The sequence below is a fragment of the Emydura macquarii genome, unplaced genomic scaffold (assembly GCF_026122565.2).
Source record: "Emydura macquarii macquarii isolate MOO-44397 ecotype Brisbane River unplaced genomic scaffold, CSIRO-AGI_Emac_v2 contig_67, whole genome shotgun sequence".
NCBI classification, from domain to species: domain Eukaryota; kingdom Metazoa; phylum Chordata; order Testudines; family Chelidae; genus Emydura; species Emydura macquarii.
The window spans coordinates 10,948,063-11,020,151 of NW_027130204.1; the positions used below are offsets into that span (position 1 = coordinate 10,948,063).

At 39.7% G+C, this 72,089-nt stretch overlaps 2 protein-coding genes across 6 annotated transcripts; one reads left to right on the forward strand and one right to left on the reverse strand.

Moving 5' to 3' along the window:
• Nucleotides 1-1,784: 1,784 nt before the first annotated feature.
• Nucleotides 1,785-48,050, reverse strand: POLR3A (RNA polymerase III subunit A). Of its 3 annotated transcripts, XM_067539552.1 has the most exons (32): nt 47,849-48,050; nt 46,416-46,551; nt 45,416-45,553; nt 44,667-44,838; nt 41,912-42,066; nt 40,463-40,702; nt 38,426-38,588; nt 38,055-38,191; nt 37,167-37,270; nt 36,386-36,527; nt 35,636-35,776; nt 34,754-34,823; nt 33,855-33,982; nt 31,805-31,943; nt 28,701-28,865; nt 28,231-28,403; nt 26,724-26,835; nt 25,483-25,601; nt 24,315-24,452; nt 21,769-21,939; nt 20,917-21,030; nt 16,405-16,491; nt 16,228-16,310; nt 13,201-13,371; nt 12,386-12,479; nt 12,163-12,255; nt 10,131-10,295; nt 9,287-9,451; nt 8,791-8,922; nt 7,228-7,360; nt 4,607-4,783; nt 1,785-3,531 (listed from the first exon to the last, which is right to left on the reverse strand). In XM_067539552.1, exons 1-31 carry the CDS (start codon nt 47,890-47,892, stop codon nt 4,638-4,640), a joined length of 4,170 nt encoding a protein of 1,389 aa, XP_067395653.1. In that variant the 5' UTR covers nt 47,893-48,050; the 3' UTR covers nt 1,785-3,531; nt 4,607-4,637. The 3 variants fall into 3 exon arrangements, with proteins under 3 accessions (XP_067395653.1, XP_067395644.1, XP_067395662.1); XM_067539543.1 differs by having other exon boundaries at nt 1,785-4,783; XM_067539561.1 differs by lacking the exons at nt 44,667-44,838; nt 45,416-45,553; nt 46,416-46,551; nt 47,849-48,050 and having other exon boundaries at nt 1,785-4,783; nt 40,463-40,559; nt 41,912-41,931.
• Nucleotides 48,051-48,497: 447 nt separating this feature from the next.
• RPS24 (ribosomal protein S24) lies at nt 48,498-59,932 on the forward strand. Of its 3 annotated transcripts, none has more exons than XM_067539575.1 (7): nt 48,498-48,578; nt 49,689-49,754; nt 52,293-52,502; nt 53,075-53,185; nt 54,484-54,501; nt 58,640-58,663; nt 59,850-59,932. In XM_067539575.1, exons 1-5 carry the CDS (start codon nt 48,576-48,578, stop codon nt 54,487-54,489), a joined length of 396 nt encoding a protein of 131 aa, XP_067395676.1. In that variant the 5' UTR covers nt 48,498-48,575; the 3' UTR covers nt 54,490-54,501; nt 58,640-58,663; nt 59,850-59,932. The 3 variants fall into 3 exon arrangements, with proteins under 3 accessions (XP_067395676.1, XP_067395694.1, XP_067395685.1); XM_067539593.1 differs by having other exon boundaries at nt 54,487-54,501; XM_067539584.1 differs by lacking the exon at nt 54,484-54,501.
• Nucleotides 59,933-72,089: the final 12,157 nt, after the last annotated feature.

Here is a 72,089-nt window from a genome sequence, read left to right on the forward strand (position 1 = left end):
TATTTTGAAATTACATTTGGTTTTACTGAATTGACCATAAAACTAAACTGCCTAGGAGTGAAGCCCATACTATTAGCTTTATTTTGTTTACATGACCAGACAGAAATCCAGCACAGTAGAACCCCAGAGACACAAACTGATTGGTCAACTGCACACATGGGTGTAGTTTGGGTGGGGGGCAGGGAGAGGAGGTGAGGTCTGGGGAGGAGAGGGGGGCATGCAAGGTCACATGCCACTGCTCTCTGCCCCTCTCGATTTCTGTCAGCACTGAGCTGCCCAGGGCTTGCTCTGCTGGGCCTTTGGGAAGGAGAGGGAGGTTCTGTCATTTTTCAGGTGCCACCCCTCCCCTCTAGGGCCTGAGCCACTTCTGCAGCTGGACACCATTTCCTGGGTCCTAGTGCTGGTTGGCTTCCCTTTGTGTGTGTGCTGGGCACCCTGCATGGCCACCATCCTGTTTCCTGTACAACGGTGAGTGTCCATGGTGGTGCAGGATGAGGGATGAGAAGGCAGAAGGAAGATGATGTGGGAATGGAAGTGGGGGAGGGGGCTGGGTACAGTGAGATAGGAGTAGGGGGAGTAAAGTTTCTAAGCTGTATTAAGTCAATGTTCAGTGGTAAATTTTTGAAAGAACTGTAATGTTTTGTTCAGAGTTACTAACATTTCAGAGTTACAAACAACCTCCATTCCTGAGGTGTTCGTAACTCTGAGGTTCTACTATATGAGATTCATTAGCAAGTTTAATTTTTTGAATTTCCATTTGCTATTTTTATTTTTCATCAATATTCAATATTTTTTGGTTAAACTGATTGTCAGGTACACAGCCTGGTTAGAAGGCGCATTCAACACGTGTTTAACTCAGTTTGTATCTGAGTTACAGAGGAGACAATGACTGAGAGTAAGTCTAAACTGCCCCATTCAAACGATCCGGGAGTTGATTTTAATAAAACCACCTCCCCAAAAAGTGCAGCGCTGCGTTGACAGGTACGCATTTCCCCTCAGTGCATATGCAGCGTGCTAAAGGAAGTTACAAAATTGATGGGAGTTACACAATGCTCTGCATAGCTTGCTTAACTCCCGTCAACTGCCGCCGAATTTCGCCCTGAGTCTTGCACTACAGATCGATTTTGATTGTTGCCTCAAACCAGACTACTTGAGAAGGCTTTTGTAGAGAATTGAATTGTATTCATGAATTGACTTACAAGTTTTAGGCTGCTGACATGAATTCCCACACGCTATATTTGTAAGGCATCACACAGAGCTTGGTTTAGTGGTATCTTACAAAAATAAGATGTGGCTTGACATTAAAGATTAACAGCAGAAATGCACTGCAGCAAATTGAATTTAAAGGCTTGTAGCTCCAACACATTTTTTCACACCATAAATCAATTGCAAAGAGTCCATTCACGTCTTCAATGTAAGGAACACTACATATTCAACATCAATTATAATGTTTTGTCAATGCAAGTATTTATCTAGTATTACAGCATTGTGTTAAGTCTTCAATATGATCTGTTTCCAGCTATTGGAAAATGCATTAAAAATCTAATAATTCTATGCTGTCTGAATCACTTTAAATAAATGAAGGAGAAAGAAGCCATGTCAACATCAGTAATTTACTCCCAAATTCATTTGAATGTAACAGCAAATGCATCAGCAAGCAGACCTCAAATTTCAACTTTTCCTTTGTTCCTTGTTTTCCTCTTATTTCAACATAAGCAACTAATAGATTTAATTTAGTGAAGAATATTAAAGCACACTTAGAACAGAACACAGAAAAGTTTAAGTTGTTAAATATTTTATTATGAATATTTACAAAAAATTGAAGCAGCCACTTACTCAGATACAAGACCCACCCAAATTACATCTTTAGAAAAATCTTTATACACAGCAACACAGTACATTATTACAAGAATCTTCCATGCTACAATCAAGAATTTATCCGCAGCAAGAAGTTTATTATGGGCCATTCCCTCAATTTGTGTCTTATAGTCGCATCCTTAAAATAATATCCCTTCCTCCCAAATAAGCTGATATAGGTCTTCTGATCTGTAAGAGGGCCACCCATTTGAAGTATGCCAGTTTACTCAGCAGGTTGCATTTTGTTACTGCTTTCCAAAAATATTTAAGAGTGGCTTGTAATGATTTTAGCACCAATTTCTACACTGGTGATTTTTAGGCATTGAAATTCATCCATTTTTTTACCCTGCCTGAATTTACACAGTAGCTCACCCAAATCCACAGATTAACATTTTAGGGTAGCTATATGTAGGATTTCATCTAGGTCTTCTTTTTTCCTTTATTTTTAATTCATCATCCTCCATGTACAGAAATCACAGCTTCATCTCAGACTCTACAAACAACAGGGCTGATATTCTCATAACACTGCACTGTATCTTTCTATTGGCTGCTGCATGTAATACAAATCACATGCACCCCATCCCAAAGACTGAGTCACCTCTGGATGCACCCAAGCAAACAGCAGGTTATCCACTGGGCTGGCTTCTGTTCATGACTGTACAATCTTAGCCTTAGAAGTGAAGGAGAGTGCTCTGAGGGCTATCCTGTTCCTTTCCAGCCTGACCCAAATTCTGAAGGTATTTGAAGTAAATTTGCTGTGCCTGCTTCCAGACGGTATTATTTACCACAAAAACAGTTCTGAAGCGTTAAAATGCTGTTCCCCCCTGTATCACCACTGTACATTCAGGAATATTGAATTCATAGGGAATGATTTAAGTGTATCTTCAGTTTGAAGATTAATCCAATGAGTTAAACAGAAAATAAAGGCATTATTCTAACTCCAGTGGGCTAAAAGAAAAGAAAAAACATTACTCTAGCTAGTATTAGGTAATTATATTTCAGTTCTTTCATTTTCATACATGAAAGATGACTTTTCTACTTTATTCATTTTAGAAATAAAACAAAGTTTAAACGAACCTTTGCTGATTTATGAGATGTTTACAAAAATAAGGCTGCCACACGCTTACGGTTTCAGCAATATAACACATGCTATACCATGAAAAAAAAGTTAGCTTTGTATCATTCTTTTACACAAAGCCTTCTCTCAAAATTTAATGTCAGCTTTGCTTCACATTCTGTAACCTCCATTGTAACCTCACTGGAACCGGATCTTTGGGAGGAAAATACAGCACCGAATAATCATTTAGAATAAGAAGAGTTTATGGAAATAATACAAAAAGCACAATTCTTCACAGAAATCAGACAGCATTGTGTTTACTATTAATAATGGCAATATTCAGTCACTCACATTACACAAGCAAAACAGAAGTGAGTTGGTCTTCTGGTATATGCCTCCCAAAGGTCTGGTTATCTTACACTTCTACTAATACACACCTCTGCATTTGGGTGAGGAAAAAGATGGTGCAAATTTGGCATTCAATACAACCTTCTAGTGCTCATGCTTCATCTTTAGGAACTACAGATGTGACTTCTGCAGTTCCCATTGAAAGGCCATTTCCACATACACCCTGCCAATATTTGCAGATGAGAGTGTTGAACAAGTCGTCGTCAAACCTGAACATAGAAAATAGCTCAATTGTACAGATAAAAGCAAACTAAAACCCTAGACAGCACTGCGAGAACCTACAAGGTAAAGTAGCTGATCACACTGGAAGAATCCTAATGACTGTTCACACATTACAAAACTTCAGCTCTCTCAGATGTCCACTGCATAAATTTTACCTTCTTCTAGATCTAGTGCTACACAACCTCACACACAATGCATGTGTCTTTCACATGCTCCTCCCTCATGTTCAGCTGCCCCCACTTTGCAAAGGGGCATAGATGATTTTCAAGCAAAGACAGATATTTCTGCCTCTATTTAATAATTTCTTACTTCAGCATTTTGCCCATTGTTTCCATGAGCAAAAACTCTTTTCTTGCAGACAAATTGTTTACACTGCTTTTTTATATTGCATGGACCAATACTTCTTGTAAAACCTAATAGCAATTATATTTCTTTTGTAAAGAAATGTTAGTAGATGATTGAAAGCTTGCCTTTCTCTGGTATTCTACTGCTTTAACATATAATTCTTAGCTGTAACAGTAGCCTTATATGCACCTTTTGTAGTAATTTTAACCAGATCTACTAGTGACACTAGCGGTAGCAGTCCAAAAGCTTCCACTTCAAAAGACACCAATGACATTGCATCTGTGCTTTGTATTCAAAACACCTCAATTCCCAACACCAAAGTGTTGAATGCATTTGTCAGAAAATGGCTGTTTTTATTTGTGATGGTATAGGAAAAAGAAAATCAGTTCCTACTACACTGCATCCACGAAGCTTTGGGAGTATGTATTTTGAGCAATGTGACAATTCCTCCAGTCATTTTTCAGCCAGTGTGTTGCTGCTTTTAATATCTGTAGCATGGAAAATTCTTGCATATTAGCAAGTAAGCATAGTCAACGGACATTCATTTTAGACCGATTTCTACTTCTCTGTATAGACAAGGATCGCCTTTAAAAGTCTGTATTAGCAACTAGCGAACAATTGCCCAGCTCTGGTGACAATATTTCACTTATCAAGTCACAACTTGTAAACTTATTTTGAGATGAATGTAGTAAAAACATCTTAGTTTAAATTTTATACCATCTTTTTGCAAATTGGTGTTGCCCAGTTCCTACGTGACAAGAGGAATATGGAATTCATTATCAAAGATAAGGGGCCTCCTAGGCGGGGTTGACTCCTTGTCTGCTTTGTGCAACAGTTTGAAGAGTCCTGTTCCAATGTTCATCGGAATTCCCATGATGATACACTCAGAAACACCTCGGAGAGAAAAAAAACACAAGGTAAGTGACTAAAAGGTTTCCAAAATTACCTGCTCTGCCAATTTTCCTCCATATTTGTCCTCATAGGAAAACCTTGTTCGAACCTTACATATGAAGCTGAACACGTCAAAAGCTCTCTCCACCAAACAGTTAAACAAGATGCTCATCACAACCAATAAATGGCAAACGTGTTATTCTGAATCCCAAAAGTTTAGCAAGGATTAAAAAACAACCACCGGCAGCAAAGGCGCTTCAGTTATAAAATGATTTATAGCTTTGGGCTTGACACTAAAATTTACAACAGACAAGGCTATTGTTAGGTATGAACTAAACTGTTGGGAATTTATCCTGCATGTTGACCTTTCTACTGTTTGTCACAGCCGCAAGGCTTTTGCAGAGTCTGGTAAAGTTCTCTTTGGCTGACCGATTTTCAAGTGAAACCAAGTCTGGAGTTTCTCACAAGTTTAGCTGTTCTGACTAAATTTTTTGCATTTTGATGACTTAAAAGTGCATGTTTTGAAGGTTCTCAATTTCGCCATGAATTTAGTCCTCAAGTGAGCCCAAGTGCCTTTGATGTGTAAGTTAACATATGGTTTGGAAGTGAAGGCATGAATGCTTGCAATGCTTGTTGTGTACACACAAAAAGTCACTTCCTAACTTTTCAGCACTGTGCTGTGTTACTGTGTTTTAGATCTGTACTCCTAGAACACTGCTCTTCAATTATTACATATTCAAAGATTTTAGCTACTACACATGAAAGTGAAAAGCAGTAGTTTTGTCTCTACTTATATTGTAGGCTCTTTGGAGCAGGGACCTTATTTTTATTCTGAGTTTGTGCAGCCTAATACTATGGGATCCTTATTCATGACTGGGACTCCACCACACTACGATAAACCATATAAGTAATAATGAATAGTAGTAATGTGTACCTTTGTTTCCTACTGACATGAGCGTGTAATTGTGCATAGCTTGCTTTTAAGAAAAACTGCTAATACTACCTCTTTAAATAAGGAAATAGGATGGACAGAAAACAAAATCATCTTATTTCCAAAAGTAAACTAAACTGTTATATGAAGAGCACAGCATGAAAGGGTTCTTAGTAAAAAACTCGATTGAGGGAGAGCGAAACCAACTCAGTCAGAGGGGACTTTGAGCAAACATTTTTTTTCTCATACCATTCAGGATGGAGTGAGTTCAGCATAGGACTTTGCTTTAACCACAATCACAGCAATGAAAACAAACATCAATAAAATTCAATCACAAGGGAGGCACAGATGGCCAGAGACCCAGCTCTTAAAATATGGACCAGCCATGCCAAGCTTTCCAATCAATCTCCATTTATTCACAAGCATTTCTATCCGCAAAGCAGTCAATGGATTCAGCTCTATATTTTCAACCCACCCCAAAAGAAGCCTGTTATATTAGCATTTTTATATTTCAGAAGCTGAAGGAGGGATAATAGCTCTGCTATACTAGGCTCTGAACTAACGTGTAGTGAAGATAACTAGAATTGTAGTGAAATCTACCTGTCTCCCCCACTCCTCAGTTTAACTGAATAGAGAAATGTCTGCAAAAAAAGATTCAATGTGAACTAAAATTGGATGTGGGGAGAGAATGGAAAAAGGCGAAGTTTCTAATCATTTAAACAGCATGTGTGAGAACTTAAAATTAGGATACTGAAACAATATGCAATTAAATGAAAACATTCAAAATATTTAACTATCAGGGTACAGTTGATCTAGAAAAGTACATCACCTTTTTTACATTTTAGTTTTAGGCAAAGTTTGTGCCTTTCATCCATTTAATGGAATAAGAGAAAGCTGCAATTTATATTAGTTCAGTAACTTTTAAGCCTAGAAACATGCCTGTACATTTTGAAAGAGAACTGAAGAGCTTTTATCTGTTTGAACTAGACTTCTCTCTAGGATTTTATCCCCTACTTATCCCCCATGGCCTTGGAATGCCTAAGGGTTCAAGCCCCTTGGCTTTCTGGGTTTTTTATTGCGATTGATGAAACCCACCATAATTATTCATTATTCACAGTACCGTAGATGTGTATACCATTTTAAAGTGCAAACAAAAAGGGAGCCTAAAAATGAAACAGTGAATGATTTTCCTTAAATCTGCTTTAGGTCTTAGTAAAGGTCAACAAAACTTGTAGAACACAAGAACGCTTATCTTGGTAGGTAACGGGACTAATTTCCTGCTATTTCATTCAGTTAAGGGAAAAATATCTGGGGTAGTGCCTGTCAGACTTCTGGGGTCAAGATGTTTTATCCAGCACCACTTCTGAAGCTTCTAGCATATGACCTAGATACATTTTAGTGTTTTGGGAGGCACACAGAAAACTTTGACAGGTGGGCAACATACACACACACTTTAAAGGAGTTTTGCAGATGCGGAGTGAATACTGCATGCTGCAGTCTAACCTACAATACCTACCACACACAGAATCCTTCTGCCCAAAGTAGGCAGCATCAAACAGATGGTCTGCAGTCTTTTCAAAAGAAGCCAACATTAACACACTTTCCTTCATTTTTGCCAGCCCAAACCTAGTAATGCCCAGGACTTCACCCTAGATCAATGCAGAAACAGAAAAAGACAGTCATGGTTCCCCAGTTTGGGTTTCATTTATTGAAGAATCAAAGCAAGTGGATGAGACAAAAATGTAGTTTATTTAACAGTACTGAACGAAAGTCTACAGTCTAAATAACAGCCTCCATTCTACTTCTTCATGCTTAAGTCTTTTGAAGGTTAAAGCTTTGGTAGTAGTGAAAGTTTAGAATAACCAAAACATTTATTCATAGGCTGTAGGATAAGCTATAAATTGCTTGAAATTTTATGATGTCAAGGAAACTGGAAAGGATGTGAATCAAAAAAGGCATATGGATGACAGAAAAATGTCCAACTATTAATCAGCCACTAAAATACAAAATCAAACCCCTCTTTGTAGAGGCTCCTAGAAGGCTGCTATAAAGAATTCAGCTGAGACTGTCAGTTATTGTTGGCTGATAAATCTAACTCCAAGTGTAAAACGACTGGACAATGCAAATCCTCCACTTTAGTCACCTTAGAAAATCCACTTGAATTTAAACATATTAGATCTAATCCTGTTTCTATCCCATGCTGCTACAAAGCACCTTGATCACAATGGAGCTAGTACAGTTCTGATGCATGAGATGGATGGATGGATAAGGGAAAGAAGTGGATGCTGGGAACCTGGCTTCCCAACACTGTACTCTGGGCCCCTTCTCCACTCAAGGTAGAAAGGCTTGCCTTTACAGCAGACAAAGTTTCGGGAAGGTGGTACAACCAGCACAGAGGTTATTGCAGTCCCAAGGGTGCAGGAGTAACTGCCCCACAGGTTTGGGGAACAAGGAAAGGCTACAATTCCTTTGCCCTTTTACCTGAGGGCAGAGTCCCTTGAGTTTGTATGCTAGCTCAATACATGGGAAAGGATTTGCTCCATTATGCACATTAACACAAATACAGCTCAGTTACAGTCAACACACATTATCGAGGATGTGAATAGTGATTTTCCTTTCCTGAGGAGTACTGACATTGCATCAAAATGGCCAGTGCTATCACCATTATCCATACTCCATTATGTAATCTGTTTCCATTTGCCAGGATTCTGCCATGCAGTGCAGCTGCTGTGCTTTCAAATATATGAACAGATATACACAGGGGTGTATATTACATGCTTGAGTGCCCACACCAACCCTATGCTCTTTACTGTAACGTGCCAGCTAGTTGACCTCCAGGGTGAAAGAGACACACCCATAACTTCTAAATGAAGCTCTTCTAACAGACTGCTGTTCTCAAGTTATGGATTAAATCATTTAAGTTTGAGATACCAACTCAGCCCCAGGGATCCATTAGCGTGATCAGCAGTTACTTCATATATAACCTATTAATGCTCCTCAGCTGAAAGCTCTTCTATTGACTCTATGGTTAGTTTGGATAAAGAGACCAAAGTGACACCAAAAAGAATGTAACACAAACCTTGTAGGTCATCAGGTCCGATAGTAGCATAACATGCCTCCTGTCAATGCTCATACCATGGTTTACCATAGTGTACTGAATCTCATTGATAATGGTTGTTCGAGCAGCTTCAATTCCTAGTGTTTTCTCTACCTAGAAGAGAGACCATGTTGGATAAAAGAAGAGGTGAAGTGCTTGGGGCACTGAAACATTTCCTTCCTTGCACATGGGAGTGAAGATTTTCTTACTGATCTAACTGGAAAATCTGAAGTGATTTTCCTGGGATGCAGCTTCCCTCACAGCCACCATTTTTTTTAAAGACCTGAATTAATAAAAACATTTGCTTATTAAAAGTGATTGAAATTGGCAGCTCAATTAGCCTTTTATGATAATACACGACAGTTACTTGTGAAAGTAGAAGTGATCAGTTGCTAATTGCATTAACTGTCTGAAAACAAAGGATAAGTAGGAATCAAGCTGCAGCTAGAAGTAGTGATGATACACACTTGAGAATTACCTCATAAGTGTTGTTAGAAGTGGTCTTTGTTCCTTTGACTCCATGGGTGGCCATGACAGCTCGTAGGTTATCACCTTCCACCAGAAGTTTGTATTTCTCCTTGCCACTCTGCTCATCAATGTGAATGACAGCTCGAGACACCTCTGGGACACCTTGCACTACAATCTTTGTAAAAGAAGAAGCAGTATAAACTCAACATGCTGTGTCCATGCAGCTTTAAATATTCAGTATGAGAAAACTTACATCTAAGGCTTTACATCAGTCCTCAAAGCCATCTAAAAACTCCATTTGTTAATCACAGTGGCCTGAACGTTAAAATAAATATTAGTGTCTGATATCTATTATGTGCTGAATGCTCCCTAGACACATGTAGGAGGTGCATTCACCACATTATTGTTTTAAAACTAGTCTTCCCTGCCCCTCTTTTTTACACTTTGTATCAGGGATCCAGAAAAACCAGACCTACCACAGATCTCTGCCTCAACAGGATACCCGTGCACCCTGTCTGTTACAGGCTTTTGTTTGCAAATGCCTTTGACAGATTATGTTATAGGCTCCTTTCAAAACCTGCCCTGTTTTTAACTGGCAGGAAATTTAGTACTTATATAGCACTTCATAAGATTTTAAGAGAAAGATTACAACCTTCATTTGATATAAGGGACGATACACAGAAAAGGTTAACGCTGAGCAGCAAGAGCCAGCAGCATTGCTGGAATTCAAACCCAGGAGTTCTGGGCTCAGACAGCTAGACCATACTGACACTCAACGCCATATAGAAATATTCATATTTCCCACATACAGACTGAAGCAGTTACCAATTGCAAAAGGAAGAGCTTCTACTTACCTTTGGTAGCTCTTCTTTCAGGGATTGCAAGACATAATACATAGAGCTCTTACTATTCTCACGAGGGGTCACACATACAACTGCCTCTCCATGAACAGCAACATCCCCAGGTTTCACTCTTAGCTTAGATGTGCAGATAGAATATCGCACAGTCTCTGCATTCACCTGCAGCAAAATGATTCCCTTGAATATTAAAATATATCCCTTAACTATTTTAAATCTTTCAGCCATCCAGAAATCAGATTTCTGTTCCACTAATCAACCATGATACTACCTCAGCTGGATAAGTCTAACAAATGGAATGCTTGCAGATCACCACAAAATTGCTCTTACAGTGAAATTTGCCCTTGTGCAGAGGGTCCACACAGGTCCAGCTGCCACTTAAGTCTCCCTGAAGTCTTATAAGTGTTGTATAGGGGTGAACTTTTATTGAAAATGACTCAGAACTAAACAGTTTGCCAAATTGTTGCAGATGAGTCAGTTCCAGGATATTAGACACACCAGGAGGGCAAATAAGAGAGATATATACTGTGATGCTGGTTAACAAGTGCCAGCTCTGGCCAAGGCTGTACAGATTAGCAATGAACTGAAAAAAACATAGTTGGAAACCAAACCAGCTCATCTGTATGTTAGTTTTGGTCAAAGTAAGTATTAGTCTTATCAAGACATATTTAGTATTTAGACTCTATGAAATGCTTGTAAACTGCTGATTGCATTATTCTCACTTGTAATGCTGATTGCATTAATCTCACTTGTAATGCTGGTCTCCCAGACTATAAGGAAATATGTAAATTTTGCTTTCAACTTTGAAAATGTTTGCTCTGAACTTTGAACCCTGACATGGGAATCATCACACACACCCAGTAAGAGGCTTATTAAGATTAAACAGGCCATTAAGAAACACCATAGTACAAAGGATTGCTGAATGGCCCTATCACACCTTGGAAATGCTATGTGCAAGGTCATCTCATGGACTAGAAGGCCAAATGTAAGAGAAAACATGAACATTTGTTATCTCTCTTTGCTGTATGAGCACTCACAGGGCCAGAGACATTAAATGAGGGCCGAGATCCTCAGGGGTTACCCCTGGGTCCACCCTGAAATACATTTTGAATTGACAGATTACAACATCTCTGTCATCTTTAGGAACCATAGATAATTCATTTGAGTGTATATATTTGCTTGCTTCAACTTGTAAACAACTTGTATTTCTTTATTATAGTTAATAAACCTTTAGATAGTGCCTGTAGCCAATCCTGTAATAAACTGTCTTTGGTGAATGATCTAGGGTACCGATTGATCTGGGGTAAGTGACTGGCCTTTTGGGACTGGAAGCTACCTGAATAGCATGTGATTTTTGGTTTAAGTGACTATTCATTACTAGATCCATCTTACCTGGGTGGCAAGATAGACTGCAGAGTCTAAGGGGTCTGTCTGTGACTCCATGGCAAGATGGTTCTAGTAGTGATCCAGGAGTTCACATTTGTTACTGGCTTGGTGAAATCTAAATTATAGAGCATACCACCAATAATGAAGCGTATGCCCTGAATTAGGTATTCACAGTTGTGAGCCGCTCCAGTGTGACAATTACCTCACCCACGTCCTCACAGAACTAAACTTGCATTTTGAAGGCCATGTAGCACAATAGCCATTCACCTCAGAAGATCTGTTCTTCGCTAAAGGCTCAAGAGAAAATTATTTTAGCAATGGTCTACTTACATGATGACCATAATTCTGTGCAACTTAGTTGTTCTGTTCTATTTAAGTTCTGGATTTATTGATCAGGAAACCACAACACTGGCTGCCTGCACTATTCCCAGCACTAGGCAATGCTCTGAAATGCCAAATTTGAGTATTAAATGGAGTTGTAAATCTTATATGGACAACCTGTGGATTGCACTTTTCATTTTCTTTTTAACTAGCTTGTTTGATTGTCATCTTTGAAAAGGACATCAAACAGATATGATGGAAGAGACCCAATGCTCATTCTGATTTTCCAAGTAGTACAGTCATCAAGATCTGGAAAACTCACCTCTAGTCTCAACAGTCTAATCCGCTCCAGAGAGAGCTTGACCAATATAAAGCAATCATCGGGAAGAAACACTTCTTCGATGTACTCTGAAATCTGTAAGTTACAGATCCAGATGGCATAGTTAGAATTTCTTCAAGAACGGTTCATGTCCACTACAAAGAGTCAGCAACAATACACACTAGAGTTTTTAAATTTAATGTATTATCAACGACGTTTTTCCTACCTCTCCTAATAAGGTCTTCTCAATTCTTCCCTTAACCAGACGGGCGAAATCAGAATCATCATCCTTGTCCAAGTGTGCTGTGATAATAGGTGTGCTACACAGAACAAGACACTGCTATAACATTTATTAGCTAGATTATAAAATGGCAGCTTTCTGTTACCTACCAACTTATGTGGTCTGTCTCAACTACCATCTACTATAGGGATAACTAGGACAGACTGTAAAACAGTCTGCTGCTTTATAGGAAATAACAGCACCCAAAATTGACACAACTAATATCTAAGAAAATCATTCTATAAATATCTCAAGTTTGAAGTAATATGACAGTTACGGGAACTCATACTCCAACAATTATACATACTCAGAGATTATAGTGAGTTTTTATTGCTTAGTCTACTATAGCAGTGCTTAAATAAGGCTCCAGGTGCACGGAAATAAAGCGTTTTAATTACTGCTTGAGCTAGACTTATTTGCTGTAGACTCTCTCTTGCTATAGACTAATCTCTTGACAATCTGTAATATTTAATGGACTGCTCTGGACACAAAGCATTCTGCTTTAGCCTGCTATGAAATAACTCATCTGGCTTCATTTTCAGAGGAAATGAACACCTAACTGTGTTCTGGCCACTAGAAAAGTACTTATTTGTATGGACTGAAATGTGAAATTTTTCTGCCAGCTAAGATATAACCTACCTCATCTTATTTAGATATTTGACAGCATAAGCCTTGCATATTCCTGTAAGGGAGGTGCTACTTTAGAATACAGATTTATCACTTCTCACTAAAGCAGAGGGATAAAAAAAAGGTTTCAGTACCTGATTGCTTTGGAGGCATTAATAATTTCTTTGATTCTTGGAACACCCAGAGTGATGTTCATGGAGGCAACACCAGCAAAATGGAAAGTTTTCAGAGTCATCTGTGTGCCAGGCTCACCAATACTCTGAGCACACAGAGCTCCTACTGCAGAGCCAGGCTCCATCTGTGCCCTGTGAAGAAAGCCAGGGGTGAAAAAAGCTCAGATTAAAAAAAAATTGCTCATTATGACATTAAATCTAGACTGAGCAAATTTAAGCACTCCATTATTCCAGGAGTGCTAATAAGAGTTTTTAAGCTATATTTTCATTGCCAGCGATGGGGCTGGCAGGAAAAAAAGAGGTCATCCATATCCAACCAACACCAATCTCATGCAATGCGAAAGTCTACCAAGGGCATAGAGAAATTCCTTTGCCCTAGGTATAAAACATTCCACAGCTAGTCAGGTCAATTAAATGAAGTTCATCTTCTGAAGTATTCGGTAGTGGCCACTGCCAAATCCCAAATTCTTCCTTAGATGGACTATTGTGATCCAATACACTGGCAATTCCCATATTCCAAATACAACAAATTTTCCATTATGGAATTGTTCTTGATGTGTTGACAAAGCTATAAGATTGGATTTTAGTACACTATATTAGCCCCTTTTTTTTATTTTCAAGAGAGAAAGTTCTGTATCAGTGGGTCATCTTAAAGAAGACTAATTTCAGTCTGAGGGAGAGTCTCTAAGGAGAATAAATTCAGATCACGTTATTGCTTTATTGTAACATCAACACATCAGCTATTCAAACAGATAACAGAATGGCAGAGAAAGCAAAGTATGCCACCATATGCAACATGAAGCTACAAAGGAGAAGAGAGGTTTTGATGAGAAGTTACATTTTACACTGCAGTTTTGCCAGGATACTGGAATTAACATTTCTATTTTTGCAAATAGATCAGCACTCCAGGAGCACATTTTCCCCTAACACCAAAGTCAAGGGAGAATGCCACCTACTAAATCACCACTGCAACCTTCAGCATCACCCTGGAGAATTTTCCTTGGAGAATACCCTTCCCAATACAAACAAGGCTCTTCAATGGTTAGCCTGTGATGCAATCCACAACCAGGTTGTATGGCAGCAAACAATACAGTTATTTAAGTTAGAACTGGTCTACACGCAAAACTTACACTGCTTTAGCTATGTCTCTCTGAGACATAACTATGCCGACCTTACTCCTGTGTAGGCAATGCTAAACTGTTGGAAGAATTCTTCCATTGACCGAGCTACTGCCTATCAAGGAGGCGGCTTAACTACAGCGATTGGAGAATCTCTCCTGTCACTGCAGTGAGCATCTACACTGAAGCGGCTGCTGTAGCGTTTTAAGTGTAGACAGACCCTTACACTATATTATAAGTTACGCTATAAGCTCTTTGGAGAAGGCAACCTGTCTTACTATGTGTCATACAACGTCTAGCAAGGGGCCTCAGTCCTGAAGGAGTTCTCTGTGGTGCCGCTCCTGCTAAAACCATAGTGTAACTAAGCAAAGAAATGTTTTATAGCAATTATGTCCCTTCCAAAATGTATATAATCACAAGAGGAAAATTACTACATCAAAAACTTACTTAAAATCAGAATTTAAGTGTATACCTCAATCACCATCCAAGGCTATACAAACATCTTAACACCAAAAAGGGAGCTGTGGAATAGATAACATATGCTTTGCATTGAAGAACATTACCCAAGCGAGCACAAACTAAGTAATCCCAGCAAAGAAAACCAACGTCAGTTAATTTACAGCAGATTTATTAAATATCTTCAACATAAATCTAATGTTTCTAGCATCAAGCCACAGCAGCAATAAGCTTAGCAAATAATCAATGCAGTGAGTGCATGTAGGAGACCACAGGATAGCTGTCACCCTCATTTATATCCCAATGAACCAATTCCAAGGCATTATGAACTTTCTCTGTATATATAAATCAACTCACAATCAATAACTAAGAGAAGAGCCTCTCGACTGTCAGTGTTTTCTTACAGCACAGCAGCCATCTCCAAGGAATGAATGTCAGATTCAGGACCAATATTGTGCAAAACTAAAGATAACGATTGTCTACCGTCTGTTTATAGATCAAGATTAACAGTCAAGGCTGTAATGGCCCTCAAATTGATCTAACTTGAACATTATACCAACACTAAGTCTTTGGAGGTAGGGAAGGACTCATCACTGCAATAACCTGGGGGGGGGGGGGGGGCGGCGGAGGCGGCGGAGACTACATATGGCCACCACTTTCCTGTTCTCCCTTATCGATTTTCCTGAATTCCCTTAGAGTAGTATTCTATAATATCTCCTCACACCTGCATCCTATTAGTTCTCCTTCGGCTTGAACCTGCTGTGAAACCACAATCCTGAGGATTAAACAAAATAATTTTGTAGCGATGGAAGAAAACTGACGGCACAAATTCAACGCTATGACAATTTCAGAATCATACAGGATAAAGATGGTCTGTGAATACACAAGCTGCAGTTTAAGCAGATAGTTCTTTAGGGAACAAAGAAAAGAGAATTTATGCTCACGACTGATATAATGGAGAAAAAGAATTTTTGATGTAACAAAATATTACTTTTACAACTTACTTGAAGAAAGTAATACAAATAAATGAGAAAGAACAGTCTTCTGGTTAAGGCATTGGATTGACACTAAGGAGATATAGGTTCGAATTTTGATTTTGCCCCAGACTTGTGACCTTGTGCAAGCCACAATCTCTATGCCTCAATTTCCTCCATCTGTAAAACAGTGATACTATTACTAGTGACCTCTGACCCTTAGTCTGTTTTGCATGTTTAAAGGTCTTTTGGCAAGGCCTCTTACTATGCATTGCACAGCACCTAGCACGATGGGGCCTTTAAGCACTACTCTAACAAACAGTAAAATATCCAGGTTTAAATCAATCACTTATAAAGCCAACTCCCCCGCTTGTATAATAAGTGATGAACGTTGAATTGATATAAGTTAATTAGAAGAAAATAATACCCAAAACTTGTACCTCATGTATTTGTCCCTACAGGTCTCTAGAAACTTCTCTAACTGTGTTGGGGTAATTCGATCCAATTGGTACAAGACACGTGGCTGAAGAGATGATGAGACAGAAATGTTAGCAATCCAAAGGGTTACAGAGTTTTACTGTAAGTGTACTCATTGTTATCCCTCCAAAGGCAGTTACCTCTGTTGTGCCGTTGTCATTAATGCCATACTTGTCCCTGGTTTTCTTGATCTTTTCAGAAATGCTTTTGATGAACTTTTTAATCTCCTGAAATAAAAAAAAAAAAATGTAATAATTATGCAACAATATATGAGTCTTGTATTGCAACCCCACTATTGCAAATGCTGTTTGGTTACAGATTTCGTAGCGTGACCAGATGCCCCAATTTTATATGGACAGTCCCAATATTCAGGGCTTTGCCTTACATACACGCCTATTACCCCCTACCCTCATCCCAATTTTTCACCCTTGCTAGGTGGTCATGCTACAGATCTGAAAACTGTTTTACAATAATAAATCAGCAGTGCACAGTATGAAAAAGAAGACAGCAAAACCTAGGCACACAGTATGTGGGTACTGCAAAGCAAATTCGCCCTTGGTATAACTGAAAAAAAATCAACAGCAATACAGTAGAAATTTGTACCAATATATATATAAAGTATCCTTCTTCAGCATTTTCCTAGAAACTGACAAAAATAGTTTTGACTTTGCTGACCTGAGAGATTCCACTTTGGAGGATCCCTGTCCTTCTCACCCATCCCTCATTGAGGTTTTTCCTATTCCCCAACTGCATAACTAAAATGCAATAATGCTAATATTAATGACTGGCTTGCCCAGCAGAGAAAGTGTATTTTAAAAAGTTAATGGTTCCTGCAGAGTTAAGTGCTCCATTTGCATACAAACAGGATCACTATAAGCAGTAGCAAAGCAACCTTCTCCAAACTCCTCTGCTACGTCAATGTATCTCAACAATGACTTGGGAGAACTATTTCTACAGAAGACAATTTAGTTTTCACAGTCCATTCAAATACTTGGCCCCTCTGCTGAGGCAGTCAGTTGTGCTGGGGACTGTGGGAGGTGGACACTTAATCACTAGATACTGCACTAATCCCATCAACTCTCTGAGGTGACCAAACAATTCGTGGAGCCATCCAATCTCCTCAGTAATTGGGCATTTCAAGTTATTCCATCCACTAAGTATATATGAGGAATAACTGTCCTTCTCTAGCCATTTCATATCCACAGCACCTACCATTAATAAAACACTGTCAACAGAGCATATCTATCACAGGAGACTCTGCAGGTTGACCCCAAGTTGCAGATATTCTGCTCAAGGCACTTTTAATTCAACAGTCCACTACTGTAAATCAGACAAGGTCAAAATGGAAGAGTCAAATAATAAAGTACATCACAGGAACTAGTGCTTCAGTTTATCTCCACTTAGACAACCTGTTATTATTACATTTATAATTTCTGCCTATTTTCACCTTGCAATATACTTTTCTCCCCTAAATCATGCTCACTGAAAAGTATACTTTTCTCTTTTACAGATCCTAGGATCAGATCATCTCAAATCTCAAACATTTGTGAATTAATCCTTAACAGGTAAGTATTAAATAACTATGTGGTAAGTAAGCATCATCTCCCTACTACAGATGAGCAAACAGAGTGGGAGGTTATATGGAGTTGTTAAGGTTACATAGGAAGCAGTACTTTCAACCCTAAGATACCAAAAATGATGAGATGGTTAAAAGCCATAAAATTTGGTAACTTTTTGAGCCACATTTCAATTGCTTCTCTAACCAGTAGGGCTAGAAATTTACTTTTTTAAAAAATGAAAGCCTAGATTTTCACTTAATCACATGCCTCCCAGAGCTGGGACTTTTTGAAAATAAATCAAATATTGTGAGACTTGCAATAAAACTGCAAGAGTTAGCAACAGTGAGTATCTTTGACAGAGCTAGGACCAGGACCCAGACAAGAAAACGGACCTTCTTTTTGCTTTAACTGTTCCTTAATATCTCAACAACTTTCAAAATAAGCAATTGGAATGCTTTTGTACACAGGCTTCTGAGCTGTAAATGCTAGGTGATTAAACTGGAGAATTGGTCTGAACTCAACAAGATGAAATTCAATAAAGACAAGTGCAAAGCACTTCACTCGGGGGGGGGAGGGGGAATCAAATGCACAACTACAAAATGGGGAATAACTGATTTGGTGGTAAAACTACTGAAAAGGATCTGGCTATTATAGTGGATCACTAAACTGAGTAAGAGCCAACAATGTGATGCAGTTGTGAAAAACATTAATATCACTCTAGGGTGATTTAACAGGAGCATCATATGCAAGACACAAGAGGTAGCTGTTCCACTCTCCTCAGCACTGGTGAGGCGTCCGCTGGAGTACTGTGTCCAGTTCTGGGTACCATGTTTTAGGACAAATGTGGACAAACTGGAGTGTCCAGAGGAGAGAAACAAAAATGATAAAAGGCTTAGAAAATCTGACCTATGAGGAAGGGTTAAAAGAACTGGGCATATATAGTCTTGAGAAAAGAAGACTGGGAGAAAATCTGATAACAGTCTTCAAAAATGTTAAGGACCATTATAAAGAGGACTGTGATCAACTGTTCTCCATGTCCACTGAAGGTAGGAATGGGCATAAACAGCAGCAAGGAAGATTTAAATATTAGAAAAACTTTGTAAGTATAAGGGTAGTCAGTCATGCACTGGAATAGGCTTCTGAGGGAAAACACAGAATCCCATCACTGGCTATTTTTAACACGTTGGACAAACCTGTCAGGGATGGTCTAAGTTTACTTGGTCCAGTCTCAAGGCAGGAAGCTGGACCCGATGACCTCTTGAGGTCCCTTCCAGACCTACATTTCTATGATTCGCAATTAAATGAGAAAGTTTTATCCAGCATAACAAAGAAATGATGGTACAGAATACCAAGTGAAGCACTGCAGAGAGTTTTTTATTCTCACGGGTCTTCCACATGTGTGAGAAGCAGTGAAAACCACCACCAAAGTTCCAAAGATCTTCTCAGTGTCAACTGGAAAGGATGCTAAGTTTTCTCCAATTGCCCTATACTAGTACTTCTGCATCAAGCTGGAGTTTCAAGATGTTAGACTGAGTTAATAATCTTAGCAATTTACAGGACTGATTTGAGAGGAGAGAAAAAAGTGGTGTGCCAAACTAAAGCCTCAAGCAGCTAATTTTTGGAATTTGGCTAGCAGGGACCTCATCACATCTGAGCTGTGTTTTCATCCAAAAGTCTCAATGGATTACTGCAGGGGAAACCTTAATTATAATTTGCCAGGCAGTAATGTATATAGTCCAGTTTGTTACTATAAGCTCTTGCACAAACGTCTTAAGTTAAATACCACTAACGTTAATGTTCACACAGTGCACACACATGCTACAATTACCTCATTACACTTTTCATAACCTGTCTCAGTTAATGCCTTCAAGGATGAATGGAGGGGAAAAAAGATAAAACAAAAAAGTAACAATGTCTGCAATTTACTAATCAGAAATAAATCTTTTTTTTTTTTTAAAAAAAGTTAGTGCTAAGGTGATATAGCTTGAATTCTGAAAGGAGCATTAAAATTTAGCGCAGCTCTAAAATGAAGAGAATTAACTTTGAACCTTATGCTATCAGGCCAAAATTTACTACTGGGCGCTGTGAACAAACTGTTTACCAGCCCATGGGATTAAGATTTATACACACTTCTATTTGTATCCTTAGTAGTCTACTGACTCAGCACCAGCATTTGAATAGCAAGCCATGTATATAAAGAACTATTAACAGGTCTTGTCACCTTCTGTTCTGGAGCCTAGTGATCCATAATAAATAGCGAAGAGCTACTGGAATCAGGCACTGAAATTCATGGTCTCATCATCACTGATAAGACCGAGGACATTTCAAGTTAATACCTGTATTGGTTCACATCCAGGTTAATTCTTTTGTTTTCTTAGGGCTCGTTTACACTGTCCCACAGTTCAGTCTATGGGGTTGTGAACATCAGTGAGCACCAAAGTGCTGCACTGTCACTCCCCTGCGTGGATGCTGTATTTAAACTTAAAGGTTCCTCTTTGGGATTATGATATGTAAATTAAGAATCTTTTAGTTCACACCTGCAGCACCCACACAGGGCAGTGACAGCGCAGTACTGTAGCATGCACTGCTATTCACACCCCAGTAGTCCATACTGCAGGGTAATGTAGGCATAGCCTTAGATGACAAATGATAAAAACTGAAATTAGGAGACAGAATGTATCTGCTCAGCTCTCTAAATATTTAAAGTTACTTAATGGTAAAAACGAGGCATAGAGCAGTCAAGAGATTTGATAAAAGTGTTTCAGCAGGTCACTGATTGACACCTGATCAAACCACTAGACTTTCCTTCCTTTATAAAGTTATTGTAGCAAAGAGATTTATCCAAGAACACAAAGGAAGAATTTTATTATTCATACTGAAGTGTTAGTCTTACCCCATCATGAATGCAGTACCCAGAAATATCTTAAAGACAGATTAGTACAGTAGATATTGCTGCTAGTAGCAGATAAACTTTTCCTTTTAAGAAGCTCTGCATCAGTCTTTAAATAAAAGCTTCATCAATTTATGATGGGAAGTGATTTATGAGGGAAGTAATATTTCCTTTACTTCATGATTATTAAGACTAACATTTACCTGGAGGAAACTGTCTTGACAGCAAAGGAATTCGGTCTTCTTCATGATGGACTCAGCAGTTAACACCAATTCATTTTTACTAAGAGCTGGTTCACTTTGACATGGATAGACCGCCTTAAGCAACAACATGAAGAGTTATACTTCTATATATACACAGCACAGGGGCACTACATTAAACATTTCAGAGATTAGTTCTGTTTTCTCCATGGACCACAGAGTCCCTTAACTCTTCACTGAAGAGTGTCCCAATTATATATGTATTTTTCTGATTACACAAATCAAATCACATCCAATCACAGAAGTCCAAATTGCCATGTCCACAGAAAACTTTTAGTCTTTGTCAAGATAAAATATGAACATTCAACAAACATGAAGAGATGTTCAGCATGCCGTCAAGTGTTTCACAATACCATGTTAGGCTTGGAGACAACCAACAAGGCTCTTCCTGTGAGCTGAAAAATCCAACACCACAAGAAAAATTTACAAAACACTACTGTGTGCAAGAACCCAGCTCATCACCCAGTTAAGTTAATGGTAGTCCAACTATTTACTTCAGTGCGCTTTGGGTCAGGCACTAACAGTGTGCCCATAACATCTTTAAAAACCCCAAATGCTAATCTAGTCACTCATTTCTAAAGAGAGCTCTAGAATTCTTTACTTAACATAAACCTGATAAAAAACGTCCAACTGATAGATCTGGAAAGAATTTGAGTTTTAATTCTAATGTAATAATTTCTTTTACTTTCATGTTGATCATGACACTTCTTTCTTTTCTATGCCCCAAATGCTATTTCATGCCTCTGAAATCTAGAGAGCCTAAACGCATTTCAAACAGATTTCATAATATCTTACTCTGATATTGTCCAGGACTCGCTTGAATTCCAAAGGTTCGTCTTTGCCTTCCATGGCAGCAGGATCTAAACCATCTCCCCCATAAATGAACTGTATAATGTCACCAGTAGAACTTCTGACAGTCAGATCATATTGAGAGCAAAGATCTTCAAGAGATTTCACCAGCCGTCTCTGGAGGGGGGAGGAGAGAAGGGGAAGTAAAGAAAGGAATATCCATGAATTTCATATACTATCCGTAAGATTTAATTTTATATTCCCCTCTGGGGTTGGGAGCGGGTGGGACGACACAAAAAACCCTCAGCAGTAATATGTCACAGCAACAAAGTCTGCAAGCTTTCCTCTCCCTATCTCACACATGTGTGTAGTCTCTTTGGAGGCAACAACTTATGTGAGGGTCCAGAGACAGAGACTGGGCACTGCAGGGGAGACTCAGAACTGGAAGGCTGCTAGTGTCACCCTGCAAGGAGTAACCAGGCTGGTGGAAGCCAAGGTGAGGTCATTATGCTGTAAGCAGGCTGCTGGTGCCAGGACTCTGAGCCAAAGCTGCACAGCACAGAAGCACCCATCGGTACAAGGCAGACAGTGACTGGCCTGGGTGAACCCCCTAAGCATCACAACCTGAAAATGCTTTTAGTTTGTTTTGTAGTTGACTAAATTTCAAGTCAATAGTGTCCCTTTGTGACTGAATGCACCCCTATATTCACACATTAAATTCTATTGTAATAATCTTTGTACAAAATATGCCTTGTGAGGTCTCATTTGAAAACTAATAACTTGCTGGTCAATAATATCACGGTAAAATGTGTGTAGCAACATTATATGTAAAGTTATGGATTCCCCGAATGACATTGATGGCACATATTCAAACCCACCTAGTCCCGATTAGGCAGGACTGGTCAAGCAGATCTTAGAACAAAGGAATGTGTTTTTAGTTCAATTTACATATAATTAGTAATAAGGTCCTTGAAAAAGCAAGAGGGAGACATGGCACATCTACATTTTAGCAAACAGCATGAAACCTCTTTCACAATAAGACCTCTTGTCTCCATCCTGACAGCTGGAAGGAACTTTATCTAGGGGTAATCCTCAGGAAAATGCATTTCAGAGGGTGACTGAACTATAAAAGGGACAAAAACACCCCAAGTTCTCTCTCTCTCTCTCTCTCTTTCATCTAAGACAACAAAAGAAACAGCCTATGGACTTTGGGAGCAGATCCTGACCTGAAACTTGGTCAGCAATGTTTCTGGAAACCCATGGTAAGAATTTCACCTTGAAAAAAGTTTTCAAATTAGACTTGCAAGTTTAAAAACATTTTATTTCTCTTGTAAACGTTTCTGACTTTAATGCGTTGTACTTGTACTGACACTCTCTTTATAGTTTTATTATTTAATTAAAGCTAATCCAGTGGGGGAAAACTCCATTTATGGTAGCAAACTGTTGTAAAATGATCCCCTTTAAGGGGCAAGGGACCTAATATATCTTGACAGCCCAGGAGAGAGCTGGGCAGCATAGAACACACGTTTTTTGGGGAAAATCTGAGACTCTGAGTGTGTTGGAGTCATCCTGCAAGTAGTAACCAAGGCTGCTGGAAACCAGAGTTGGTCTGGTATTGGTGACAGGCTGCTGGGGTCAATGTTGCTGGACCAGGACTGTGGCTGTATGCAGACACTCAGATGTGACCTGAATGATGCAAGCAGCCCAGGTGGGAGCTACAGCAGCAAAGCAATGTGAGGCAGCCAAAGTTTCAAGGACGGTGGTGACACAGGCCCCCATTGGTCTGGATTGCAACCCAGAATGTCAAACCCTCTAAACGGGATCAGAGATTGCACCCAAATAAATTGAATAATGCCTCTAAATAAGAACTTCAATACTATCTTAAGCACTCAAGTACGTGGATTTCAAAAGCACTCATATGGGCTTAACTCTGATTAAAATCAATGGCAGAATTCCCATTTACCTAAATGGAAGCAGAGTTAGCCAAGCCTTGAGCTATTTTTGAACAATATCACACACCTTAAAATAAGTTTTCATTCCTGAAGGGGTCAAATTCTGCTTGTCTTACATGAGTCACCCCACTGAAGACATCGAGTCTATTCACCCAAGTGTGCCCCACGAAAGTCCATGCTTACAACTCTGCTTTTCTTCTGGTGGTTCAGACCACGAGTTTAAAGTTTCACTGGTTTAATCTTTGTTTTTACTGGAATAATGACTAAGTGATCAAAGCATCACCACAGGTGTCTGATTAAGAAATGCTGTGAGCATGATCCACTGAGGTGCCCCAGGCCACCATTAACTTCAAGAGAAACTGAAGACACTTGCCACTTTGCTCAGCAAATTAGGACCCTTCTGAACAAGGATTTGTCACTGTACTGAGAAGGTAAGATAATCACACTCCTGTGTCACTTAATGAAAGCCCATTTTAGAAGACAAATCCAGCACCTGAGCAATGAGATTTAACTGCACCTCACATAAAAATATGGCGGACAACCATAACTCTCTTGCAAAACCAAAACTGTTACATATATGTAACCACTGTCGAGCATTACCTGCATATATCCAGTTTCGGCTGTTTTTACAGCTGTATCAACTAGACCTTCACGACCAGCCATTGTATGGAAGAAGAACTCAGTAGGAGTCAAGCCAGAATAGAAGCTATTGGCAACAAAACCTTTTGCTGCTGGAAGCTAGAGGGGAAGGGAAAAAAAGTTCCAAATGTCTTCAATAGAAAAACATTTACATACAGAAAAACTAAGTCTAACAGGACCCTAGGCACACTCTCCTGAGTTGCAACCTGGTTGGAGGACAATATGAATACTCATTTTTGGGTGGGAAGGAAGAAGTATGGCAGAGACATTAATTCTACTTGAACTGTCCAAATCTGGCCCCATGGTACATGGACTATGTATCATGGTTCAGTGTGTTGGAGTTTCTAATTTTTTTGAATAGTTTGTTTTGGCCATTGATGAAGATCTGGTTAATGGATTTTACACAACCTGCACACAATGGATTGATACCATTATTTTAACTAGCAGTCTCAAGATAGGCCTGTATTAACATGGAAACAGTTCTACTCTCTTGACCCTAAGAAAATGGTCCCTGCACAACGGGACCAAGAACCATTGATATAAAGTTAGCAGTACTATTTGTCGTGCTGTATCTGTTCTACAGAGAATTTTAGATGCCAGAGTGAACCATCTATTTCACATGCACTAAAAATTCTTGAAATCAAATCATAAAAGCAAAACCAGCAGCACAGCAGCCATGAGAAACCTTAGAGCAGCAAATTGTTCAAGGGAAAAGAAAAAAAAGGGCTAAGATTAAGGGAATCTATTGACTATAAGAAATATAAGAACCATGAATGTATCCTCAGTGGTGTTCTTAAAGTTATTTCAACAAATATTAATTTAACGTATTAAAGTACTGTTTAACTATTTCAAGGAAGGGACTATGTGGCAGAAAAGAGCAACCAGAAGTTACAAGCTTAGTTTTTAGGTTCAGGCTAATTAAGATGTCTGGAAACAAATGAAGGCAAAAAAGCATCAGCTCTCCCTCCCTACTTCCCTATTCAAAATGTTGTATTTGAACAATATGGTGTTACCCTCATTCTTAGAGGTGGTCCTTCCATTGGTGAAGGACTGAGTAGTGACTCATCTGAGCTTAGCTCCAGTTCATGGATGAATTTCATTAAATCCTGTTTAGTGCAAGGCTACTGACCTTACAGTGCTTCTCAAAGTGAGGCAGAGATCTATTTTCAAATCCATCAGGCACTCGTGACCCACTGATAGCCTGCTGTCCCACACAGGCAATCATCTGGGATATGTTAATGAAGGAACCTGGAGAAATAAATGACATCAAAATTAGCAATCCTCTATAAAAGGATCCTTGTTCAAATTGGAGATCAGGAGCGCGCACCACTTACTAGGTCATCAGAAGTTTGCACATTTAAAAAAACAGTCAGTCAGTCAATTAAACTCTTCAGTTACTTATCTTATTCAGTTAAACTTACATTCACAGACTGGCAATACCAAGCTAAATTAAGTCGTCCCTACAAGGAATTCCCACACCAATCAATCAATCTAGTTTTCTTTGGATCATGGATCTTTATGAAATTCTTATTTGATTATAGGCCTTACGTTAACTTGTTTGGTATTTTTTATTATATTATCTACAGCCTATCATCCAAGTCTGTTAACAAAATTTGTTGTTGTAATTTCATTGCTCAACACCTCTTCTGCAGTTGACAGATGCAATAACTACTTTAAAAACCCATCTTGAATCTAGAATCTTCAGTTTCTCTGCAGACATAGCATCAATTGATTAACTCCTTCTGAAAACAGTCAAAACAAGACTTGCTCAGCTTTCATCTCAAGATCCCAAAGTGTTTTACAAATATTAATAAAACTTCTTCACCCCATGAAGTATTATACCCATTTGATACAGATGGGTAAATGGATGCAGAGAGCTAAATTGACTTGCCCATGGTCACACAGGAAATTAGTGGCAAAGATCAGACAATATCCAAACAAGAAAAGAAAAACAACTACTCAAATGATCTTGTAGAAGCAGAGCAGCAGAGATCAGGAAAATGGAACATGAAATGATTTGGTAGTGGAAGTGGGAAGTCTTCCCGATAATTATTTTTTCTGGTGTATTTACGTGTTTGAGGAGTTATTTGACCTTGGGGTAACAGTCTGTGTATTTCTACAAGAGTCCCAGGGACACCTAAAGTGCTGGATGGATGCTCTTGTTGTAGAAAGATGCTAGCTTTACCTTCCGAAGGTATGGGTGGCAACAATACAGGCTATGAATCTAATACTTACACAGGTGCATGTTTTAGACAAAACAGACTACATAATGTTTAACAGAAAGGCAGAATAAGTGATTCTCGTATAAGAACATAAGAGCAAATAATGTAGGCAAAATTTCACACAATTCCAAAAGTTGACTTATCTTACCTTTAGAACCACAGAGAGCCATAATAAGGGGACTATTACTTTTATCTAGTTCTCTGAGACAGGCACTGCCAGCATGGTCTCTGATCACAGAGAGCTCTTTAAGGATTAAGGCCTAGAATGAGAGTTTTGACATTTAGTATTAGTAACAGATAATATGCACATAGCAGTGTACTAAGGCCAGCCACCAAAAAAAACTTCAGTAGCATTCTGTATGAAGTCTAAAATAGCATCAAAAAGGCAAAGAGAACATTACTAAGACTAAAAAAATTTTGCTTTTTGAAATGCATTAGAATCTTAGTGGTATGAACTATAGAATAGGAGACCCACTATAGACTGGCAAAACTATGCCACTAAGACAATAAGCAAATGTATTTAAAATATATTGCATCACAAATAGTACTTGTTCATGTGTCAAGTCTATGTCCTATAATGTATTTGATGCAAGCACTAAATTTAGTAACATGAGATCTTACTACTACTCTCTATTTTGAGAAGTATGGGAAAACTGTGGCTTGTTGTGACCAGCATCAGATTTGAGGATTAGCAAAGTGAGATCCTATTTTAGTGTTTTATATCTTAAGAAAAATAATGATTTAGCATTTCTATGACTAGAATAGATTAACAGTTTCAAGCATTTGTCCTCTTAAGATATGACATCTATATAACTACCCAGATTCTTCAACTTAGGCACATATTTAAGTACAACTCTATATTCCCTGCAGTTTTCAAGCAATCATATTTAGGACACACTACATATATAAGCTTCACTGCAAATTTACATCAATCTATGATTCAAATCTCAGCAATAAACCATCTTGTAATAGGCTGGTATTGAGATTTGTTTCATCAGTCCTGTCTGTAAGTAAGGCTGGTTTTGGCCTAGTTTGTAGTTTGCCTGACAAGAGCAAAAGGTACTTTAAATGACTCTGTCATCAAGTAAACTTATTTACAAGAACTATATAGGACAGAGGAGGAAGTTTTTAAACATAGGATGTGCTTAAGTTGAACAACATATCTATAAATTGTGTTGCCAAAAGAAGTTAGCAAAAAGGACTGGAAAGTCCCAAAAAAGCCCTATGCAGAGAAACAGGTCAAAGTGACCTGGCCAAAATATGCACAATCACTCAGAAAACACAAAAATGACAGCAAAAAGTTACATGCCAATTAAAGTTCACACGAGTATTGTATGAGTTACATAAAAGATACTTAACATTCATGATACTTAATGCTGATTGGAAGATATCTAACGAATACATAATTTGGATGTGTAATAAAACGTGATAATGGGCAGTTGGAACTTCGTTTCCACGATACCCCTATGCCCCAGAAGAAAGTAACAGGCTGTGGCTTTTTTCATATGTCTGTTGTTTCATACTTGAATAATAGTTGTAATGGAAAGGTATGCTTTCGGTTAAAATAAAGATTTGATTTAATAAACTTGAGTGTCTCGGCCTGAATGTGTGTAGCACTCATCCAACACTATTTTAACAAGCAAAGCACCACTCACCTCTAACGTCTCTTCTGCGGTACAGCCAGGCTGCTGCTGCAGTTTGCCAGTGTTCAAAGCTTCAATGTATTCATCACATTTCTTATAGCCAGCATTCAGAAGTTCATATTTAGCCTTTAGCAGCCCCTGTCCCGGAGTTACATCACCAATCCCAATTGAGAACCCACGGTTAGCTATAGTAAAATTACAAAAAGGATATTGACATATGAAAGAATTCCCGTTCACGGAGTTCTATGCAGGTAACTATCACAGAATTTTTTCCATTGTACGTAATTTGCAAATGCATCTCTTGAATTCAAGACAATGTTGTGAACAGATACTAAATTGATGGAAATAGAGAAAAAAAGTGTCTCATTGGTTTTTCTTTGTCTAAATAGGCTACATTTTTAATAGAAACCTTCCTGGATTTAGGTTACATTTTTACATTAAAATATCATTATACAACTAAATGAACTTTCCACGCTACTTACAGAGGTAAACAGGAGCAAGCCTGGCTAGCCGTGACATAGCATCTGCAGCCTCTACCTGTCCCCAGTCTCTCAGCAGAATGTAAAATATATTGTTCTTGGATCCAGATCCTAAGGTTCCTTTGTCCATACTGCCACTCATCAACTGGCTATTCTGGATTGTAACATCTGGAGGCACAAAGGAAAATAGTGAAAGCCTGATGCCCTAAGACACCAGGAGCTTTTAAACTTGTGTTACCCGTAATTTAGCAGGTAGTAGTTTAATCATAAAAGTCTTGGTTGTAAAAACAAAAACAAAAGCCAGAAAACACACACATTTAATATGCCTGTAGAAGTACAACCCTGAATAAAAACGATGCAGGGAAAGTGTCTCCAAAGTGATCCTCCCACATAATTCCATTTCCCATATACTTACATCTATTTCCCATCCTTTCCCCAGGTACATGCTTGAATCGCCACTTTTTTTTTTTAGAAACTGTAGTAGCCCATAATGTAGACGCAACCATACCACCACCAATTTTTATTTTTCAACTCTCATGGAAGAATTAAATGAATGAAAGCAATTTTAAATCTTCAGAGAGATATCTTAAATTAGTCCATTTTTGTTCACACGGTTTAAAATACAATTAGGGCAAATCAATGAAAACAGTTTCCCAGCCAAAAGTCAGACTTAACTTTGATAAAAATATTAAGTGACTATAGTGGGCAAAGAATCATTTGTTCCTAAATAAAATTCTCCTCCTAAGTCATAATTGGGCATAATAGCACTAGAAAAATCAAATCCTTGTGTTTCTGGGATTAAGAGTTGCAGAATTTCAGTGAGTAGATAGCAGCACCTCTCTATTATTTAAACAACTTTCCAAGGATTTTGAAATTCACTTGTGCTGCACATCTTAGAAGGTACATCTCTAATGTAAAAAGATATGCTAGGCTATATTGTCTCTTTAATTAGAAGTGTACCTTTAAGATGATACACATTTTAGACTTGTGCCTGAAAGCTGTATGCTTCAAAGGACTTTTTTTCAGCAAAAATAGTCTATTGCAGATATTACACCTTCCTTGTGAATTTTTCCTTTCAGGTAATAAAAAAATTGAGGTCCCTTCTCAACATGAACTTTAAGCACTTACTATATAAGCAAGCAAGCAAGCAACTTAATACGTGAGCACGCCAACTGAAATATGCTCCATTCAAAAAAGGGCATGGGTATATAGATGGACTTAAGTCACTGCACTATCCTTGCTCGCTAATGGTACACCATGGTTATATGTACACTAGGAATAGGTCAACTAGCTTATTAAGTGCTCCTAGTGAGAGCACAGCTATACCCAAAACTCCATGCTTTGTGCTGATATAGTAATTCCACCCCCCTTAAGTCAAACAAGCAATACCAGCAAAAGCACAGCTTTGCTGGTGTAATGGCATCATCACTAGGATTTCTGCTGGCACAGCTATGTGGGTCAGGAGTCTCACCTTTTCACCCCTCAGCTGACACAGGTCTACTGGCAGACCTGACCTATTATTTAATTATTTATTTAAAACAGAAATGCAACAAATTCTGCTTGCGGAACAGTAAATGTTAGCTATTGATATTCATTAATGACTGAATACACAGCAACAGCCATGTTGGCATTTCATGAGACCTTGCAGAAGCAGTGAGATTTTTCCAGAGGAACAGGTATGCCAGAGACTGCAACACTAACTTCAGAGAAACTCAGAGGGATCATCACTTCCTCTGAAGCTGCCAACACCATTAACCTGAGGTTTCCACCAACACCTTCTCAGATCTGTCACATCCCTCTGCAGTTTCTTCGTATGGTGGGACAATTTTCTTGGGTTTACATTGCTCTGCTCCTCTGCAGCTTGTTCAGTGTGAAGAAAAAGGTGGCAGGGATATGGGGTAAAAAAAACTAACAAAAACAGAGGAAGTATTTTTCTGGTTACAGAAATAGTTAACTAGGAACCACTGGTTTAATAGCCCCTCCCGGCAGCCAGCCAGATATACTAGATCCTGAGGAGGACAAAGAATTGATCCCCCACCCACCTGGGTTCCAGGTTTTTACAGCAGCCATAGAGGATAAGGATAGAGGTACAAGAACTTTCCAAGGACCATGGAAAGCTGGTTACTCCTTCTGAAAACTCACCATGCTCATACCCAGTCACTCAATGTTGCCATCTTGTAACTATCTTTGAATCCTCTCTTACCTTCTCATTGCCATGATTTCATCAAGTCTTATCAGTGTCCCTACACATCCAGCAGATCTCAGTCCCCATTACCAAAGCTCTGTTTCACACCAAGAGCCTCTCTTTGCTTGGTCTCCAGTAGCCACCTTCTCTTTTCTGGCTTCCATTACTCTCCTTTTTGGGCAATGATGAGCAGCCAAATCCATCTTCCCTTCCTGCTGACGCCACTTTGCCATCGCTCTGTGTTCCCACATAGGTATTCAATTCCCTCTCTGCAACTTAGAGGCCCTACACAACCCTGCTCCTATCTCCCACCAGTCCCTTCACCGCAGTGTTTTGTCATTCTCCACCCACACTTGCTGTACCCAATCCACTACTCTATCACTGGACCTACAATCAAAGTGTCCTCACTTCCCCTTCACTTCTCTCTGCCGCCTTGTACCTCAGTCCGAACTTTAAACATATCAGAGAATGTGTAATTTGCTTCTTGTATAGCAACTCATCTTTGCTCCTTCTCTGCTTTCCTTATCACCTTCCTTGGTCTAGCTTCACATTCTGCATTTGTCAAGTTTAAAACTATAAGATCTTTGGGGCAAAGATTAGGTTTTTTAAAAATCTCTCTAAGGTGTCATGAACAGTTAGGTGCCATATACATTTGTATTAGTAAAATGCACAATTTTTCCTTAGTTTTCTATGTCCAAGCGAACATCAACTTTTGAGAAATTGCCTGATTTGTATGTGAGCAGATATTTAACATATCCTTGCATTTTTTTACTAACATTTTCATATTTAACAGTGAAAAACAGCATTTAGCAGCATTTTTTCTCAGTTACATTTCCCTGTTGTGAACTTAATTACAGATAAGTGATTTGAATTCGGATTTGTTATGAATGGATAACAGAGTTGAGCAGTCAACGTCACTCACAAGAATCATTGACACACAGATCCTCCCCTCTGCCACAGTATTGTTTGCCCTTGGTTCGGAGGTTGGCTTTCACAGGACAGTCATCACTAGGTTTGAGAATGAGGCTGAAGACCTGCTTTCCTGTCCACAAGGTAACAGGCTGGAGGGAACAAAGGGGAAGTATCAGAAACAGTCAGAATGTTTTCGATAAGGTTACAGTATCAAAACAGCCAATTTCAATGTGATGTTCTGCAACTTTGTTTAATACATCGGTGGAACAACCTGTGCCAGCCAGTTTGCTGGGATGGCTGCCATTATTCACTTACTTAAGCGAAAACAGAAACCCCACTACCCTGAGGAATCGGAACTTCATTGTTTTTGGATGAAGAACAGAGAGCAGTTGTATGTGCAACACCCTCTCCCCACCACCACTTCACTCTGACGCTGGTTGAAATAAAAGCAAAAAGATGATCACTATCTTCACTTCAGCCCTCCCAATTACACTGCTGTGAAACTAGTTTCTCTTTTTCAGTATACAGTGCTTGTGTGCATTTGGCTTGGAGATGACATTGTTATGTACTTCAGCCAAACGAAATACAGCTAGCCAACATAAGCAACTGCCACAAACAACTAAGTCTACATCAGTCGTTTGGCAAAACGGAAACTAGTTCATGGAATCAGTGTCTTGTTACAAATGAAAATCATTACCTCACCTGGAAACTGACTTCCCCCTAAATGCTTTGGCCTTTGCCTTAGATGACCATTATCCTTTGATGCTCCAGTTCCACTATCCTCTAAACAGATGAATAATTGAACACTCCAGCAAATGGATATTTATCACTTTTAAGATCACTCTAGGTACCAGTATAAATGTTCATTTGTAAGTCATTACTTAATATTTTATTCAGCAGATAACCACAATGCATGCATCAAACTCCTCTACATCACAATAAAAAGTGCATGAGTATCTTCTCCAAACACCTGTATACTGATTATGTATAAACACTACATTACAGACTTATGTATGTCATGAGAATTAAAAACTGTGCAGCTGAATATGAAATAGGACCGTAGGCAGCTATGGAGCAAAGCTCTTCCCTGCTCTTCTTCTTCCATCCCAGATCCTGCCCCCCCCCCAAACTCAAGCCCTACAACTCCCAATTGTCCCCCACCATCCCTATGGCCTCTTCACTGTCTTAAATGTTCTAGAGTCCCCATGGCACTGCTGTATATTGTAGGGGAGGGGCGGAGGACAAGTCAGTGGGAATGTGTGTGTGTGCGGGGAGGGTAGGCGGGGGGAAGGGCAGGAGATTAAATGGGAAAATGGGGGATCAAGTTCCTCTGCACCAAGGCATGTGCACTGAACCCACAGGGCTCCTCAATGCACAGAGGGGGCAACAGGTAAAGTAACCAGTACCACATGAGCCATTCAAGTTCTGATGCACCAATATGCAGCTTCCCCCACCCAATCAAATTCCCTGGCCCTACTCAGACTCCCTGGCTTCAGCACACATGAAGTAGCATCAGGACTGGGGTCAGTGAGCACTGGAAGGTACAGACTCAGATGACAATCACATCACCTACATTCCAACCCTTCATATCTGTAGACAACTTCCCCTGCATCTATATTCCTTGTTTAGCAAGATTTCTCAGGTATGAGAGATTAGGGCTGCTGTCTTTCAAACTATAGGAAGTACGTGGAGGCAGCACAACATGCCAATATGCATATAGTTGATTCAGTGTAGTGGAGAGCCAAAGCATAGACAGTTTGGGTACACTGCAGTGCCCTAGTTATTCTCCCTGAACTCCACCATTTTTCCCTCCCCATGGCCCTATCGTATGATTCTCATAGCATGGCTTTCTGATCCATTGAGAAGTTAAAACAGCAGCGTGGAGCTCTGCTTCTCTCCCCATCCCCATGCACAACATGTTTACAGCACAAGTCACCGCTCAAAGAACAACTGTTGCTAAGATGCTGGCTATGAGAATGAGTCAAGTATGCAAAACATCCAAGAGAAATCATGGCCAAAACTCTTTGCAACAGTTAAGATAAAAGAACAGGATCACACACCTTTAGGATTGTTGGGGGTGGAAGGCGAACTTTAATCTTCTCATCCTTACCAACCAGGATAGAAGCAATAATTTGACAGGCTTTCGCTCGGTCAAAAAAGGTGTCTTTTAGTGTGAGAAGATAGGCACCTGGAATGTGAAAAAAGGTTAACCTGATAGACTGAAGTAGACTTGAAAAATGATTGCATGTTAAGTATTACTCTAACCATTAGTTATCCACTTAATGCATGAGATGACAGCCAAGCAGATGTAATGTTGGCTGTAAGTTCTTTCCTTGCACTTATAATTTTTAAATGAAGGCTTGTACCAGTAATTTATAAACTTAGAAAGTTATTTTTTCCCCTATTAGATTTAAAGTCTGAAAGACCATCTGAGGATTGCTGTCAAACGTCCTCTTCCTTATGAGGTCTCTGGCCACTGATATAGCCATTAAACATTTTCTAGGACATTAAATAAGCTTGCAGACACATAAACCTACTATAAACTTCAAGCTGATGGTGTTGTTTAAAAAAATATTACAAGTAACCCCGTCATGCCAGATCATAACTGAAAAACACTGTGTAGCATCATTTTCGTTGCTTCATAGCCATGGAATCAATGTTGTCTGTTTCCATAGGTTTTGCAACAGGGCAGAGAAAAACATTTTTAGAAACTGAAAACCTGGCTGTAAAACCACAAACACTGGAAGGGGCTTCAGATAGGTACACTCTTAACATTCCAGGAGAACTGATGAAGTTTCAGATTAATACTGTCCCAAAAGATCATTTGTTTTGTTGTACCTATGTAATTTGATTTGTGAAGACAGATTTATAGATTAACGTGGGACATTTTGGATTTTCGAAAAAAGGAAACAATTGTTAAGTCACACACACATCTCTAAACTGAGCTTTACATACAGACCTGTAAGAAAATCTTGAATAGCAGCAATCAAAGGCTCTCCATTTCTTGGGGTTACCAAGTTTGCTTTGGTCTGTAGAGTGTAAGAATGAAAAATTAGTATTACTTGAAATATTCTGTGGAGAAGATGAACTTTATACAGTACTATGTGTTACTTATTGCAATACAAGTGAAAGAACAGATCTTTTAAGACTGTGCTTGAAACATAGATATTAAGGGTCCAATCCCATAGTTTAAGAGTTAGTTTAAGAGTTAGGATTTACTCTAGTATGTAGGACAAATGCTGTAAACTAGAGGAATCCCTTGTTTAGACCCTATCCTAGCCTTATAGCTAATACACATGCACATCTAACCTATGGAAATCAGTAGGGAAAGACTAGGGAAGATAGGTACTGCCTTGCAAACTGTGTTCACTACCAGCCACCAGATATAGGGATCCAAAGCAGTGGCACATGTACAAACACATTTTGCTCAGAAAACAAAAAATGGCAGCCACACCTGGCATGTTTGGACGTTACTTTCCAATCATTTGTGGGGAAAAGGGAAAAAAATCAACAGATGCCAGAAAGACAGATACCCAAACACACAAGAAAAGCCACAGAGAGAAAAAGTTATGTTAGTAACAAACCTATATCACACAGCTGTTTAAGCAAGACTATGGAGTCTAACTGTAACAGACTCTTGGTCAGAGGGGGAGAGTAGTTTTTACTCATGTAGTGGTTGAAGTGTTCAGTCAAGTTACAATTACAAGGGATCGTATTGCTGGTGGCTCTTGTAAAGTTGTGAGTTTGGTGAACTCCCATTGATCTAAAAATACAGGATCCTGCTCATACAGAAATGCAATATCACATTAGCACAAACCAGACAGAAAGATACTCCATTTACCCCCATCAGAATCAGTGCTTCTGCTTTGGCCTCCTCTGTTTGAGGAAGATGAAGGTTCATTTCATCTCCATCAAAATCTGCATTGTATGGTGTACAGACACATTCGTTAAACCTGAAGGTTCTGTGGGGCTTCACTCTAGCCTGCAGAAGAGATAAAAAGTGATACTGCAGATAGTGATTCATATCAAATTTACAAGATTCCAGAAGTTAAAAAAAGTTTTGAGAGTGGTTTCCTTGCAAACCGTGCTTTTACATTTTTTTAAATTATGAAGATACCTGAGACACTATATCTAATTACTTGTTTTAATTTACACAGAAACTGGTGGAGGCTCACCAGGTGACAATGAAGTTAAATTAATTTATTTACTAACACCTTTACCATGCAATATTGCTTGAGAAATACAAGATGCAGTATATTCTTAGGCATCAGAGCGCATATTAACACTATAAAAATTAAAATTTTGCATCTATACACATGCATGCACAGACACAAATATAAATATGTAAGCAAATTTTATGTAAATCAGTGGAATTTGAACAAAAGACTGCGCTCAGTTTCAATTTGATTCCTATGCACAAGCAGAAAACTATTTTGTTTGGATCATTTCCATATAGTGCTGTTTTTCGATGCAAAATATCATCAGTTTGAGTGAAAGAATAAAACAAAACTAAACAACTAAAGGTTAAGCTTGCATGCTAGCCAGATGCCAGGGTGAGGGTAGTGGTTGGGGTGTGTGTCTGTATACTTACTATGTGAGCCATGATGCTCAGCTTGTGCAGAGAGGGCTGTCGGTTGAACAGAACTACATCCCCATCTATGAGATGTCTCTCTACAATGTCACCATACTTCAGCTCCTGAGCCATCTTCTCACGGTTTCCGTATTTCAAAAACCTTGAAATGAACAGGTCAAGAGTAAAAAACCCAGATAAAATAAAGACAAAAAGAGTAGTAGATAGCTAAAAAGCATCCCCTTATTTGTACTCTGATTTCTTAAAAAGCCTCCAGTGACAGCCACTTTGAACCAGACAGAGTGTTTCCATCACTGAGTGGAACTGAAGGAGAAAGTTTTTCACAAAAGTTTTAGATCAGGAAGCAGGTCAATTTAATATCAAAGATAACTCTACTGTATGTTAACTAAACAATTAGCACATAGATACATCATTATTCTCCAAGGCAAAAGTGGATTAGTCAGCCAACACAGCATATCCATGAAAATCAATGTTTTAAAAGAAAACATAAGTAGTTTTAACTTTTATCAGGAAACAGGTATGCCATTCATTTGTAGCAATTCAACTATAGTTTACTAGCAACGACATTGAATCTGTGCTTACCAAAAAGTATTTTAATAGAAGGATTTATCTATGTTCATGTTTGTTTGCACAAGTTACCTTTAGGTCAGGGAATCTTGTTTTATCCTTCAGCAAAGATGATATAAAACAAAAAACACAGAGGAATCCTTCTGATGAATTACGTTAGCAATAAGATCAGGTAGCGGTGACAGGCGGAAAGTGAACCTTCACAGATAAGTACCTTTTCATTTGCGTGTGCCTCTGTTGAATGAAATTGGCTCCAGGGTGAACTTCGGGACCATTCCGTACAAGTTTCCTCATAAAACTTAGGTTAGCTTTGTTCACCTGCAGCATGAAGGTAACAGTTAGAAACAACACTTGCTATTTTTTGGGTTTGTGCTTTGGGATTTTTAGGCTCAACTTCAGTTTCCCTGGTGGTTGCCCGATTATATTTTAAGCTGCTGAGGGGAGGGGAAGAGAAGAAAAATACAAGCCAATTTGACCTTATCGAGGCAAGACTGTTGACTGAATTTGAATGAATAGCTTGATGGGCAAATTCAGAAATAGGGGGAAGCTTGAAAAGCTCTCTAAAAATGCTGGGATCCATGACAATATGCAAAAGTTATGTTAACACAAGTGAAGTAATAAAATTAGAATTTTAAAGAAGAAACGTGACACAGCTTGTCTATTTTGTGGCACACTATTAACCAGAGCAATGAGAAAAGAAAGGAGACACAGGATCCAGAGGTGAAAGGCATGATCTTCTTGAAATACAGTATAAAGCCATTCTTCATGCTGACACAATGACATACAAAGCCATACAGGTTGGGCAAAAACTGTTTTTTCATGATTCTCCCTTCAGGCCTCCCTCCTCACAGTCTGTATCAAGCATTCTCATTGTCTTGCTCTGTGAAACAAGTCAGCTTTACAACGGACAATGAATCTATGCCACTATGACCTTCTGATATTGACTGATGGCACTGAGCTGCTGAAGCAGCATGCAATTCTTCCCCTGTACACACCCTATTGACTCCTTTTTTCTCCAGTGATTTGACCACCACAGAAATGGACAAAGCAGGTGTCTGGAGAAAAAAAAATGCATAAAAAGAGTTTGTTTTACTCTACTTACTTTTTCAGGGAATGTTAATATTTTGGCAACGTGAACAGGCACAGCCACTTCGTCTATTCTTAAGTTGGGGTCAGGTGAAATGACTGTTCTGCCCGAGAAGTCCACCCGCTTTCCAGACAGATTGCCTCTAAACCGACCTTTAAAAAAAAAACCAGCAAGTTAAATCTAGTTGGGAAAAGGGTACCATTATACAAAATGGCATTTGAGAAAATGACATCGTGTTAATAAAATATAGTAGACATCATATAGGGTAAGCCTTGCTAGTTTAATCAACATACACTGACACGAGCACTATGAAGTGGCAAATGTTTTGGCTAAAAACAAAAACAAAAACATTTTGAAGACGTGGAAAAAGAAGGGTTTTTACCTACCCTGCTTCCCTTTGAGTCTTTGAACAAAGCCTCTGGTCCATTTCTTGGGTGCCATGTTAAGAGGAATTCCAGATAGCTCACTGTTAATGTAGAGGGCACACTGTAGCTGTAGGAAGTCCCAGTCTTCCATTATCATCTGTGTTTTGGCTCCTGATATCCTATGCTAAACAAGGCAATTACCCATTTCAGAAAACAAATGCAGAGACACACACAAAACTGGCATTGACAAATTTTTCAGAAAGCTTTGTAGTTTTACAAGAACAAGAGCAAAGTGGTGATGCTCCTTAAAGAATGTCCCACTCAGCTTCTTTAAAAAAAAAAAAAAAAAAAAATATCCACCCTAAACTGCAAAGGCAACAAGGCATCGGCACCTCCTCCATAATTAACAAATGGACCACATTTTGTTCAGGCTCCATGGATGAAAATGAGCAGAACCTGGCAAAACACATTTTCCTTCTGGCAAGATCAGCTCTTGATTAGTGACAAACCAAAAGATTTGCACTTGTTTGGTTATCTGATCATTTTTAATACTTCAAACGTATAATACAAATAGCATGCTGTGGAGACACATTACAATTCATTGAGCGTGATTAACTTATCAGAGTGGTGGGATACAAATTTGCACTGTGTTTAGCCTGCTCACGGACAAAGACCATCACTTAAGGTTTTACTTCTGCATCTCTGTGACAGGAACTAAAGATGGAACTACAGGTAAAGCCAGTCAGAGGACATAATTCTGTTACACAACATCTTGAGGAGAAGCAGGTTATAATACAGTGCTAGTTTCTCTACTTCCCAGGAGACAGCACTCTCAAGCTACAGCAGCATTTCCAAACATGCGCAAAAATAAATTGAGACTCAAAGGATTAGCTTTTGGGGAAGTGGTGAATAAGTCCCTCAATTGTTTTCTAGTCTCATTTTTAATTTAAAAAAAGTTTCTAGCTGTTATGGTTGCAAATACAATCTTGAAAACATAACCTGAATGTAACAACTGCCTGAGTTTGTAGAAAGCGGAAACAATAGCTCTAAGCTGGGAAGTGCCCAGTTTATTTCAATGGGTACAACTTCACTTTGTATATGCAGTTTTTGTCAGAGATTTAGCTGCATTCGGTTAAATCACTTATTTCCATTTAGTTTAAACCTGTTCCTAATCAATTTAAACTAAACCAAAGTAAATCTGGTTTAACCCAAAACAAGAATTCATACAATTTTTTGCAGATGTTTAACTAAAGCAGTTTAAAAAAAAAAAACGATGCCTTAAATTCAATTGGTGAACTCTACATGCAGACAAGCCCAATAAGCTGCTCATTTTGGGTAGCCTTTTAAGACCACATGGAAGAGTAGAAAGAGAGGTGAGAGGGACAGATGAGCTTTCAGAAGTCTGGGACATATTGGCGTGAGGCAAAAAGAATGCTGTAGTGCTACACTATGCAAAACAGCTCTTCCAGCCAAGTGATAGACTTGATTACTCTAGCGTTCTTTTGATCCTTAACTAAGGAAGGATAACTGTGACTTGAATTCTTAAAAGTGAGTGGTGGGGTAGAGTAAGAGGAAAAGACAGGTGCCTATAAACGTCAAAAGGGGAAGTTGGAAGGGTCTGCTGGCAAAAAGAGAAAGGTATAAAATAAGAAAACAGATGAGGGAAAAAAGGGGCGTGTGAATTTCTGGGCCTATGAACCTTAATTATGTCCTTTTGCTCCCATCAGGGGCAACAGATGTCCCAAAACATGACAGCTGTAGTGTAATGTGAATTGAAATTGTGAAATATTTAAGGAAAAGCAATTAGTCCAGTCCATGTTTAGGAGGTCTCTAACACACTGGTGTAACACCAAGAGCCAAATAGAAAGCTCCATCTGAGTCCAGCATGCTTATGCCATTTCATACAGGGCCATATCCTGCAGCTGTTTCTTATGCTGAAGTCAAAGACATCAGAATGCATCCAGCAGCATAGAACCAGTTACCCCCCAGTCTAATCCAGCCTTTTATTTATTTAAAAAAAGGAACAGCAATTTCAAGCAGGCAGGGAGAATGACTCACCTTTTTGATTACATCATTGAGAAAAATGATCTCTGTAAGCTTCATCGTCAAGTCATCTTCATTGGTGCCAGACTTCAAGTCACTCACAACAGAGGGTCTAATGCACAAGGGAGGTACCAGAAGTCGTGTAAGAATCAAGTCAGAAGGCTTTCCTGCTTCTGGGTTCATCAGAAGCAGAGGAATATCTTCAGCCGGGATTCTTTTAAAGAGGTTCAACACCACTAAAGGAGTCAAGTTCTCCTATAAAATTAAATGAAGAAAGTAACATAGCAATCTTCAAGAGCATGACAGGTGAGTTTTGGCTACATCTTGGTACTGTTGACTTCATTTGCTACCCTTGTTTGCCAACTGCTCAAGTAAGACCACTTAAAAATAAACAGAAGCATATGTAGAGGAAGTTATTCTTAAGGCAAACAAAAACAAATTTCTCTTTTGGTTTATTTATTTATAATCACAGTCCCAGCAACTCTTGCTCATTGATTCTTTCCCTCAAGCTTCTCCTCTTACACTATTTTCAGTTTAGATTTCTCTGTTTTCTATAGCAAAATAGGTATTTCATAATTACTTTCCAAAGCAACATAGTAAGTTTATAACCTGCTGACAGTAAAGTATAATTACCACCAATTTCAATTACTAGAGTTCACATGGATTACAGCATTACGTAAATTTCATTATGTTTAGCAAGTTGTTTTAAAATGTAACCCCTTTTTTCCCCCAATGAAGAATATATTGCTGACATATTTCATGATTCATCAATACACACAAAGCTTGTAAGAAGTGCCTCAGTCTTTATAAAGCTGATCACTTGCAATTTGAGAGAGACTTTTTCTGCATCACAATGTTTTCTATTTTCATTTTCCAAATGTCTATACCAAGCACTGACTGATCTGTTAAAATCCCAGGGAAAAACTCCATACAATGCCAAGCTCAATAAAAGCGCAAAAACTATATATTTCTTTACTATATTTTGGTCACTCCCTCCCATCCAGTTCTCAGCTCTTCCAACCATAAGCAGGGTTTATGAGTATTATAAATATTCAAGACAGTGATTCAAGGTAATTGTCCACAGAGATAGTCCTCCGAGGCCTAAATTTCTTCTCCCCTTCCCATTACCATGATTTCACTACATTAAGATTTGCTCACTGACTGCCATCAATCCTGTAGCAGGAGCATCCCTATCCTTTGCATGCAGAAAACTGTACCACAATAGCTTGACTGGTTAGAGTACAGGACACTGCTCTTTGCAGAAACCATTAACATCTTCCTCAGCCAGGTAATATGATAATTTTTCTTTAAATTCTCCTCTCCATGTACTTACAGCCTGGAACAGCACCAGTCTTTTACCTCCTATACTAAATAATTCAGCTTTTCATTCAGGATTTTATGCATCAGAATTAGCAGAAAATTCAAGCACTGGCAAAACAAGACAATGCAGACACACTCCTTCACCTGAGCTCTCCCCAACAAGGATTCTACTTCTTTGTTATGTTCTATGGCAGTTTCAAAAGACTGAAGGAAACTGGATACAATTGGATCCACCACTTTCTTATTGGTCTTGTACTTTTCATGGATTATCTTCAGCAAGCCACACTTCTTTACAGTACCTACAAGATAAATTTTGTTAAGAAAACACTCAACTCTTGAGCTATTCAGTGAAATGTTTTTGAAATAATTTTTTCAGTGAACACCGCAATAGAGGAAGGTGCTGGCTCTGGTCACCCTTAGAAACAGATTTCTTTGTTCACAGAACAAGAGGAGCAGCAGCCACAGCAATGAACATTTCCCCATGTTCCTGGTCAGTGTACCTCAGCTGTGACCTGAACTATTTCTAAGGATAAGAGGATGGCTCAATCTGTGTGTCCTTTGGACCTCTCCTCAACAGTGGTAGGGAGTTTTGCAACGTAGATGCTCTTGCACTAGGAAATGGACCAAGTGCACCGACTCATTTCACCCGTAAGTCATTCAGATACTAACTTTTGATCGTTACCAACCTAGAGTGGATTTTAGCCAGTGACCTAAATGTGCAGGACATTATAACCATTATCTGTCCTTCAGTCAGCTAGTCCTCTCAAATTGTACTTTATTGTATTCACTGAAAATGAGGATAAACTGGTTTGAAAAACCAAACCAAATAAAACCACTATATGGTGCATTAGCTGGAATAAGTGCAAAGAATAAGAAATCCCCTCAAAGAGGAAATTTCTACTTTTGATTCATGTGAGCATTTGACCCCAGAAGGGAAAGGACACTACATTAACCCATTTCCCTACCACTTCAATTAACATCTCCAAGGCTCCACAATGCAGATGAGGTTTTTTTTTTGTTTTTTTTTTTAAATTATGTTTTTTCTACATCCAGCAGATTGAGATTCTCATTTGATGAGCATTTCATCTTCTCAGAACCTGTTACTATATATATTATATGTAAAAAGAAAACAGGTTTCGCAAGATGATTACAATGTGTTGACGAATACAACATAAAGTTAAAAAAAATCATCTCAAGTTTTTGTGGGGGTTTTTTTTTTAGGACCATATCTAGCTTCAAAAACAGACAGCACATGTCGATTTATATAGGAAACCCCACGTATACATATCGGAAACCAGAATACAGCCTGATGTATTTGAAATGTTGTACAAACATCCATTAACTATTACAACACTCTTGAAGTAAGTATTACCTCCTTTTTAAAAGTGGGAAAACGGAGGCTGTAGTGTTTAAGTACAATTTCAGGGACTGATATTTACTTGGACAAGGCTTGGGACTTAAATACTGCTAAAATGAGTGACAAGTGATAACGTTAAGCCTGATGTGGCATAAACCACTCTGGCTGAAATCAAATGCTTTATACTGCTGGAAAGCAACATTTTTTGTTTTCCCAGTAGCACAGAGTACTCATTTTGACCCTGAAAAGCTGAAAGATACTAGACCTCAAAGAAATATAATTACATTCTGATTACTAACTTCCTCCCTCCCTTCCCAAGTTATTCCCAAAACAACTTTTAAAAGCCTTGTTTTTTAGCAGGTCTTCAGAGAGCTTTATATCATCTGAAAGCTTGGCTTGAAGACACAGCTTTAACTCATGAAAAGAACTCCTCTCTAACTTCATACAGTAATGATATATTAGCTTCCAAAAACCAAACTAGAACTGAAGTGAAAGAAAAAAAGATAGTCACAAAAACATGATTTTATTGTTTTATAGGTGCCACTGCTGGTAACCCTTTCACAAACATTATGAATGCAGAATTATACAATATATTAAATATGCAGAAAAGTACAGAATTAAATGCATGGATTGGAATACTATTATTAGATCTCTGCCTTCCTATGCATTTAATATAGCTCCTAGTACTATTAAGTCCCAGTCCTCTTAACTAAGACCTTCAGTCACTACTGCAATATGAATAGTGAGGGTTGTTTGACACATTACATTAAAGAAAATATACATACTCACTGTTCTAATCCAGATCGTCACTATAAAATTATAAAGCTATAATACTGTACCCAAGTTAACAATACTTAACTGCAATGTTACTCATTATTACTTTGTGTTACGGGTAGTCACTATACATTTTTTCTAAAAACCAAAAAGTCTCTCAGATAACTTATTTTGCCTGATAAGTGGCCAAAGAAACAAATGTGTGATAATTGCAAATCATACTGACATCCATCCGGAACACTTTTATGCTAAGTATTATTGATTTGTCAAATACATTACTGCAGGAAATGGTCAACAGCATATTACTCTTCACAAAGATGACAAAGCACTATTATGAATAATAGGATCTTCAGTTAGGTCAAAGTTAGGACTATCAATCCTCATATTTGCATGATTAAGATAATAATCAGGTAGTGTAAGGCTACTCCTTGTAGCACAGCTTTGAACAATTGCCTAGCACACCCTAAATTTTTATTTTTAGCCTATGTTTCAGTATGAGATATAGATCACTCTCAGAGAAAGATACATTAGACCAACCACAGTCTGTTACAACAATTCCTGAATTGCTTTATATTAAGTATGAACAATCTCATCACCTGATATTAAGGAATGCAATCTGGGTGTCTCTTTAAGGTCTAAAAAGAACATCAATGATTATTGAATGATGAGAAGACAACACAACATTGGGATGTACTTCACAGGCTAAGTACTAATGAAAAAAAAAGTTACACTAAACACCAACCACCACCTGCTAGTGTCCACACTCACCATTGAAAGCCCCACAATAAGGACAGGTGCTTTTCTTTCTGCACTTTTCAGAGACTTTCTTTTTCAATCCTCGTTTCTGCAGGTAGGCAAGACCTGGTCTCTTCAGATAATCCAAAAACTGTTTCCTCTCCTCTGAGGACAGCAGAATACGGCAACAGGTCTTGCAGATCATCTTAAATGTAAAAAAATTGATTAACCCTTATTCTCGTTAGAAATAAACGTGATTAGGGACAAATTATGATGAGGGACATCACAGTTCTTCACACAGTTATATATGCAGTTTCACGGATGAAAGGCCACTGCCTCAGCAGGGGAACCCAATTAGTACATAGGACCACTGCCCAACAAATGGGAGCAAGTGGGGAAATTCTGGGCAACAGGACAAACCCTTGCTCTTATGAAAAGTTCTTCAAGAACTCAAATGTCCATGCAACAAAACATAACTTCGGTTTGTTGGCATCACTTAAGAGAGAAACTTTGAATACACTGCATGCTACTATCCACCTTGGAAAGAGGTGTCTCCACAAGCATTGCAAATCTGGTACATATACCACTAAGCCTTCCCCTTTGATTAAATCCTTAAGTAATACATAAAGCCATCAAGACTGAACAATGTATTCTGCATAAAACACCATCATTTCTTTCCCAAAGGGATATCAAAATGAAGTTAAGCCTCATCTTCTCTGATCTCTCTCCCTCCTTAGGCTGGGTATAATTGCTACCCTTGGAATTAAGGAAAATTATTTTACCTGTAAGATGCCTATGACAGCTTTAAAGTACCCAACATGGAAACATGGCAGCTCCAAGTCAATGTAGCCATAATGCCCTAAGCAGTCAGCTAGATTCTTCCCACAGGTTTCACATGGACGGTCCTTTTCACTGGTACCCTTTGAAAAAGTCACACACAAATATTACAGCGGCAACTACCAAAAAGAAACTATCAAAGCTGCATTCTTGTGGACAGTGCTCTGTGCACTCCCATGTGTTACATTATTTCAACTCTGAACTCTTGCTCCCAGGCAAGAGCTGGGAACACACTGAAAGTCAAATACTTAACAATCCCCACAGAAATAGATCATCTTGCACTGCTCCCGCTGATGCAACTGCTGTTAACTCATTCAGCCCTATCCATTGGGAAAGGCTACTGTCGAGACATGGCATTACAGATATGTCCACACTATACCTGGTGATCTGACTTGCAGCTTGTGTTGATGTATTCCCACTAGCTTTAATGTAGCTAGCTCATTAACAACTGTGTGAGCTTTAGTGCAGGCTGCACAACTCCAACGGATCCCCCTGGGTATGTACTTGCATTGACAACCCACGCTGAAAGCCTGTGCTGCTGTCTACACAAGATGCAAATCACTCCCCCAGGTACAGGGCAGACATACCCACAGAAGTTGAATGTTCTCCACTGACGTGAAAAGCATGAGGAGGAATTTGTATCCTGCCCCAAAAGTGAGCCTGCCTGATCTGTCCAACTGTGTGAAATGGTTGATTGCACAGGTTATGTTCCAATTCAAGAGGTGTTTGTATCACAAGACAACATTGCAATTAGCACTTTCAGCAGAAAAGCTGAGCAGACATAACCACCTTATTCTCCTTCAGCTCATGTAGTTTAAGGGGAACCTTACACTAGCACACCTGTTCTGTACCTGTATAGTGGAATTCAGTTTTCATTTCAGCACTGCTCATAAGCATTAAAAATATTTCCAATAAAACCCCCCAGGAAGTAGCAAAGATCCTTACCATACGATGGTCCAGTACTCCATACAGCAGTGGAGAGTGGTGGTTGTCCTGGCTGTACAAGTTTTTACTAACCACCTGAATGTGAGCCTGCTGGCGCATCTCTTCTGGAGATTTCATCCCAAAGCAGATGTGGCTTCTAGAACAAGAAAAATGACAAAACTTGATTTTAAAAAAATATACAAAAAGCTGATTTGTGTTAAAATAAAGCCAAAGCAAAATTGTACTTCCATATCTGGGGGAAGAGGGGAGAGATCACGAATCTGTGTATTAGATTTTTGCTTTACAGTTCATAGTTATTTAAGGACCATCAACTGTACAGTTTATCACATGTACATAGCCTGCATACAAACACTAAATACTTGCCATTTCCAGCAGTATTGGTGCAAAGCAATTACCAAGCCTATATAAAGTTAGCTTGCTGGAAATATGGGGGATTCTAGCTGTTAGAAAAGGGAAAGGTGTTTTAGACCAAATCCATCTATTCCACTGCAAAAGCACCTGAATTCCACTTCCAAGGAAGGAGGCTTTACATGTAACAGATACTACAATCAATTTTAGACAAAACCCTTAGCCTTTCCCATTAACTAACACTATCTGTTACAGGCATGACAAAAGAGATACAGCAGGTCAACCAGTCCAACTCCTAGCTACTGAAATACTTTTTTTCACTTCTTCCATCGGTGAGCTTATGCTTAGTTTCTTTTCTAACGAAACAAGCCCATGTATGTAAATCAGAATAAGTGCAGATATAACATTTTATAAAATCATTTACAAATCACTATGCCTGACAAGAACCAAAGGGGTCAGGATAGCGGTTTTTAATTATCATGAAGCTGATCCCAACGTCAGACTAGACACGTGTACCAAGGTACCAGCACTGTTAGGTACCTGGCATCGTCAGCTTTTTTTTAAACAACAACAATAATAAAAAAAACACAGATTTTAAACACAAAAGTTAACCAGATAAAGCAGCCCCTAGCACGGAGACATGGCTAGTTACTATTATGCATTAATTTTGCTGTAATTCTTAAGCTTTGCCAAACGTACCTGGAGCATCAGGATAAGTAGAGCGTACAAATGTAAATCCATAAACAGTCACTGCTGGTCTGACTGCTCTCTTTTACCCAAACACTCCTCCAATCCCTGGGCCTGCCCCCAACCAAGGGCTCAAGTGCCCCCCCGCCGGGGCCTGTCTCCTCCCGCAACGCCCCTCCCGCGGGGCACAGACACGCCCCTCCCTGGGTCTGCCTCCCCCAAAGACACAAGTGCAGCATCCCTGGGGTAAAGGCGCTCCCCCCCTTCCGGGGTCTGCCCTCTCCAGTGCCCCCGTTCCGAGAGCCAGCCCCCCCATGGGCACGGGCACGGGCAGTCCCCCCCGGCGGCGGGGCTCTCGCTAAGGCCACCCACCCCGCGGCCCCGCCCCCATCACTCACATTTTCTTGGCCACGTCGGTCTCCCTGAATTGCTCCTTCACCATGATGGCGGCGGGTCGGCTCGCTGCCCCACAGTGCGGAGAAAGGAGCCGAGCGTAGTACAGCGCCGGGCACGGGCACGGGCACGGGCACCCCTCCTCCCGCGCTACACGCCGCCGGCTCGGCGGCGGCCGTTCTCAGTTGGTGACGATGCCGACGCCCCGCCCACCGCCACCACCAACGAGACGCCGCCGGAGGACCCGGAGACAGACAGACCCACAAGGAATCGCAGCGCTGGGACCCCCCCCTCTCCTGCAGCGACACCTGCTGGCCAAAGAGGGGAAGGCCCGCCTCGGCCGCTCGGGGCTGTCTCCGGCGTTCTCCAGCCCAGACCTATTGCAGACACCGCAATAATCCCCCTCACTCTACCTCAGCCCCCTAGGGTAACCGCCCACACCCTGCCTCCAGTGCCGTGCTATATCACACTCAGAGCTGCGGCGGCTCCCCGCGCCCCCGCGGCTGACAGAGTAAAACCCCAGCAGGCTACCCCTGCCGCGCGCCCCTGTCTTTTCAGTCAGGCGCTCGGATGGTCGCCTCTCTCCCCGCACTTTCAACTCAGGCGCCGGAAGGGACCCCTCACGCACGGCCCCGCCCCTCACTAAGCCCCCCCCTCGCGCGCGGGATATGATTGGCTGCGGCGGGGTCCTCTTTCTTTTTCTCGCTCCCTCGGAGAGAGCCGGCTGCCGCGATGGTGAGTGTCTGGGGTGCGCGAGCCGTTTGTATCCGCCCGGCACCGCCGCCATCCCGCCGCCGCGGGGCCCGCGAGCCTCTCCGGTCTCCCGGGCTCGGCTGGCCGGGGCGGCCTGCGCCGGTATTGGGGAGCCCGGGCGGGCGGAGCCGCCCTCCCTTCCCCACCGGCCTCTGGGATGGGGGCCCTTGATCTCCGACTCCCTGCAGTGCTCGGCTGTCTCCGGGCGGCTGCGGTTGTGTTGGGCACAGCCGGGCTTTCCCTAGACGGGCGGGTGCGGCGTGGGGGGCCGGGAAGGGGTGAGCTACGCTGCTCGCCAGCAGCTGGGCAGGAGCCGGCCTCGGCTGTGCCGCGTTTGTGCGCTGCCCGCGTGACTTTGCCCCTGATCGTGCACCCCAGTCCCACTTCGGCTCCCCGCCCCAAACCCAGCGCTTCGGGGGAGCCGTGTCCAGGTGCTGCTGCTGCTGCTGCAGCCGGCTGTGCTTAGGCAAGTGACCGTTTCCCTAGTTTCTCTGCACCCTGGCATACGAGTTGGCAGCAGCCAGCTTCCGCTGCCTAAGTGTGTGTGTGGGTCCACAGGCTTCACACACAGCGAGTTTGTTCAGTGTTCTCGTGTGACGCGGTGAGTGCGCATTCATTTCGCATTGAGGCATTGTTTTCACTTTACACGTGAGGTTTAAACTAGAGTTTGTTACAAATACTTCTTTGCCTACAAGTGGGTCAAATCTGAACTTTTCATGCAACTCTTTGTGTTAGTTCCACTTGACCCAGGTCCAGTTTTCCATTTTTTGACAATAAATAATAGTGTACTGGTGGGTGCTCGGTGTTGTACAGATGCTAATGGGATGATGTTCTGTAGGCTGCACACTGCACAATTGTCATAAGTATTACTATGACATCTTTTTATTCTGCCTCCTGGGAGTAGTTTTTTTCTGCACTGAGAATAGTGTTGTTTGTTTGTTTGTTTGTTTTTTTTCCTAGCACAGGTGGAATTGTATTCCAGTAGCATCTTGCCATGAATGTCAGATCAGGTTGATGGGCCATCTTGGTGTAAAAGAGCATGGGGCTGACCCAATGCATATTAATTGGTTTTCTGAACTGTTTATTTTGTAGAATGACACAGTGACCATCAGAACCAGGAAGTTCATGACAAATAGACTGCTTCAGCGTAAGCAGATGGTAAGAGATACTAGGTGCTACATTAGTTTTCCTTATATGTTGATGCTGGATTATGTGTTTTATGTTGCTGTACGTTTAATTCTTACAGTTTGTAACGTCTATTCTTTAGAATGACCCAAGGCAAAAAATGTATGTTTTTCAATATATATCTACCCAGTGTGAAAAGTTCCAGAGGGGTAGAACAAGGAGAGTCCTGTAGCACTTTAAAGACTAACAAATTTAATTTCTGCAGGCATAAGCTTTCGTGCACTGCAACCCACTTCATTAGATGCATGGAAGGCACTGAATTTAGCCATATGAAATGGAGGCATCTGATGAAATGGGTTGCAGCCCACCAAAGCTTATGCCTGCAGAAATTAAATTTGTTAGTCTTTAAAGTGCTACAGGACTCTCGTTTTTGCTACCTAGTGTGTAAACTTTTAGATACACATTTATCTGTGGTATCTATGGTGCTATTTAAAGTAATTTGCTGTAATGATTTGCTAGATCAGTGGTTCCTAACCTTTTTGGCTCAAGGGCCACAGATATCGTTGTTACAACCCTGAAGGGCCGCCACTCTCTGCCAGCAGCCTTCTCCCCGTATTCTCCCTGCAGCCAGACAGAAGGAGTTGAGCGAGGAGGCTGCCTTCTTGCTGATCTCCTGTCCCCCTGGCTGCAGAAGGGAAACCACATGCATCTTGTAGCCCTGTGTGCTCCACCTAGGTCCCTAGGCAGAGGCTTCTTTCTGCAGTCAGGGATATGGGAGATCAGTGCTCCTCTCCCTCTAGCACAGGCAGGGACCCTAGCACCTAGGGACCCAGGCAGAGTGCTTTGCCATGCTCCCTGCTACAGCCAGGGGGACAGGAGTGCTGATCTTCTGTCCCCTGGGCTGCAGCAAGGAGCCTGCACCAGTCTTTTAGCACCATGCAATGTGCTCCGCCTGGGTCCTTAGGCAGCGACTCCCTTCTGCAGCCAGTGGAAGGGGAGTGGCGGGCCACTTTGAAAGCTCCTGTGGTCCGCTTTTGGCCCCTGGGCCACAGGTTGGGAACCGCTGTGCTAGGTCATTAGATGAACATGCAGACGCTAGTTAAGAAGTAGGACCAAAGTATTCCCTATGATCACTGTTAAAGCTTGAAAATGATAAACTGCCCCCCAATTGCTTTACTTTATTCTGAAGATGTGGCCAAAACTTCTGTGAGTGGTCTGGAGAGAATAATGTGAAAGTGGAGCTTATGTAATTGGATAAAATGACATAAGTGGATATTGCTGAAGGATGAATCTCTTGATAAGTAATACTGCAAGGCTGAACTGAAGGTTCCACAGATGAATAAGCTATTTCAGTAGCCAAGGGGAACAGTATGGAGTGGCTTCAGTAATTGGGTATTGCATGTGAAAACATGATTCAGTATTTGCAGTATTGCATCCGAAGTTACCCATTATCCAATGACACGCTAGGGAAAACTTGAATGACACTTCCATCAGATTATAAAAATGCGTTTCCACTCAGCCCTTTGTTTAGGAGATACCTGTTCCATCGATACTTGATTTAGTCCATTTATGGCAGCTGGAATATACATCTATTGAGGCACCTTCTTAACATACATTCATTTCTTTCAGTTTCCAGGAGCTGTTTGGTTGCATGACAGAAATGCATTTTAAATGACTGTCCTTCAGAATGAGATGCTAACTGCGCGTAACATTTCATAATGAAATGAAGCAGTAAAACATGTCCTGGGTCATCAGTTTATAGTTGTATAACTTTTTTATGATAAAAAGAGAGTCCTGTAGCACTTTAAAGACTAACAAATTTAATTTCTGCAGGCATAAGCTTTCGTCTGCACTTAGTCTGATGAAGTGGGTTGTGGCCCACGAAAACTTATGCCTGCAGAAATTAAATTTGTTAGTCTTTAAAGTGCTACAGGACTCTCCTTGTTTTTGCTGTATACAGACTAGCACAGCTACCCCTCTGGAACTTTTTTATGATAAAGTGTAAGTTTCCATCTATCAAGGACAGTTATCTTGCTCAGTCAGTACTAGGATGGTACACGTAGCTAGTGAGTTGATCAGTTTGTCAAGCAGCAGTCAATTATCCTTACAGGTCACTCCTGTTATACCTTCCTCATAGTGCTAGCCAGTTATGTCTGACACTGCAAGCTTGTGCTATATGAAGTCAGAAAGCAGCTGTAAGGGATCTCACCTCGAAGTGGGATTATCTGACAATAAACCAATACCTAAATCCAAATATGCAAAGTTGAAATAAATATAAATTGTGTACAAAACATGCTGTGCAGTTATTCTTCCTCAATTCTAAATATAGTGTTACCTTGTTACAGGGCTTCTGTTTGAGAACTCTGCAATGATAGTTTTTTGAGCCTCTGTATAGTGAGACTCGTACTAAAAAGGTAGTGCTGGCTTCCATTGTTGCTGTGGTGGATAAATTTGGATGCCAAATGGGTAGTAATATATCCCTTAGATGCTACAAAGCTGTTTAGATACAATTGTTATGTATGGAATATCATAAGTATGGATAGTTCTAACCTGAAAAACTTGCATCCCTAGGTGATTGATGTTCTTCATCCTGGAAAGGCCACAGTTCCCAAAACTGAAATCAGGGAAAAGCTGGCAAAAATGTACAAGACAACCCCAGATGTAATTTTCGTCTTTGGCTTCAGAACCCATTTTGGTGGTGGCAAGACAACAGGCTTTGGCATGATTTATGATTCCCTGGATTATGCAAAGAAAAATGAACCGAAGCACAGACTTGCCAGGGTTAGTTTCTTGCTTGTAGTTCTCAATCATGGTGCCAAGGAGGTTGCTGTTTGGATTAAAGGGCATCTTGTATATAGTTATGGTCCAAAACTTAAAATATTGCAGCAAAGTTAAACTGTTTACTTAGTTTTTTTTACTGAAGTACAGAAATGAGATCTATAAATAGAAACATTTTCTCTGTATTCATGAAACAAGCTTTTTGTTAGTTGTAATGGAGATGAAGGAGAATGAAATATGATTTATGATCAGTCATGGATTTTTAGCATTGTAACCTAACGGTTATTAGTATGGAAACAAGGGAAGGGGCACAAGAGCATAGAATAGGCATGCATGGTACGTATGCTCTTAAAAATATACTTAACTGCATCTATACATTTTCATCACGTGAAGTTGTCTCACTTCATATTAGATGATGTATTGCCTATAGAACTTTGAAAATAAAGTTCAGGACTTACGTTGGTAAATCATACGTTCAGTTATTAAAGCTTCTGAAATATGTAAATATAGAAGCACTTTATAGATAGCTATTATTGAGTTCGCTTTAGTAATTTTTTTCATAATTCTCTTACTAGCATGGCTTGTATGAAAAGAAGAAGACTTCAAGAAAACAGCGAAAGGAGCGTAAGAACAGAATGAAGAAAGTCAGGGGCACAGCCAAGGCAAATGTTGGTGCTGGCAAGAAGGTATGATAAAAGTGCCTGCCTGCAGGCTAGAGCATAGATACTGGATTTATTTTTCTTTGGTATAGACAGGTTTCTTCCTCAGAATAATCTTTTTTTTTTCTTTATTTTTTTACCTTTTCTACTGGATAACAGAAGGTAACTTATAAGATCCTGTGTAGTTTTAGCTCCTCAATAATTCAGTTTTGCTCACCTGGTTACTGCTCAGTAGCTAGGATAATGTGAAGATGTGTGACAGCATATTTAGTATTAATTCCATTTCTTATACTTAATCTATGGGCTTTAAATCTGTGAAACTACTTTGATTGCAACAATCTAAAGTTACTGATACCTCACTTTAATTACTAGATAACTCTGGTGATGTTCTCCCCGGACTTGAGGTTTTGTTCTTCAGATAAGTGGCTCTCAACCTTTCCAGACTACTGTACCCCCTTTAGGAGCCTGATTTGTCTTGCATTACCCCAGGTTTCACCTCACTTAAAAACTACTTGCTTACGAAATCAGACCTAAAAATACAAGTGTGTCATAGCACACAATTACTGAAAAATTGCTTACTTTCTCATTTTTAGCATACAAGTATAAAACAAATCGACTGGAATATAAATATTGTACTTATATTTCAGTGTATAGCATATAGAGCAGTATAAAGAAATCATTGTCTATATGCAAGTTTAGTTTGTACTGAGTTCTCTAGTGCTTTTTATGTAACCTGCTGTAAAACTAGGCAAATATCTAGATGAGTTGATGTGCCAGGAAGACGTGTCTGTATCCCCGGGGGTACCCCGGTTGAGAACCACTGCATTAGATTCTTCCCCTCACCTCCCATGTTCAAGAACTCCAGCCAGCCTGGTGGGCTGCTGGTCATGTAGTATGCTGTCACAAAGGAATTTAGAGTTAGAAGGCATGGTGTTTGAGGCAATGCCCTCTACTGTGTAGGCTGAGAGAGAAGTAGGCTGTTCACTTCTGCCAGATCAGTCACTGATGCTCAGACTGTGGTGGGAGCGCTCTCAATCCATAAGATGGCTGGAAAGCCAGCCTGAGATGAAGGTTGGAGAGGTCTTAAGACAGTACAGTTTTATGCAGGGGATTTGAGAGATACGAAATACACAAAGCGTATTTAAAATCAAATTTAGTGTTTTTAGCACTACTTTGTTGGTACAGTGAAGGTGGTGGGTAATAGAGAGAGCTGACTTTTCTAGTAAATAGTTGTTGCTAAAGTGCTATAAATAACCAAATATTCTTTCTTGAATCTTAATAATTTTTACTTTAACCTCTCTTACTTTCTTGGAATTCATCATCAGAAGTGAAGTGTCTAGCAGGTACTGAGTGAGCATGAATGTGGTGGCAGCTGTATGAACTATGCATCACACTTGAGACATGTTTAATAGACGCACTTTATATATTGCTTTGCATGCCTGTGTTCTCACTTCGAACTTGAGTTCATTTCTGCCCTTCAGTATACAGTATTCTGCTTCAAGTGCAAATACTGTTACAGAAACAGGGTGGCTAACTTAAAATTGGTGCAGAAGTGAAATCTGGTTTTCTGTCACTGCTAATCAAAATACACCTGGTGGACCTTGACAAAGCTCTCTAAAAATACTCATGCATATTAATATTATGAAATACCAATGAATGGGGTGAGGGATGATGTCTCAACACTGTGTATTGAGGCATGAAGTGAAAAGTATGGGCTCAGTTTTTTAAAACTGCATATTTTAAAAAAATAAATAAATGGAGCTGCATGTGTAATTTGCACTTACCACAAATGCACCATGCTTTTCTGGATTTAAGCCATGGTGCCATACAGGGGATGTTTATATGCCACAACCATATACCCAGGCAACTATTGTGAATAAAATACTTAGGAATCTATAGGTCAAAAACTATACTTTTGAAGGTGTGAATTGTTGTGTAACTCGAAGTTCCTGTTAGCTAGTTAGACTTCCTTACTACCTAGGTATTTCATAAAGTGGGTTACAATGAGGCAGTAATCTATCTTCCATCCATTTTCTGAAAGATTCAGTTAACTAACATTGATACTAAGTGCTTGAATCTTGGATTTCAAACTGAGGCTTCATTTGGATCCTTTTCATTTAAACACTGTGATAATGTTGGCTAATAAAGATGAAGCCCAGCAAATATTAACTGCATAATAGTAAAGATCAAGGAGGCACTTTGATAAGAGCTCTTAGTAATTAGTAGTTTGAAAGCCTGTCTCTGCAACAGAAATTAGTCCAATAAAAGATATTACCTCACCCACCTTGTGTGCAAACTTAGTCAATTTCAAGGATGGAATGAATTTGTGCAAACTTAGTCAGTCAGTGTATTTGTTGTATGCGCATTAACTAAGTTTGCTGGCTAAATTAATTCTGTGCAAACTCTGTTAAATTCTATACTTTGTAATTTACATTTCCTAACCTCCTCCCAACCTAGTGATATACACAGGACCTTACTTAAAATGCATCTAAGGCCATGTCTATACTGAAGGTGGCAAATTCGACGCCGCCAGATCGATGTTTCTGGATTGATTGAGTGGTCAGTGTAGACCTGCTCAATCGATCAGGAAGTCGATGCTGGTAAAAAAAAACCCCCCCCCCCCCCCCCTCAAGTAGCGTAATGCTGCGTCGATGGGAACAGGCACAGCGCAGTGTAGACAGCGCGCAGAAGGGAAGCAGAGCAGTCGACGTGAGTTACGCAAGCTACTCTGCGTAGTTTGCGTAACTCCCGTCGACTGCTGCCGAATCTCCAGGTAAGTGTAGACTGGGGCTTAGTCTAAGAAGGACAAGTACAAGATAAATGAGTTGAGTGCTATTTTGGCAGTTGTAAGGATAGCACATCTAGTACAGGGTCTTAATAGTTCAGTGATGTGGTACATATCCTTGAAAGGAAAGTAACTGTTCTCTTGACTGATAGTATTCCCATTTGAAGTTGACCAGAGTTAAAAATTGGCTTGGGGGCATCACTTACATGGTCTAGGTCTGACTAATTGAATAGCCTAGCCACATGGATTATTCTTTCTAAATTATAAAACACATGGCCAATATTTATTATTGTAGTAATGTCTATGAGGCCCCATTGTGCTAGGTTATGCATACACATAACAAACATCCTCTGCTTCAAAGACTCTAATGATTTCTCAACTAAAAGATTGGTTTGAGGTGTGCTATATTATTTAAAGCTTACATAGTTTAGATAGACATATAAAAACTTTTAAAATGAACTCTTAGAAATGTCACTAACACTTCCGTTTTTCTGTATATCTTCTTTTGGGAAGGCTTATGGATGAAGGAATAACAAGAAATGAAGTACTGAGTAGTGCAGAATTAGATGGCCATGCCTTCATTTGGCTGCATGGTTTTTAAGGAGGAACAAAGAGCAGAGCAGTCACTGTAATTGAAACATTAATCATTATAGGTGCACTGGTAACTAAAAGAAACTCTAATTGTGTTTCTGAGTAAGTCTAGTCACTTAGAATAGTCTTAACTGTTGCATGGAAATATGGTTGTTAAATCAGTTCCTTGCCTTTGAATATATTTTACATTTCAATTTTGAAGATGCATGTCTGAAATGTGTGCTAAGTATATCTGAAAATGTAAATCATACACACATTCAAATGCTTTCATTGGTCCTTTCTGTTGTGAACGTAGTGGTATGGTATGAACCCTTTCTCTCACTTTTGATTGCTTGAGTTGGGAGGTCTGTGTTCTCTTTTGGGCTGTACCATATATGTCCATTGTAAGGCCTTGTTTACACTGGGAATTAATCTAGATTTCAGACTCTGGTGATCAGCCTCTTCTGTGGCTGCACTAGTGCAAACCACTGACATATTTAGGAAAAGTTATTTGCACATGTGGAGTTTACTCCTTGAAAGTGGGGGAAATTATACCTCTTATTGTAAACTTGTAGCTTATCCTGTTGGTTCTGGTGCATCTATACTGTAGCTGGCCACTGGAGTTTGGGAAAGGCTATGACTACACCTGACCCATTTTTTCACTTGACATCTTTTGCTTCTACGTGACTAATGGAGAAAGCTAAGTAACAGACAAGGTAGCCTTCTTTTTCCATGGTCATTCTTTTTTAAACTCCTAATTTTTCCTGGCTTGACAGTTTCACACCAAACAACCTCTTAACATCTCAAATCTGTAAATAGCAACAGTGCCTCTCCTTGCATTGTTACATGACTACATTTAATGTTTCTTAAGGTGCACAAATCTGGGTGCCAAAAAGGTACCCTTATAGTAAAACTGCATTAACCACGCCTTTTGTATCTGATTTGAGTACTTTTTTTACATTGGCAGCTTTCATTATGTTTAGAGGTATTGGCTTGATTTTCGTTATTATATATGTAAATTAGTTATCCCACACAAGTACCAGAATGGCCTACCTAGCCATCTGTGTGGCAATATCCAGTTGTGTAGTGAAAAATGATCCCTTGTTGTTTGTAACTAATGAATGTGCAGAAGACTCTTGTAAGAAGCCTTATCAACCTGCCTCTTCACACCTTTGACTCTTTTTAAGCTGTTAACATTCAGCTGTGACCAAGAAACTGTCCCACTCTTTTGCAGCCACTATCTTTCTGCAAAATGCATCAAGATCCATTTCTCCTATAAGAATTTTTCAGGTGTCTTTTATGACTTACCCATTTCCTACACCCTCCGCCCTGTGTTAATTGTGTTCTTACATGACAGAAGCTGCTTTTATGTTTGGACAGCACCTAGCATATTGTTTGCTATTGGAATACAAGTAAATGTGTATTGCCACATCCCAAATTATGTTTAACAAGTCCTATAAGTCCGTCATATGTGGCAGTCTGGCCACTCTGAATGTGGAGGTCTTGCAGTGTCATGGTTTTAAGTCTACCATAACAGTAATCTACTATGCATAATCCTGGCAGTTATGTAGACTCTTACATTTGCTCTTAAGTGCAGATATACTCAAGGAAAAAACCATGTAAAAATGGATACCTTTAGTCATCTCCTTTCCCTTCGATTGTATTCAAAATTCTATCTGGTTGTATCTTTGACAAGTTTGACTTTAGTTAGCTATATGGGCTGTATAGGGCTATGGAGGAGAGTTGAATTCTTCTTTGGCTCATGCATTGAATTGCTTCATTTTCATTTGCAGAATATCTTGAAGGTGCAGGCATGCATGAGTTAGAACACACCTTTGACTTTCATGGCCCTACTGGAGTCTGCAGTGCTGCTAGTTAAAGGAAGCCCCTCTTTCATTCCTTCCTCCTTCTCCCTTTCTCCCCCGCCCCAAATCTTATGAACAGGGTGAACTTGTTCGGAAAGGTACTGAAAATAAGCATATAACCCAACAGTACCATTAGCACTTTTGAGGACACACCCACCCTAAACAGGTTGGATTTTCTAGGGCAACGTGACTGTGGAATAAAACTGGTTTTAAATTTTTGTGATTTAAAGCATTTAGTGATTTTCTGTTTTCTTGTTTCAGTGAGCTGGCAAATGGAAATAACAGGTAAGACTTGTAAATGTTTGGCTTTCTGCTATGCTGGTGATTTGGTTTTCTCTAAGAATTCAGTTTAATCAAATGGCTAACATTTTGTTTTGCTGTGATCTTATGTTCAAAGTTAGTACAAGCAAAGTCTTAACATACCTTTTTTAATTTAAAGGGAACATTCTTAAATTTTGTATACTGTGTCTACACCTGAGTTCAACTGCCAATTTTTGTGGACACGCTCCTCCTCCCCTTGCTGTGTGAAAGACCCAAGCCATACAGGGAAATAGTGAAACTAGTAGAAAAGTGGACTCAGGAGCTCAGAATAAGACTGAAAATAGAGATTGCCTTTAATCTCTCACTGTAATAGAATTGTGACTTCTCATTTTGTCCTTTAAATTTCAGTAGTAACTAATATAATGGGATGATGCTGAGTATTTTTACTACTACTGTAAATTATAAAAATTATTTATCAGAATGTATCTCAAATTACAAAGCTGTGTGTGTGTGTGTGTGTGTGTGTGTGTGTGTGTGTGTGTGTGTGTGTGTGTGTGTGTGTGAGAGAGATTGCTTGAAGGTTTTTCATTGATAGAAATTGGACAGCTTTGTAATCATAACTTCTATCTTAATACCAGCAAAAAGTCTCTCAAATTGATCAATGAGACTTACAATAAGTATGCTTGATAGCCTTTTAGTTAAGTTCGGCTGTTTTGTTCTCGTTTCACTACCAAGGATGCTTAAATGAATGTGCTTTGTTGTGGTATCTAATGCAAAGCAAACCCTTTGCTACAGCTACTGCAACAAACAAGCAGAATTTAACTAAAACAAGAGATCTGCTATCTATGATCTTTATCCTGCTTGAATATTTCTATCTTTTTACATATCGGACTGACAAAGCAGTTGCATTCCTATCTTACGCTTTCATAGGGATGATTTAGTTGGGGTTGGTCCTGCTTTGAGCAGGGGTTTGGACTAGATGACCTCCTGAGCTCCCTTCCAACTCAATCTGCTATGATTCTATAGTTGTTCATAGCATTTTTAAAGAACTGAGTGTCTTAAGCCCTGATCTTGCAATGGCCTCTTTGTGCACAGGATTAATTACAGGATAAAGACGGTTGTCACTCATCCATTGGAAAAATACACTGACTAGATTCCATTGCAAAGCTAATATTACAGGACTGACTTGTTTTTTTCTCTTCTTATACAGAAACTAAATTATCCTGTGAGCGTAACAAGAGAAGATGATGCTGATCTATCAGAAGCTTGTCAAATAAACTATACAAACTGAAATATCCTCTTTTGGTTTTTTTACAGTTTTTAATCTCCAATAAAGGTTTTATAAACTGAATTTGAAAGATAGAGGATTGTTCAGATCTGGTGCCTTTAAACTGCATTCACTCTTTTGGTATGAGCGTTATTTCCACATCTCAGTATTTTGTCTTCCAAACAGTTTCTTCCAAATACTTTGAGTTGATTTATAAACAGTAGAAACAAGACCAAAATATTTAGTGAGGTGGTCATGATATTTCAAAAAGTTTTGAAAGCTGGTCATTCAAAGTTCACTGCAAATCTTACAAAGCTTTACTTTCAAGTGTTTGATAAGTAGTAAAACGTAATACCTGGACTAGAACTTTGCATTCAGCATTAGTCTATTAGTCAGTCACTGGACTTTATTAACAGGTGTTGAAGTATTTTTTTGTTACTCTCATAGGAGAGTTTAACATGTCTGATGCATAAATGTATAGATCACTGTAGTGGCAAGAAATGACGTATTCTTTCTACCATGGAAGTCAGTAAGAGAAAGCTCAGACCCATATTTTTAGACTTCCTTGTCAAGCAGACTAGAAGTGGATGTGAATGGGAGCTATCAATTCTGTCTGACCTAGTTTTTACTAAAATCTTAACCAGACTGTCTTACAGCTCTAATGTTTCTCATTTGGGCCACACTGAAGCTGCTTCTATATTTTTAAAATCCAACACTTGAATATCTACTACACAAAACAAAGTTCAGGAACAAACATTGCTGCAGAGAAGACATTTAAGGCTTGTCTACACCACATTCCTTTAACTAGTCCATCCATTAAGAGATGGACTTAAATTAGGTTTACCTATAGCCACTATAGCAATTAAATTGCTTGGTAGTGTCCTTGTTGCACATCCTCACCAGGAGGGCTTGCAGTACCTGAAGTTGGGCATTTTGACGCACTGACAGTCCTGCGGTGCTCACAACTGGAGATCCCCTGCATGGGAGCTGAAAGCCCCCAGGGCAGGACTCAAATTCACAGCAGGGAGCCTACCAGAGCCTACTGCATCTGAAGAAGAGAGCTGAAGTCTCTCAAAAGCTTGTCTACAAATATTAAATTTGTTAGTCTTTAAAGTGCCACAGAACTCACCTTGTTTTTGCTGTATACAGACTAACAGGGCTACCCCTCTGGAGCAGTGAAATTGACATTCTTGTCAGTTTCAAGGCTACTATTTCACATTTCCGCTCTGGCTGTCAGGGTAGGGTGCCTGGCTCCAGTTGTGAGCCCTGTGTGGGGCTGACAGTGAACAGGTGATGTTAGTAACAGTGCCTACATGGATACTGTTGACCTAAGCGCTTTGCCTCTTATGGGGGTGGAGTTATTAGGTGGATGTAGTGGGTGACTTATGTGGGTGGGAGCACCCTTGTAGTGTAGACACTGATAGTTCAGTCAACCTAACTAGACCAGGCTGTAGCTATTTGGAGAGGCTTGAGGAATGTTGTGGTAACCCCACTGAGCTCAGACAATATGTACGCTGGAATAAAAGTGCTGATTTCAGTTCTGGCATGCAGGAAGAGGTGGATGTTCTAGATTACATAAGATCTAGGAGGCAAGTCAAATAATTATTTTTACTTTCTGGGGTATAAATTTTACCTGTCTTGGTAATTATCCTCAGGTTGTGATTGTGGCTGTCCTATGCCAAGCTGATCAAAGTTGGGATAGGGTTCTCTAAAGATTCTCTAAGTTCCTTGGTACCTCTTTCCCCCCCCCCCCCCCCCCCCCCCCCCCCCTTCTCTTCTGGCTTGGGGAAACATGAATGAATGAAGGCTTCCTACAACTTGTATCCTGGATAAAGGGGATATTTTCATGCTAACCCATAACAGTCCAAAGCGCATCTGACTTGCTGTTAAATTTCAGTTGCATAGTGAAATAGTCCCACGGAGGCAGAGAATGGAAAGTAGGGGTAGTCTGCCCAAAGTAGGTACATGTTAGCAAAATTTCTCTTGTGCTGGCCTGAATTCTTCCTGTAGATACATTGGGATATGATGTTGCCTCAGGTAGCATCACTCTGCAGGCTGGGGCTGTGCAATCGGTGCCGTCTCACGCTCCAAAGGTAGTTGGGTACAGTGAGTTCTCTGCAGTGTGGTTCCTTGGACAATGCTTTGATTCCCCAGCAAAAAGTGAAATAACTTGCCTCTTTACAGCATTGTTTATAGTGTATTTTGGCGATGATGGAAAATATTCTTCAAATGAATTACCTTCATTGCTGTTTGATAATGAACATATTGGTACAATGTGACGGGCACCATTTATTTAATCTACAAGCCAGGGTAACTCCGATTTTACCATACTTAAAAGAGCTAAACATATCCATTTGTGATAACTCAGTCTGAAATACTTAGAAAGCTGCTGGCAGTACCTATCACTTTCACCATACAGTGATTGGGATGGCTGTTTGTGTCCCCATGCCTCTTGAACTAGACACAATGCTTTTTCTACACTAATTCCAGCCCTTGCTCTTTCAATCCAAGACACAAAAATCAGCTTTGCTCTTTGAAAGGATGGAAATGATGTTTAAATCAGTGTTCCGTTCACTACAATCATAAGTCAAGCCTAATTTAAAGATATAATACACATTCTCTTTCTCTGTATGGCAGTGCTTTCAAATGGAAAAGCTAAGGGTTTAAAGTCCTACTCCACATGTTTAAAACCCTGCTTTCTGTTTTATTGGTGCTAGTAGGCTTCACTGTGATATGAAAACTTGGTAGCTGGCTTTTTTTTTTTTTTTTTTAAAAAGGGTCCACTATTGCTTGAAGACTTTGAACTCTGAGGGTTATGATTACTGACAAGTTTTGCTGGGGGGGCGGGGTCAATCTTCAGAAACTTTGATAAACGTCCCAACTAGAATAATTATTTGAAGAACCTCTGCATGCTTGAAAGAAATGGGTCTTCACCGCCTGCAGACATGTTTGGGTGAGGGGGAAGGCATGTAACGAAAAGGTGTTATTTGGCTATGGAACCTGATCTGGCTTTTAATTAAGCTCTATTGGGGAACAAAAATGACCTGCTTTCTCATCTTGAACTTCTTTCTTTTCTAATGACTATTCTCCACCCTATATTTCAATGTATGCTTTTTTTTAGGTTAGAATTAATGTCCTGAATAATGTGTCTTCTCTCTTTCCTGTGACGGATCACGAGCTTGAGTTGTTTCCTGGTCCTCAACCTAAACTTTCCTTCTTGGTAGCATGCCATTTCTTCTAGTTATATTCTGACACCTTCCTTACTCCCTTCTAGTATATTTAGGGGGTTCAACCTGCAGCATGCACCATTGTATTACTAAACCATAAACCCTCAACTTACTGGCAACACAATCAGATGACAGTAAAACAAACATTAAAGGGTGAACTGAGCGTAGTTTTGTCTCTTGTTCTTGCTCCAAGAATTGCCCCAAGTCTTGCTTTTCTTTGCTTTGCCTCTGAATATGGCAATTTGTTAATGAGACTTTCAGGGCTGCACCCACTATTCCAGATGCACTATGCTATAGTTTTATACCCAGGGTCAGAAGTTCTGAGGTTGGTACTTGCCTTCACTTACATAGCAAGGCTGTTCACAATCACATTTCTCTAAATAACAACTGACCAGTCAAAAGGAGTCTTATTCAGGGCAAGGCCAGGGCTGTGTAGTACAGTTTACACAGAAAGCAGCACAGAATAAGAGTCTTGCCTCTAGTTTATTAGTTTATGTATTAACATAGGCAGGCATCTCCTATGCCTGGTTGCAGGGTTTTTTGCACTGCTGCAGTGTTATTTTGGGCAAGTCACTGGACTCTCTGCCTCAATTTTCCCAAATGTAAAATAAGGCTATAGTGGCTTTCCTTTAGAAAGTACTTTGGTTTAAATGGAAGATGACAAGAGGTGAGGCTTTCTGGGGGTAGATGGCAGATACATTAGGAGTCATCCTAGAATAACGATTCTTGATTAACTCCAGGCGTGGGTGCTCTTAACTGGAGGAAGGCACTCATTCGCCATGCATGAAGTTAATCAGGAATAGCTATCTGGAAATAACTTCTGCTGTAGACAAGCTCTAAGAATGTTTTATAACCCCAGACCTAATTTGAGTGCTGATAGTGTCCAGTGCTCTGGCCAAATGGAGATGAAGACCCTGCCCTTATAGAGTTAAATTTTTGTACTCTGCTACCTACAATCTTAGAATTTAATTAGAAAAATGCTACAGCCACTGTGCTAGGTGCCCAGAGGATGGCAGCAGCCTAGTGTTAATTTCTGAAGATTTCTCTAACCTGTGTCTTAACATTGCCTGATAAATAAAAGTAGCACTGGGTGGTTTCCTGTTCCATGTCTCCATGACTTCCTATGCAAACATGCACTGTTTACAGGTAAAGCTTTTTTTTTTTTTCTTTGACTACCAGCTCTGTAAATTCAAGTTGAGAGCTGTGAGAATCTAAGCCTAGTAACTCAGATTAACTGTCAATTTTTTTAGGCTCCTAATGGCCATTAATTTCAGTGGTAGTTAAGTGCCTAAACACTTTTGTGGCCCTGGTACTTATGCTTACCAGCCTCATTGACAGTAGTGTAATGTTTCTATAACAGAAAATGTGCCCCAGAGTTGTATTATCATATTCTGTTTAAATTATGCCCTTGCTAACTCCTGTTATAAAGCCCTTGCCAGCAGGGATACACAGGTGTAACTGAGAGAAATAGGCATACTAAACTATGCTGATGATGCAATGGAAGCTGCAGCATGCACAGTTTGTGGGGATGGGAGCTCAGTAGGGCTAAAGTAAGTGAAAAGCCTGGAAGATTTTTAAAAAACCCATACATCTGCTGCTGCATACACGTCAAAATAAGGAGCCATTTTTACTTGGGCACCTGAGCTGCTTAGGCAGTTCCAAAAATCCTGCTGTGCACCTAAGTGCTGTTAAATCAGACCCTTGGTCATTTTTTGAGAATATAAGGTGCTATGTTTTTATAGGCTTTACGGAAGATTTAAGTACATGAAGGTTCAGGATAAAGAAGGGAGATCCATGCCTAGGCAGGTGCACAGAAAGGCTTTTTTTTTTTTTTTTTTTTAATTTTATAAAGTGTTTGTGCTGGGTTCATTTATAATACATCACACAATTATATTAATGTGCTCTTTAATTGAGCCTGTTAGTAAGATAGATGCTTTTTTCATATTATTTAATTGAAGGGAAGGGGGGGGTGCCTTTAATCAATCAGCTTGGATGCCCCCCCCTTTTTTTTTTCTATTTCACTACTTGTCTAAGAACTAGGGAATGATGGGTGTATCTCACCTGTTGGGTGGGCAGCCCATCTCAGGAGACCTCAGAAGGGAGGGAGGGGTGAGAGAGCCCCACAGTGAGTCTCTGCAAACTTCTGCTAGGAGAATGGGCACCTCGCCTCAAAGAAAGAGGAATGATCAGGATATGAGGGAGAGGAGGGGTCTGTGATTAGCAGAGAAGAAAACACCGTGGGCTTTGGAGCTGCCTAGGTGCAAGAGAAGGTGTGAGACTTGCTGTGGGAATGGGTTATTGCAAACATATTTAGTTCGTTTCCCGAGAGTCCCTTCATGCATTTTGTAAGATGAAATAATAATGGAGTATGTTTTCTACTCATCAAAGTGCAACGAAACTCCAAGAAGCCTCATCCAAACTGTGGTCCAGTCATGGAATGACACCCATTGACTTCAGTGGGCTTAGACAGGACATTTAATGATGCAATTTAAAAGGCGTGAGGCTCAATTTAGAAGCATCTTGTTCAGTGCAATGAAGCAAAGAGGAGCCTTCCTATCCAGTATATTAGAATTATCACTAGAGGGTAGTGTAAACAAAGCAATACAAACACCTGACAGGCTGCTACTGAAACCTTTCCCTAAAACAAAAATCTGAAAGAAGTAATGTCCTGCTGAGCAGAAAACTTCACAGAAGTAGGAGAGGAGAAGGCAATAAGTGTGTGTGTGGTGAGGGATAATAAATCAGCAATCAGCCTTATCTTAAGTATTTCAGAAGAAATATATAAAAAGTAATATGTACTAAGCATTTCAAATATTTATGATTAAAAGACAGCACTAGAGCACTGATGCAAATATTGTTTGTCCTACTCTCATAGACACTAAGGTCAGAAGGTGACCATTATGATCATCTAGTCTGATTTCCTGCACATTGCAGGCCACAGAACTTCACCATTCCTGTAATAGATCCCTAACTTAAGACTGAGTTATTGAAGTCCTCAAATAATGATTTAAAGACTTCAAGGTACAGAGAATCCACCAGCAAGTGACCCATGCCCCATGCTGCAGAGGAAGGCAAAAAACCTCCAAGGCCTCTGCCAATCTGCCCTGGGGGAAAATTCCTTCCTGACCCCAAATATGGTGATCAGCTAAACCCTGAGCATGTGTGCAAGACTCACCAGCCAGACACTCAGAAAGAATTCTCTAGTAACTCAGAACCCACCCCATCTAACATCCCATCACAGACCTTTGGGCATATTTACTGCTAGTAGTCAAAAGATCAGTTAATTGCCAAATTAGGCTGCCCCATCACACCATCCTCTCCATAAACTTATCAAGTTCAGTCTTGAAGCCAGCTGGGTTTCTTGCCCCCACTGCTCCCCTTGGAAGGCTGTTCCAGAACCTCACTCCCCTGATGGTTAGAAATCTTCACCTAATTTCAAGTCTAAACGTCCTGATGACCAGTTTATATCCATTAGTTCTTGTGTCCACATTGGTGCTGAAATTAAATAACTCCTCTCCCTCCCTGATATTTATCCCTCTGATGTATTTATAGAGAGCAATCAGATCTCCCCTCAGCCTTCTTTTGGTTAGGGTAAACAAGCCAAGCTCTTTGAGTCTCCTCTCATAAGGCAGGCTTTCAATTCCTCAGATCATCCTATTAACCCTTCTCTGCACCTGTTCCAGTGTGAATTCATTTTCTTAAACATGGGCTACCAGAACTGCACACAGTATTCCAGATGAGGTCTGACTAACACCTTGAATAACAGTACTAACACCTCCCTAACTCTACTGGAAATACCTTGCCTGATGCATCCTAGGACCACATTAGCTTTTTTCATGGCCACATCACATTGGTGGCTCATAGTCATCCTGTGATCAACCAATACGCCCAGGTCCTTCTCGTCCTCTGTCACTTCCAAGTGATTTGTCCTCAGCTTATAGCAAAAGTTCTTGTTATTAGTCCCTAAGTCCATGACTTTGCACTTTCCACTATTGAATTTCATCCTATTTCTATTACTCCAGTTTACACGGTCATCCAGATCTTGTTGTATGATATCCCAGTCTTTCTCTGTATTAGCAATACCTCCCAACTTTGTGTCATCCACAAGCTTTATTAGCACACTCCCACTTTTTGTGCCAAGGTCAGTAATAAAAAGGTTAAATAAGATGGGTCCCAAGTCTGATCTCTGAGGAACTCCACTAGTAACCTCCCTCCAGCCTGACAGTTCACCTTTCAGTATGACTTGTTGTAGTCTCCCCTTTAACCAGTTCCTTATCCACTTTCCAATTTTCATATTAATCCCCATCTTTTCCAATTTAACTAATAATTCCTCATGTGGAACTGTATCAAATGTCTTACTGAAATCTAGGTAAATTAGATCCACTGCATTCCCTTTGTCTAAAAAATCTGATATCTTCTCAAAAAAGGAGATCAGGGTGGTCTGGCATGATCTACCTTTTGTAAAACCATGTTGTATTTTGTCTCAATTACCGTTAATCTCGATGTCCTTAACTACTGTGTCTCAAAATTTTTTCCAACACCTTGCATGCTACTGAGGTCAAACTAAGAGGCCTGTAATTACCCAAATTGCTTTTCATCCCTTTCTTAAAAATAGGAACTATGTTAGCAATTCTCCAGTCATACGGTACAACTCCTGAGTTTACAGAGTCATTAAAAATCCTTGCTAATGGGCTTGCAATTTCATGTGCCATTTCCTTTAATATCCTTGGATGGAGATTATCTGGGCCCCCCCGATTTAGTCCCATTAAGTAGATCGAGTTTGGTTTCTACCTCCATATACTCATTCCCATTAGCCACCCTACCACTATCCATAAACTCTTCATTAGCCTTATTAAAAACTGAGGCAAAGTATTTGTTTAGACATTGTTTAGACATTGTTTATTGTTTAGACATAACCTCTACCCCATCCTCAGTGCTTAGTGGTCCCACTTCTTTCTTTCTTTTCTTCCTGTTAATAGAACATTTTACTATTGGTTTTAATTCCCTTTGCAAGGTCCAACTCTGCTTTGCTTTTGGCATTTCTCACTTTGTCTCTAGTTTTCCTTGCTGATCCCTCCCATCTTCCACTCTTTGTAGGCTTTCTGCTTTCTTTTAATCACCTGTCTGAGATGCTTGCTCATCAGCTTGGTCTACACCTCTTGCCTGTGAATTTTTTCTCTTTCCTTGATATGCAGGCTTCAGATAGTTCTTGCAATTTGACCTGAAGTAACTCCAAGCCTCCTTCGCCTTTAGATTCATGAGTTCTTCTGTCCAGTTCACTTCCATAACTAATTCCCTTAATTTTTTAAAGTTAGCCGTTTTGAAATCAAAGCCCCTAGTCACAGATCTATTTTTGTTTATCCTTCTGACTCCTCCTTCTGTGTCTCCTTACTTTAGATGTAAGCAAAAAACCAAAAGAAGCTTTTTGATAAAGATGTTTGTATAAATATAAAAAACCTTTTGTACTGGAGTAGCTGTCATTGTGACAGAAATTCTCCTGTGACTTTTCTAGAAGATAGATCTTGCAGAGGGATATAGCTATAGTTCACAGCAGGATTAAACTCAGAGTTTTAGGATGGCGTCTTTCACTGAAAGAGCAGGTTGGTAAAATTTTTGACGTTTTTTTTTTTTTTTTAAATTCCAGGATTGTTTATCATTAAATCATAAATAATAAAATCATTTTTATGAAAAGTAACATTTAGAAGCAGGGCAGTGTGTACATATAGCTGTATATATACTTTGTCTGCAGGGATGTGCACAAGTGGGGGGAGGGCAAGCAGTGGCAATAATTGTTGGGGGCACACAACTCTTCTGGCTGTTGGGTTGGGGAAGCCAGCACATACATCCCAGAGGCCGAGGCGTGGGGCACAGAACATGTCCCTTCAAAAGAGGTTAAAGTTAACCTCTGATTGTCTGCCATTTCTTTGACTACCTATAGCCCATCACCATTCCTCCAGCATACCTTGTGGTATCTGTGACATTCCAGTGTGACATATTCTAAGCTGTCACAGCAGAGATGAGCGGGCCAGTGAATTAAGGGGGAAACTGATTTTTTTCCTTCCAAAGGCTTAGTTTATTTGAAAATTATCATTCTGGTTGGGACACTAAGCATTTCCAATGGGCTCACCTTTATGGAGAATGTAGCAGGTCATTTTGAAGTAGTTTGAAATGAGTTTACCATATCAGATTGATGACCTATCATACTGTTACCTGACTTACCTTCAATGCTTTGGAGTCTTTTTTGAGCTGAAAATATGTGGTCTTTGGGGACGTTCTCTGCCCACTGCCACCCATTGCGGAATATGGCAGGCAACTGAATTGTTAATTGAAAACTTCATGCTTCTAAATTCTTCAGAAATAAGCATCACTCCCTTTTTACATGATATTTTGTTCTGGTAACATTTTCCCTTCCTGTAGTACAAACTGAGGTAGGAGTAGCAGCTGTTCTGTAATTCAAAATTTAACACACATGCACACACACTTCGTGCTGTGATGATACTCTAAGGTAACTCCTTTTCCTATGGGAGGTAAAACAATTATATGGAAGGCATGGATGAGGAAAGGAATCTTTATGCCATCCCTGCTGTGTACTGAAGACACCTTTGTATCTCCAGCTGATCTTAATGCATCCTGTCCTCTGCAGAAGCCACAGTTTTAGCAGTAGCTACCTGCTATTGGACTCTCTTTTGGCCTGGCTTCAATATTAGCTACTTAGTATTTTTTAAAGATATGGGGCAAACAGAGTGAACAGCCATCAGAAGAAATCAGGGACTTCTCTAAGTAGCTCGATAGGTTAGTGTACAACGTTCTTCTTAATATAACCAGCAGTTCCTAGAAAAAAGGGTGGGATACAGAACTTTAGACTATGGTGGCTGCTGATGTAGGATGGACCTGATCTAAAACTTTTAATCTGAACATCCCTGAAGTTTGTGTTTGATCAGATCCAAGTGATGGCTTAATGGCCCTATCATGAGGATGGATTTTTTGGTTCAGGAAAAATTCCAGGTATTGAGAGCCCATCTTCCCCCTAAATTTTTGAAGAACTTCAGTCCCACATGTGAATTTTGCACTGTGGGCCCAATTATATTACCCGTATTATATTGAGCTCATAGCATCAGAGCAATAAAGCAAGTCAAAGCTATCTTTATGAACCTACTCAGTGCAATTCTGCCTGTCTAAAAATACAAATTAGGTGCTGTGGCTATGGTCAATTTTAAGCAGGCTTTGACAACACTGATGCCAGGATTGGGCATAGGCTGATACTCTAAAGCTTTTTGATTCCTTGCTTTAAGGATTTAACTGGGAGCTTAGTCTTGCACTGGTAACACTTGGTGAACTCAAGTAGTGTGAACTCCATAGTTCTTTCTTTCTTTTAAAAAAAGTTTCAAATTCACATCCCCCTGTGAATTTTATCCTCATTTGGAATTCAGTAAGTTCCCTTTTCATTTTAGCTTTCGCTCTCCATAAGAGCTGTGGCTAATGAAACAGATGCACAAGTTGCTAAAAGGCATCCTGAGCCCTAGAAGATAATTGTATTTTTTTCCAGGAGTTGGCCATCGGCAACAAGTACTATAATAATAATAAGTAAACAACATCTTCCTTTGCCGTTATTGCTGTTCATACATATAGAAATCATAAATAGGGTCAAGTAGCAATCTTAGGCAGAGGTACATTTTGCATATCCATAACTTCTCTTAACAACTGTAGTTGTTCTTACAAACTGAGGCAAAATGTACAGATCCAATCCTTGACCATGGGCAGATGAAGGGGTTTTATACTTGTGTTTGCTAGGTTAAAATGCATCTTGTTATTTAATGAGGCTGGCCAGAATTTAAATTGACCTAAGTTCAGAGAAACATTCTTCATTTTGTTTCATGATGATCTGATCTGATTGTACTGCCCTGATACCATTTTCTGTCAATATTTTGCTAGCCTATTTGTTGACTTAGGCATCATGTGAATTGCTCTGATAACAGGTTTTAATCTCTGGTAATGTACCTTTTCTACAACGGTGTTGACTAGGTAGGTAAAGGACTCGCTCAGACACTTTCCTTCTCTAACATTTGCTCGCTGTTAAAAGGGACACTGTCAACTTAAAAATCACACTGAAAATGGATCTAATATTGTTACAAGTAAAAAGAAAAAAAGGTTCATTTTGTGAATTTGACAGCACTTTCCGTCCGTTTCATTGTTTCCGGGGTAGTTTGTGTGGATCTTTCCATGCAGCAAAACAGGAGAGAAAGGCATTTTAAAAGCATAGGCAGGTGTCGCTACAAAACAAAAATATTGGTCAGTGACTCAGACAGAAGCACTCATTCAAACTACTTCTGGGTTTTTTGGGTTTTTTTAAAGATGAGTAGGTTTCAAGCTGACCACTTCCCTCTAACTAAATATTAAAGATAAAGGGTCAGTTTGATTTAGGCCCAACTTCAGAGTTTTGCTCACACGGGGTTTTATAAAACCTGCAAGCGTACAGAAATGTTCTCATTAAAAAACATTTTGTCTGGCATTGAACATTCCCCTAATGTTTGTATCCCATACCATTGCGGCAGCGTGCTAGTGCATGAGAAGTAAGAAAATACACTGACTATAAACACAAGGAAAACTGATTAGTAGAATTCCATTGTCCAACCTGAATGAAGCACAAAAAGTGAAGACACAGCACGTGTCTGGCTGCCACAAACCCCACATTAACTCTCTCTCTTTTTATTAAAGGTACAGAATAAATACTGCTGGGTTTCTTAACTTAAAAAAAATGTAAATGAATGGCATGTTTTTGCTAATGTAAATTCAGTGGCATATTCTTGCTAATGTCTTCATAACGGCTTGTATATAGGAAGAACAGGAGCATGCTCCTGCAGTCACCTGCCTAATCAATGCTAACCACATAGCCCAGTGTCTCTGAAGTCTTTTCTTCAATTGATATGGGGTTCTAGCTGCCATTTAAGTTATGTGA

Bases quoted from the DNA above. Each gene is read 5' to 3' on its own strand.
- RPS24 (XM_067539575.1), top strand. The intron at 49,755-52,292 runs GTAAGAGATACT...TTGCATCCCTAG, and splicing joins TGCTTCAGCGTAAGCAGATG to GTGATTGATGTTCTTCATCC. The intron at 52,503-53,074 runs GTTAGTTTCTTG...TTCTCTTACTAG, and splicing joins CGAAGCACAGACTTGCCAGG to CATGGCTTGTATGAAAAGAA.
- POLR3A (XM_067539552.1), bottom strand. From the start codon at position 47,892: ATGGTGAAGGAGCAATTCAGGGAGACCGACGTGGCCAAGAAAAT. The intron at 28,404-28,700 runs GTAAGTAGCGTG...ATTTTACTATAG, and splicing joins GCTTGCTCCTGTTTACCTCT to CTAACCGTGGGTTCTCAATT. The intron at 9,452-10,130 runs GTAAGTAGAAGC...TCTTTTACAAAG, and splicing joins TGAAAGAAGAGCTACCAAAG to ATTGTAGTGCAAGGTGTCCC.